Source organism: Scyliorhinus canicula, chromosome 9 (genome assembly GCF_902713615.1).
Source record: "Scyliorhinus canicula chromosome 9, sScyCan1.1, whole genome shotgun sequence".
Classification (NCBI taxonomy): domain Eukaryota; kingdom Metazoa; phylum Chordata; class Chondrichthyes; order Carcharhiniformes; family Scyliorhinidae; genus Scyliorhinus; species Scyliorhinus canicula.
Genome location: NC_052154.1, coordinates 100314442 through 100385283, shown reverse-complemented (window position 1 = coordinate 100385283; position 70842 = coordinate 100314442). Strand labels below are relative to the sequence as shown.

At 47.5% G+C, this 70842-nt stretch overlaps 1 protein-coding gene across 1 annotated transcript; it reads left to right on the top strand.

The window, feature by feature from the left end:
- The first annotated feature begins 25053 nt into the window (after positions 1–25053).
- On the top strand, positions 25054–66380 carry LOC119970997 (integumentary mucin B.1-like). The gene is made up of 6 exons (XM_038806121.1): positions 25054–25080; positions 37505–37542; positions 37630–37770; positions 42447–42507; positions 63873–63975; positions 66195–66380. Exons 1-6 carry the CDS (start codon positions 25062–25064, stop codon positions 66376–66378), a joined length of 546 nt encoding a protein of 181 aa, XP_038662049.1. The 5' UTR covers positions 25054–25061; the 3' UTR covers positions 66379–66380.
- Positions 66381–70842: the final 4462 nt, after the last annotated feature.

Sequence of the window (70842 nt, the reverse complement as noted above, 5' to 3'; positions counted from 1 at the left end):
AACGATGCCGGTTAAAGTTACTGGGAGAATTCAGAATGTCCTAATTACTTCACAACAAGTCATTCGGGACGTGTTGGAGGAAACTGGAGCACCTGGAGGAAACCCACGCAGACATAGGGAGAACGTGCAAATTCCGCACAGACAGTGACCCAAGCCGGGAATCAAACCTGGGTCCCTGGCACTGTGAAGCAACAGGACTAGTCACTGTGCTACCGTGCTGCTTATATTCTCCAGCTTTAATATCTTTATACACATATAGATGCTTTGTTTGCAACATTAACTAAAAATTCAATAACTTCTGAAATTATTACGAATTGAGGTAAAATTGGAAGTTAATCAAAAACAAAATTAATTCAGTTGAAATGAAAATATTGATTTTCAACAAATTGTTCATTGATATTTTCCATTGATATAAATGGATCATTTTGATGCTTCGCACTCTGACATCATCAACTGTATCCCTTTCAGCATTGGGAACAACTGCAGCTTCAACAACAGATATGGAATTTTTTAAAACATGGAACAATGGTGTTTATCAGTCATAAAAATTGCATAAATTAAGATTGATCATCATCATTAAAATATTACTTTGCATCCTAAGCAATATTTCTAAACCACAAAAGTCAACCTTTACCTATCCAACTCAGGTAAATTAGAAGATTAGTCATTTAATATCCAGGTAATTACTGATTCGGAACTCGACTTCTTCCTCCATCGCTGATTTAAAACCTGCAGCCTCTCTGAAAGTAAATGCGACACCCACCTGAGGTAGATGATCCATTTCCAAACTTCTGGGTGGAGACACAGTGCAGGACTCTCCATTTGCGAGACAAAGTGTTGCCCCCTGCACCGAATTGCATGGGTGGAATAACCTGCATGAGACGCATCCAGTTGCAGATGATTGTTTCCCCCTGATCTTTGGAATTTGGTCTCCCCTGCTGAGGGCAGGTAAAGTTACCCAGCATGAGGATAAACGTTTGGCCACTGCAGAGCAAATTACAATGGAAACATGACCTGGTGAGACGTTCCGTGTCTCGCGCAGATACTGTTGTTTTACTGAAGGAAAATACTTTTATGAAACTCGTCGCACTACCTTTGCATTATGATAGCTGGCTCGCATTTCCTTTGGGGCTTTATGCGAGAGCGAGTCAGGAGATCCAACAAGTCCAGCACTCTGCCCATTATAATTTGGAGAAAATCCCATTCCCTTGGCATCTGATTCGCTGGGTCTGAAATTGCGCTGGATATTCAGACTAGCTGGAACTGCTTATAAGCTCTCCACTCCCCAAACATTTTGATTTCAGCCAAGGACATAGGTTCACGGAGACCTGCCCCATGATTTTATAATCAGAGCTCGATTGCATGCTGGACGAGGTGGAAGAGAGGAGGGAGATCCTCTTCGCCAGGGTGGACCGGAGACTGAATCCCCCCAAAGTTAATAAAGTTGGGGAAGTGGTTGAAGAGGTAGTGCGTGTTGCCTGCCTCACCATCATTGCACTCCGTCATTGTACTCTTTGGACAGGTGCCTTGCTCCACTGCTGTCAACGTGGCTTTCTTCCTGGTGCCCCGGTTTCCTCCCACAGACCAAAGATATGTGGGGCGGGTGAATTGGCCCTGCTAAATTACCTCGTAGTAGCCAGGAATGTGCAGGTTAGTCTTCGCGGATCGGGTGGTATTGACCATGAGGTGGACATGAATCGAGTGTTCATTCAGAGGGTTGGTGCAGATTTGATGGGTCAAATGGCCTCATTCTGCACTGTATGATTCTGATTCAGGGTAGAGTCTCGGTGAGCAGGTTCCTTGGTTTACCTCATATCAGCATTTCCTAATGAAAGATGATGTAATTGCGCAATATTCCCCTCACTTATACTTCAAAATGTTTACTTTCCAGCAACAACAACAATGGCGCCAACAACAACAGGTATCAAATTATTAATATAAATTGAATGATTTCCCATTCACCACACAACAAATTCATTGTAATGAGAATGACAGTGGATTTCAGAACTCGATATTTGGCATTCACTATTCAGGAGCTCAGGATTATTTAATATTTCTAATAGGGTATATCTTCACCAGTTAGTAAAATAATAACTTTATGAATCAAAAGAACGTGCATTATTTATTCAAAGGACTTTATTGTCGGTGATGTGAGTGTTGGTCATCGGCTTCATCTCTGTTTCAGAAGACCGTCCTCATTAACTGCCAACGTCTGCAGTGATGGTTGATCCCTGGGATCAAGGACATCGTGGGTCCAAATTCCGTCCATGACAAGCAGTCAGCCAATATTAGGCCAGCAAGGCCAGGGGCGTGTCTCTCAGAGGGAACTTTCCTTCCCAATCTTGTGTCCAGTGATCAGACACTGTATGACTTTCAATAGGAGCACCCCCACAAATCCAAAGTGGAATTGCCCACTTAAGTGCCTCAGTTGCTGCTGGGCTGCGGAGGCCATTCAGGAGCCGACACACCATGGACTTCATTGGGCAGAGGCAGGAAGGCAGTGAGCTCACAACTCACCTCTGTCCTGATGATGAAATGCCACACTGCCACCAAATTCAGCACGGAGGAGGGCATGAAATTCCACCCAATGTCTACAAAGTTGCAATTTTCAACAGCAGCATTTCATGAACTGCAAATATTTGAACCAATTTTTCTGAATTAACCTTTGATTTTGTCCAGCAAATTTCCCATTGAGTCAGTGTGAAATTGTACGAAAGTCATAAATTAATAGCACAAGTTGTCCCATTGGATTCTGTGCTCCATTTTCCGACAGCTGTCTCAATCCATCTTCATTATTCTGATATTAATACAGGTTCCAGTACCTGCCACTGTTTCAAATGTTTATTCACTTTGCTGTGTAAAGATACAATGGTTCCTCTCTCAACCATTCCCTGGAACATGCTATCACGTTTCAGCACTGGCAAGTCAGTCATCTTTTTCCAAATTTAATCAGCACCCCCTCATTAACACAATGGTCCCCACTCACTTGACAACTGGGATTCTGAATTGAGAGGTGATGGAATGATTTGCCATTCTGTATATTCACATCATTAACTGTGTTCTTTACAGCATCAACATCAACGTCAACTTCAACAACCGGTATGTAATAAAAACTCTGTCGACATATGTTTTCCATTATCTCTGGTTCAAATTTCTTCCTGTGAACAAGAAAGTGTCCCATTTCTAAACCACAGCGGTCAACCTTTACCTATCCAACAAGAGTAAATTAGAAGATTAGTCAGATTATATCCAGGTAATTACTCATTCAGAACTCGACTACTTCTTTCATCACTGATTTAAAACCAGCAGCTTCTCTGAAAGTTGTAGTGAGCTGCCCATCTGTATGTATATAAAGGGTTAATATACAGAAGTAACAGCTAGATAACCACTAGATGGTAGCACGAGATGGGAAGAAACACCAGCTCAAGCCGAGTTTCCGCGTCTTTGTGTTGGGTGCGACTAGTAGACAGAGGTAGGGAGAGATAGCTCAGAGTACAGATGTAGTTACTCATAGTTGACTTATATCTAATATTGTTAATTTAATCTCTAGTTCAGAGAGTGAAGTGAGAACAAACTCACAGTTCTTTTGCTAACTTTACTCAATAAACAATTTGCTTTCATTGGAGACTTTGAGTGTTAATGAACATCGAGTCGAGGATCAGGTTGGAAAGAAGAAATGAGTAATGTATATTACACAAGGTAATATAACAGAAGTAAATGGAACACCCGACTGAAGTAGGCGTCAGTCTCTCAAATTTCTTCAGTGAGACACCAATGGCATTTTTACTGGGATCAGAGTGGAGTAACTGGTGCAACGTTCCTGCAGCGAGAATCGGGGTAGCAGCAGGTGGCAAGAATCAAGGACAATGTTTACTCTGTAAGTTTTTGTGCATTGTGCATGTAATTCATATAAGTGTGCGGTGTACCGCATATCTGTTTTGTGATTCATCATATGAATCCAAACGTTGGTTTTGGGAATTAAAGTTTAAACCGGAAAATAGGGGATTCTGATTGAGAAACGGACAAGCACACTGAAGTAAATGCAATTTAAACAGGCTTGGAGTGAATTACAATCAAATTCTCACCGAGATTCAAGGTCAAATTTCCCAGTCTAAACGCTGAACTATAGATGATCCGTTTATAGACTTCTGAGTGGAGACAAAGTGCCAGATTCTCCGTTGAAGAGACTAAGTGTTTCCCCCTGGACCGATTTGCATGGGTGCAAGAGACTGCATGGGACTCATCCAGCTGGGGATGATGGTTTCCCCATGATCATTGTAACTTGTGCTCCCCTGCTGTGGGCTAGGTTAACTTACCCAGCATGATTTTAAAAGTTTGGCCACTGTGGAGCCAATTAGAATGTAAACATAACCCAGTGAAGTGTTCCGTGCCTCGCGGAGGTACTGTTGTTTTACAGAAGAAAAATACTTTTATGAAACTCGTCAGACTACCTTTGCATTATGATAGATTGGCTCGCATTCCATTTGGGGCTTTATTCAGGAAGTGAGTCAGGACATACAGCTAGGCCAGCACTCACTCCATGATAGTTTAGAGAAAATCCCATTCCCTTGGCATCCAATTCGTTTGGATTGAAATTGGTGCTGGAGAGTCTGGCCAGTTGGAGCTGCTTATATGCTCTCCACTCCCCAAACATCCTGATTTCAGCCAAGGAGATGGCTTCACGGAGACCTGCACCCTGCTTTTCTAGTCCGGGCTCGATGCAGTGGTGAGTGTTACCTGCCTCACCAGCAGTACTGGGACCGAGGCAGGAGAAAGATGAATGACCTCCTTAGGCCAGCTTGAGTGAGTCACACCATCTGTGCCACTGGCATCACTCCTGTCCCTCACACGTCACATCACCCCCATTCCTCTGGAGGCTAACCAAAGCCCACCTCCCTGCATCTCACTTACAGCTCACCTTCCATCAAAATCTAACACCTTCATTGTATTCTTTGGCCAGGTGCCTTTCTCCATTGCTGTCCACGTAACTTTCCTCCTGGTGCTCCGGTTTCCTACCACAGCCAAAAATATGTGGAGTGTGTGAATTGGCCCTGCTAAATTGGTCCTTAGTGTCCAAGAATGTGCAGGTTAAGTTTCGGGGATTGGAGATGTTGATAGAGGGTTGGTGCAGACTTGATGGGTCAAATGGCCTCATTCTGCACGATATGATTCTGATTCAGGGTAGAGTCTTGGTGAACAGGTTCCTTAGTTTACCTCATCAGCATTTCCTACTGAAAGATGATGTAATTGCTCAATGTTCCCCTCACTTAAACTTCCAAATCTTTACATTCCAGCAACAACAACAATGACATCAACAACAACAGGTATCAAATTGCTAATATAAATTGAATGATTTCCAATTCACCTCACAACAAATTCATTGTAATGAGAATGTCAGTGGATTTCAGAACTCGAAAATTGTCATTCACTATTCAAGAAGTCAGCGTTATGTTGTATTGCCGAACGTATATCTTCACCAGTTAGTGAAATAATAACTTTATTTTTGTGAGGACCACGAAAAATCCAGCACGCGTTTTCAGGATACAAAGAAATAACATTTATTTACAATAACATAGGTACACAACAGCAGCAACTTCCCTTGCTGCTCACTCCTCTCTCTCTGCCGATTCCAAACTATTTATGCAGGGAGTCTGCTAATGATTTCTCCGTCCCCCTCATTGGCGAAGCTCATACTCCCATAGGATTGTGGGGTTGTCATTAGTCCCCAGCCAATGGTAAGCAGGCAGGTTATAACATCCCCCCCCCCCCCCCCCCAAGTCCAAAGAATCCACCGAAGACCCTGGCGAAGGAGGGCGTCGGACTCGTTTTGCCTCAGGCCAGATACCATTTGCACAAAACGCTGGATCGGGCGGTGTGTAACGAGATGGAGAGCGGCGCTTCCGTGATGAACGGCGCAACGGTTGTACATCCACGACCCGTGGGCCTGAGGATTCCCCCTCTGAGGTGTCTTGTGTCGCCATGTCGGAGTCAGAGTCTGCAGCCTCCGTCATCTCGGCGTCTTTATCTCCACGCGGATATGTCACGACCTGCGCAGGCTTTGAGTGAGGCAACAGAGGATGTTGTGAGGAATACTTTGCATTGTGTCTGGTCTCTGCGGCTGTATAAATGAGCTCCTGGGGCGGGGAACCGTTAGAAGGGATAGTCTTCTGGAGCGAACATGGTCTACATGTTTCCGCTGGAGATGACCCTGGGCTTGCATCTGGTAAGAGATAGGGCCCGTTTGGTGAAAGATTACGCCACTGGGCACCACCAGCAAAATTCCGAACAAACACTGGGTCACCGGGCGTAAACTGCAGAATCGGCCAATGCCGAGATAAACCATGTCCCTGCCGTTCTTGGGTGCGGCGTACTTTTTTGCCAATGTCCGGGAAAACCATGCTAAGACGGGTGCAAAGTCTCTGGCCCATTAGGAGTTCTGCGGGAGCTACCCCAGTCACTGCATGGGGGGTGGTCCTATATGAAAACAAAAAATGAGCCAGTCTCGTGTCCATCGACCCGGAAGACTGCTTCTTAAGGCCTCGTTTGAATGTCTGCACTGCGCTCTCCGCCAACCCATTTGAATCCGGATGGTAAGGGGCAGTGCGGATATTGCGTATGCCATTCATCTTCATGAACCTCGCAAACTCCTCACTTGTGAACGGAGTGCCGTTGTCCGCGGCCAACACCTAGGGGAGGCCATGTGTACTGAAAGACAAACGCCTCTTCTTGATTGTTGCACAGGACTTTGTGCCGACCATCTTAGGCACCACTAGCCATTTAGACTGGGCGTTGATTAACAGACGGAACATGGATCCTTGAAAAGGGCCGGCGAAATCCGCATGCAAGCGCGCCCAAGGCCGCCCTGACCATTTCCAATGATGTTGAGGCGCGGCCGGCAGGAGCTTCTGATGCTCCTGGCAAATGGAGCAGTTTTGGGGCACCTTCTCAATGTCGGTGTCGAGGCCTGGCCACCAGACATAACTCCGGGCCAACATTTTCATTTTGGTCACACCCGGATGCCCATTGTGTAAGTCTCTCAGTATCAGCTCCTGTCCTTTTTCTGGGATAATCACACGCGTCCCCCACAAAAGGATGCCGTCTTCCACCCTGAATTCGGACAGCTTGGAGGAAAATGCCCACAACTTGACTGGGAGATGTCTGTGCTGCCCACCATACAGGACTATGTTCCGAACCTTTGACAGGACTGGCTCTGTCTGGGTCCACTCACGGATCTGTGATGCCGTCACAGGCAAGGTGTCCATAAAATTTAAGCTTGCAACCACCTCACCGGTCGTGGGGGTCGACATGGGGCCAATCGATAAAGGCAATCGGCTCAGTGCGTCGGCATTCCCTATCTGGGTTCCTGGTTCGTGCTCCAGAGAATACTCGTATGCAGCGAGCAACAAAGCCCAGCGCTGGATCCGTGCGGAAGCAATGGGCGGTATTGGCTTATCCTCTCTGAAAAGTCCCAGCAGAGGCTTATGATCAGTCACAATAGTGAAGTGGCGGCCATATACGTACTGGTGGAAACGTCTCACCACAAAGACCACTGCCAGGCCCCCCTCCTCGATCTGAGCATATTTTCTTTCCGCTGCAGTCAATGTGCAGGAGGCGAAATCTATTGGCCGCTCGGCCCCGTTCACCATCTTGTGGGACAGGTCGGCCCCAAGACCATACGGGGATGCATCACATGATGAGCAAAGGCTTTCCAGGATCACAGTGGGTTAGTAACCCAGACGACGACAATTGTTGTTTTACCCGCCGGAAAACGGTTTCTTGCGGCTGACCCCAAACCCAGGTGTGATTCTTCTTCAGCAGAAGGTGCAACGGGGCCAGCGTTGTTGCCAGATTGGGGAGGAACTTTCCGTAATAGTTTACGAGGCTGAGAAACAAACAAAGATGCGAAGTGTCAGTCGGGGCGGGGGCCTGTTGAATTGCGTGCACCTTCTCTGCGACGGGGTGCAAACCTTCGCGGTTCACCCAATGACCCAGGTACACTACTTCCTTCACCTGAAAGACGCACTTTGTGCAACGTAAACGGACTCCAGCCTCCGAAAAGCGTCTGAGGACAGCCTCCAAATTTTCCAAATGTTCCTGCTCTGACGACCCTGTGATCAAAACATCATCTAAGTAGACAGCAATGCGTGGTAAACCTCTCAAAATGCCTCCATAACGCGTTGAAACATAGCGCAGGCAGAAGATACTCCAAAGTGCAAATGTGTATGTTCATACAGGCCCCGGTGTGTATTAATTGTTACATATGGCCGGGAGGCAGGGTCCAGCTCCAACTGTAGGTAGGCGTGACTCATATCTAATTTTGTGAACGAGAGTCCGCCTGCAAGCTTCGCGTAGAGATCCTCTAGGCGAGGCATTGGGTATTGGTCGAGTCGGGAAGCTGTATTCACTGTAAGTTTATAGTCTCCCAACAAGCCGCATCTGGCTTCATTACAGGTACAATTGGTGCTGCCCAGTCAGCGAAACGGACGGGCCTGATGATACCCAAAGTCTCCAAACGAGTGAGCTCCCCTTCTACCTTCTCAAGCAAGGCGTAAGGCATGGGCCTGCCCGGAAATAGCGCGGCGTGGCTCCTGGTTCGATTTGGATACGGGCTACAGCCCCTTTTAGTTTCCCCAAACCGGGCTGGAATACAACTGGGTATCGTCCTAGCCCCTCAGCCAACCCTCCAGAAACTGTTTGGAGGATGTGCTGCCACTACAATCGCAAATGGTGCAACCAGTCCCGACCCAACAGGCTGGGCCCATGGCCGCGCACCACGATAAGGGAAACGCCTCTCCTGGCGTCCATAAACAGCAGGAGTCATCGTAGTTCCTGCAATGTCCAATGGTTCCCCCGTGTAGGTGGCCAACCTGACCTGTGTGTTGGTTAATGTAAGGGTCTGTATACCCTGCTTGATGCGGTTGAATGTCCTCTGGGCGATCACGGAGACCGCTGCGCCAGTGTCCAACTCCATCTCAAGCAGGTGACCATTGACCCATACTGTCACTTTAATGGGGGCCACACGGGGAGCTGCCACACAATATAGCTGCAGGCAGTCGTCCTCCATCTCCACGTCCTCGGGAGTAGTCGCCGCACGTTCATCCAAATGAAAGGTACGGCCCCTGGGGCTCCTCATCCATTGGTTCTGGAGAAGGCTCCCTTCGGGGAGGAATGCCCGACTGCCACTGGCATCGATCCGGACGTCGCCTCGCCCATGGTACTGCAGGGGTGCAGGGGGACGCTTTCAGATGGAAGGGAGGGAAGGTGCCTCCATTCCCTGTAGCTCCTGCATTCCCCGTTCTGCGCTCTCTCGGGACAATACAATTTGAATGGTCAATGTTGGTTCGGCTAACAACTTTCTCTGGGTGGCCGCATTGTTAATACCGCAATCCAAATGGTCGCGTAACATTTCTGACAAGGTCTCACCATAGTCACAGTGCTCCGCAATCCTGCGTAGCCTGGATAGATAGTCGGCTAGGGATTCTCCTGGGGTCCTCTCAGCGGTATTAAACCGGTAACGTTGGACTATCGTGGATGGGGTTAGGTTAAAATGTTGCCCCACTAAGTTCACAGTTCATCAAACGTTTTGGTGTCCAGCACAGCTGGGTATGTAAACTTCTAATCACCCCAAACGTATGCGGGTCACAAGCGGTGAGCAATATGACGACCTGGCGCTCGTTTTCAGAGATGTTGTTTACCCGGAAATAGTAACGCATCCGTTGTGCGTACTGGTTCCAGCTTTCCAGCGCAGCATCAAAAACATCCAAACGTCCATACAGAGGCATGGTGTAATAGAAAACAACTTCCAACCTGTATCCAACAAAAATCCAGGAAGGTGGCATCAGCAGTATAGAGAGCTATTCACTTTAACCCTCGTCGCCAGTTTTGTGAAGGCAACGAAAAATCCAGCACATAGAACATAGAACAGTACAGCACAGACCCTTCGGCCCTCGATGTTGTGCCGAGCAATGATCACCCTACTTAAACCCACGTAACCCGTATACCCGTAACCCAACAATCCCCCCATTAACCTTACACTACGGGCAATTTAGCATGGCCAATCCACCTAACCTGCACATCTTTGGACTGTGGGAGGAAACCGGAGCACCCGGAGGAAACCCACGCACACGCGGGGAGGACGTGCAGACTCCACACAGACAGTGACCCAGCCGGGAATCGAACCTGGTACCCTGGAGCTGTGAAGCATTGATGCTAACCACCATGCTACCGTGAGGCCCCATGTTTTCAGGATACAAAGAAATAACATTTATTTATAATAACATATATACACAACAGCAGCAGGAACTTCCCTTGCTGCTCACTCCTCTCTCTCTGCAGGTTCCAAACTGGCCAGCTCTATTTATGCAGGGAGTCTGCTAATGATTTCTCTGCCCCCCTCATTGGGGAAGCTCATACTCCCATAGGATTGTGGGATTGTCATTAGTCATTAGTCCCCAGCCAATGGTGAGCAGGCAGGTTATAACATTTATTAATCTAAAGAACGTGCGTTAATTATTTAAAAGACTTTATTGTCGGTGATGTGAGTTTTGGTCATCGGCTTGAGAAGAGGTGATTGCCCTGCATCGTTTCTGTTTCAGAAGACTGTCCTCATTAAGTGCCAACGTCTGCAGTGATGTTTCATCCCTGAGATCAAGGACATTATTGGTCCAAATTCCGTCCATGACGAGCAGTCAGCCAATATTACCCAGTAAGGCCAGTGGCGTGATTCTAAAAGGGAACTGTCCTTCCCAATCTTGTGTCCAGTGATCAGACACCGCATGGCTTTCAATAGGAGCACCCCCACAAATCCAAAGTGGAATTTCCCACTGAAGTGCTTCAGTTGCTGGTGGGCTGCGGAGGCCATTCAGGAACCGGCATACTATGGACTTGATCGGGCGGAGGCAGGAAGGCAGTGAGCTCACAACTCACCTCTGTCCTGATGATGAAATGCCACACTGCCACCAAATTCTGCACGGAGGAGGGCATTAAATTCCACCCAATGTCTACAAAGTTGCAATTTTCAACAGCAGCATTTCATGAACCGCAAATATTTGAACCAATTTTTCTGAATTAACCTTTGATTTTGTACAGCAAATTTCCCATTGAGTCAGTATGAAATTGTACTAAAGACATAAATTAATAGCACAAGTTGTCCCATTGGATTCTGTGCTCCATTTTCCGACAGCTGTCTCAATCCATCTTCATTATTCTGATATTAATACAGGTTCCAGTACCTGCCACTGTTTCAAATGTTAATTCACTTTGCTGTGTAAAGATACAACGGTTCCTCTCTCAACCATTCCCTGGAACATGCTATCACATTTCTGCACTGGCAGGTCAATCATCTTTTTCCAAATTTAATCAGCACCCCCTCATTAACACAATGGTCCCCACTCACTTGACAACTGGGATTCTGAATTGAGAGGTGATGGAATGATTTGCCATTCTGTATATTCACATCATTAACTGTGTTCTTTTCAGCATCAACATCAACGTCAACTTCAACAACAGGTATGTATTTCTTCCTGTGAACAAGAGAGTGTCCCATTTCTAAACCACAGCGGTCAACCTTTACCTATCCAACTAGAGTAAATTAGAAGATTAGTCAGATTATATCCAGGTAATTACTCATTCAGAACTCGACTACTTCTTTCATCACTGATTTAAAATCTGCAGCTTCTCTGAAAGTTGTAGTGAGCTGCCCATCTGTATGTAAATAAAGGGTTAATATACAGAAGTAACAGCTATATAACCACTAGATGGCAGCACGAGATGGGAAGAAACACCAGCTCAAGCCGAGTTTCCGCGTCTTTGTGTTGGGTGCGACTAGTAGACAGAGGTAGGGAGAGATAGCTCAGAGTACAGATGTAGTTAATCATAGTTGACTTATATCTAATATTGTTAATTTAATCTCTAGTTCAGAGAGTGAAGTGAGAACAAACTCACAGTTCTTTTGCTAACGTTACTCAATAAACAATTTGCTTTCATTGGAGACTTTGAGTGTTAATGAACATCGAGTCGAGGATCAGGTTGGAAAGAAGAAATGAGTAACATATATTACATAAGGTAATATAACAAAAGTAAATGGAACACCCGCCTGAAGTAGGCGTCAGTCTCTCAAATTTCTCCAGTGAGACACCAATGGCATTTTTACTGGGATCAGAGTGGAGTAGCTGGTACAACGTTCCTGCAGGGAGAATCGGGGTAGCAGCAGGTGGCAAGAATCAAGGACAATGTTTACTCTGTATGTTTTTGTGCATTGTGCATGTAATTCATATAAGTGTGCGGTGTACCGCATATCTGTTTTGTGATTCATCATATGAATCCAAACGTTGGTTTTGGGAATTAAAGTTTAAACCGGAAAATAGGGGATTCTGATTGAGAAACGGACAAGCACACTGAAGTAAATGCAATTTAAACAGGCTTGGAGTTAATTACAATCAAATTCTCACCTAGGTTCAAGGTCAAATTTCCCACTTTAAACGCTGAACAATAGATGATCCGTTCATAGACTTCTGAGTGGAAACACAGTGCCAGATTCTCCGTTGAAGAGACTAAGTGTTTCCCCCTGGACCAAATTGCATGGGTGGAATAGCCTGCATGGGACTCATCCAGCTGGGGATGATGGTTTCCCCATGATCATTGAAACTTGTGCTCCCCTGCTGTAGGCTATGTTAACTTACCCAGCATGAGTTTAAAAGTTTGGCCACTGTGGAGCCAATTAGAATGTAAACATAACCCAGTGAAGTGTTCCGTGCCTCGCGGAGGTACTGTTGTTTTACAGAAGAAAAATACTTTTATGAAACTCGTCAGACTACCTTTGCATTATGATAGTTTGGCGCGCATTCCATTTGGGGCTTTATTCAGGAAGTGTGTCAGGACATACAGCTAGGCCAGCACTCAGTCCATGATAGTTTAGAGAAAATCACATTCCCCTGGCATCCAATTCGTTTGGGTTGAAATTGGTCCTGGAGGGTCTGACCAGCTGGAGCTGCTTATATGCTCTCCACTCCCCAAACATCCTCATTTCAGCCAAGGAGATGGCTTCACGGAGACCTGCACCCTGCTTTTCTAGTCCGGGCTCGATGCAGTGGTGAGTGTTACCTGCCTCACCAGCAGTACTGGGACCGAGGCAGGAGAAAGATGAATGACCTCCTTAGGCCAGCTTGGGTGAGTCACCCCATCTGTGCCACTGGCATCACTCCTGTCCCTCACACGTCACATCACCCCCATTCATGTAGAGGCCAACCAAGACCCACCTCCCTGCATCTCACTTACATCTCACCTTCCATCAAAATCTAACACCTTCATTGTATTCGTTGGCCAGGTGCCTTGCTCCACTGCTGTCCACATAACTTTCCTCCTGGTGCTCCGGTTTCCTCCCACAGCCAAAAATATGTGGAGTGGGTGAATTGGCCCTGCTAAATTGCTCTTTAGTGTCCAAGAATGTGCAGGTTAGATTTCGGGGATTGGAGGTGTTAATAGAGTGTTGGTGCTGACTTGATGGGTCAAATGGCCTCATTCTGCACTATATGATTCTGATTCAGGGTAGAGCCTTGGTGAGCAGGTTCCTTGGTTTACCTCATCAGCATTTCCTACTGAAAGATGATGTAATTGCTCAATGTTCCCCTCACTTAAACTTCCAAATCTTTACTTTCCAGCAACAACAACAATGACACCAACAACAACAGGTATCAAATTGCTGATATAAATTGAATGATTTCCAATTCACCTCACAACAAATTCATTGTAATGAAAATGTCAGTGGATTTCAGAACTCGAAAATTGACATTCACTATTAAAGAAGTCAGCGTTATGTTGTATTGCCGAACGTATATCTTCACCAGTTAGTGAAATAATAACTTTATTTTTGTGAGGGTCACGAAAAATCCAGCACGCGTTTTCAGGATACATAGAAATAACATTTATTTATAATAACATAGATACACAACAGCAGTAACTTCCCTTGCTGCTCACTCCTCTCTCTCTGCCGATTCCAAACTATTTATGCAGGGAGTCTGCTAATGATTTCTCCACCCCATCATTGGCGAAGCTCATACTCCCATAGGATTGTGGGGTTGTCATTAGTCCCCAGCCAATGGTAAGCAGGCAGGTTATAACATCCCCCCCCCCCCCCCAAAGTCCAAAGAATCCACCGAAGACCCTGGCGAAGGAGGGCGTCGGACTCATTTTGCCTCAGGCCGGACACCATTTGCACGAGGCGCTGGATCGGGCGGTGTGTAACGAGATGGAGAGCGGCGCTTCCGTGATGAACGGCGCAACGGTTGTACATCCACGACCCGTGGGCCTGAGGATTCCCCTCTGAGGTGTCTTGTGTCTCCATCTCGGAGTCAGAGTCTGCAGCCTCCGTCATCTCGGCGTCTTTATCTCCACGCGGATATGTCACGACCTGCGCAGGCTTTGAGTGAGGCAACAGAGGATGTTGTGAGGAATACTTTGCCATTGTGTCTGGTCTCTGCGGCTGTATAAATGAGCTCCTGGGGCGGGGAACCGTTAGAAGAGATAGTCTTCTGGACCGAACATGGTCTACATGTTTGCGCTGGAGATGACCCTGGGCTTGCATCTGGTAAAAGACAGGGCCCGTTTGGTGAAAGATTACGTCAGGGACCCACTGGGCACCACCAGCAAAATTCCGAACGAACACTGGGTCACCGGGCGTAAACTGCAGAATAGGCCAATGCCGAGAAAAACCATGTCCCTGCCGTTCTTGTGTGCGGCGTACTTTTGGCCAAAGTCCGGGAAAACCATGCTAAGGCAGGTGCGAAGTCTCTGGCCCATTAGGAGTTCTGCGGGAGCTACCCCAGTCACTGCATGGTGGTCCTATACGAAAACAAAAAACGAACCAGTCTTGTGTCCATCGACCCGGAAGACTGCTTCTTAAGGCCTCCTTTGAATGCCTGCACTGCCAACCCATTTGAAGCCGGATGGTTAGGGGCAGTGCGGATATTGCGTATGCCATTCATCTTCATGAACCTCGCAAACCTCGCAGCACGGTAGCATGGTGGTTAGCATAAATGCTTCACAGCTCCAGGGTCCCAGGATCGGTTCCGGGCTGGGTCACTGTCTGTGCGGAGTCTGCACGTCCTCCCCGTGTGTGCGTGGGTTTCCTCCGGATGCTCCGGTTTCCTCCCACAGTCCAAAGATGTGCGGGTTAGGTGGATTGGCCATGCTAAATTGCCCGTAGTGTCCTAAAAAGTAAGGTTGGGGGGGGGGGGGGGGGTTGTTGGGTTACGGGTATAGGGTAGATATGTGGGTTTGAGCAGGGTGATCACTGCTCGGCACAACATCGAGGGCCGAAGGGCCTGTTCTGTGCTGTTCTGTTCTATGTTCTAAACTCCTCACTTGTGAACGGAGTGCTGTTGTCCGCGGCCAACACCTAGGGGAGGCCATGTGTACTGAAAGACAAACGCCTCTTAATTGTTGTACAGGACTTTGTGCCTACCATCTTATGCACCTCTAGCCATTTAGACTGGCCGTTGATTAATAGACGGAACATGGATCCTTGAAAAGGGCCGGCGAAATCCGCTTGCAAGCGCGCCCAAGGCCGCCCTGGACATTCCCAGTGATGTAGGGGCGCGGCCGGCGGAAGCTTCTGATGCTCCTGGCAAATGGAGCAGTTTTGGGCCACCTTCTCAATGTCGGTGTCGAGGCCTGGCCACCAGACATAACTCCGGGCCAACATTTACATTTTGGTCACATCTGATGCCCATTGTGTAAGTCTCTCAGTATCAGCTCCTGTCCTTTTTCCGGGACAATCACACTCGTCCCCCACAAAAGGATGCCGTCTTCCACCCTGAATTCGGACAGCTTGGAGGAAAATGCCCGCAACTTGATTGGGAGATGTCTATGCTGCCCACCATACAGGACTATGTGCTGAAACTTTGATAGGAATGGTTCCGTCTGGGTCCACTCACGGATCTGTGATGCCGTCACAGGCAAGGTGTTCATAACATTTAGGGTTGCAACCACCTCACCGGTCGTGGGGGTCGACATGGGGCCAATCGATAAAGGCAATCGGCTCAATGCGTCAGCATTCCCTATCTGGGTTCCTGGTTTGTGCTACAGCGAATACTCGTATGCAGTGAGCAACAAAGCCCAGCGCTGGATCCGTGCGGAAGCAATGGGCGGTATTGGCTTATCCTCTCTGAAAAGTCCCAGCAGAGGCTTATGATCAGTCACGATAGTGAAGTGGCGGCCATATACGTACTGGTGGAAACTGTATTAATATCAGAGTAATGATCTGCGCATATTTTGTCTCTGCTGCAGTCAATGTGCAGGAGGCGAAAGCTATCGGCCGCTCAGCCCCGTTCTCCATCTTGTGGGACAGGTCGGCCCCAAGACCATACGGGGATGCATCACGTGACGAGCAAAGGCTTTCCAGGATCAGAGTGGGTTAGTAACCCAGACGACGACAATTGTTGTTTTACCCGCCGGAAAACGGTTTCTTGCGGCTGACCCCAAACCCAGGTGTGATTCTTCTTCAGCAGAAGGTGCAACGGGGCCAGCATAGTTGCCAGATTGGGGAGGAAGTTTCCGTAATAGTTTACGAGGCCGAGAAACGATCGAAGATGCGAAGTGTCAGTCGGGGCGGGGGTCTGTTGAATCACGCGCACCTTCTCTGCGATGGGGTGCAAACCTTCGCGGTTCACCCGATAACCCAGGTAGACTACTTTCTTCGCCTGAAAGACGCACTTTGTGCAACGTAAACGGACTCCAGCCTCCGAAAAGCGTCTGAGGACAGCCTCCAAATTTTCCAAATGTTCCTGCTCTGACGACCCTGTGATCAAAAAATCATCTAAGTAGACAGCAATGCGCGGTAAACCTCTCAAAATGCCTCCATAACGCGTTGAAACATAGCGCAGGCAGAAGATACTCCAAAGTGCAAATGTGTATGTTCATACAGGCCCCGGTGTGTATTAATTGTTACATATGGCCGGGAGGCAGGGTCCAGCTCCAACTGTAGGTAGGCGTGACTCATATCTAATTTTGTGAATGAGAGTCCGCCTGCAAGCTTCGCGTAGAGATCCTCTAGGCAAGGCATTGGGTATTGGTCGAGTCGGGAAGCTGTATTCACTGTAAGTTTATAGTCGCCGAACAAGCCGCATCTGGCTTCATTACAGGTACAATTGGTGCTGCCCAGTCAGCGAAACGGACGGGCCTGATGATACCCAAAGTCTCCAAACGAGTGAGCTCCCCTTCTACCTTCTCAAGCAAGGCGTAAGGCACGGGCGCGTCCGGAAATAGCGCGGCGTGGCTCCTGGTTCGATTTGGATACGGGCTACAGCCCCTTTTATTTTCCCCAAACCGGGCTGGAATACAACTGGGTATCGTCCTAGCACCTCAGTCAACCCTCCAGAAACTGTTTGGAGGATGTGCTGCCACTGCAACCGCAAATGGTGAAACCAGTCCCGACCCAACAGGCTGGGCCCATGGCCGCGCATCACGATAAGTGGGAAACGCCTCTCCTGGCGTCCATAAACAGCAGGAGTCATCGTAGTTCCTGCAATGTCCAATGGTTCCCCCGTGTAGGTGGCCAACCTGGCCTGTGTGTCGGTTAATGTAAGGGTCTGTATACCCTGCTTGATGCGATCGAATATCCTCTGGGCGATCACGGAGACCGCTGCGCCAGTGTCCAACTCCATCTCAAGCAGGTGACCATTGACCCGTACTGTCCCTTTAATGGGGGCCACACGGGGAGCTGCCACACAATGCAGCTGCAGGCAGTCATCCTCCGTCTCCACGTCCTCGGGAGTAGTCGCCGCACGTTCATCCAAATGAAAGGTACGGCCCCTGGGCTGGCCACAGTTTTGGTCGGAACGACGGCGCCTCTGGAGCCCCCAGGACCGGTGTCCGCGATGGGGTCGGCGCCTACAACTCTGACACGGACATGGCTCCTCATCCATTGGTTCTGGAGAAGGCTCCCTTCGGGGAGGAATGTCCGACTGCCACTGGCATCGATCCGGACGTCGCCTCGCCCATGGTACTGCAGGGGTGCAGGGGGACGCTTTCGGACGGAAGGGAGGGAAGGTGCCTCCATTCCCTGTAGCTCCTGCATTCCCCGTTCTGCACTCTCTCGGGACAATACAATTTGAATGGTCAATGTTGGCTCGGCTAACAACTTTCTCTGGGTGGCCGCATTGTTAATACCGCAAACCAAACGGTCACGTAACATTTCTGACAAGGTCTCACCATAGTCACAGTACTCCGCAATCCTGCGTAGCCTGGATAGAAAGTCGGCTAGGGATTCTCCTGGGGTCCTCTCAGCGGTATTAAACCGGTAACGTTGGACTATCATGGATGGGTTGGGTTAAAATGTTGCCCCACTAAGTTCACAAGTTCATCAAACGTTTTGGTGTCCAGCACAGCTGGGTATGTAAACTTCTAATCACCCCAAACGTATGCGGGTCACAGGAGGTGAGCAATATGACCACCTGCCTCTCGTTTTCGGTGATATTGTTTGTCCGGAAATAGTAACGCATCCGTTGTGCGTACTGGTTCCAGCTTTCCAGCGCAGCATCAAAAACATCCAAACGTCCATACAGAGGCATGGTGTAATAGAAAACAACTTCCAACCTGTATCCAACAAAAATCCAGGAAGGTGGCATCAGCAGTGTAGACAGCTATTCACTTTAACCCTTGTCTCCAGTTTTGTGAGGGCAACGAAAAATCCAGCACGAGTTTTCAGGATACAAAGAAATAACATTTATTTACAATAACATATATACACAACAGCAGCAGCAGCAGCAACTTCCCTTGCTGCTCACTCCTCTCTCTCTGCTGGTTCCAAACTGGCCAGCTCTATTTATGCAGGGAGTCTGCTAACGATTTCTCCGTCCCCCTCTTTGGGGAAGCTCATACTCCCATAGGATTGTGGGATTGTCATTAGTCATTAGTCCCCAGCCAATGGTAATCATGCAGGTTGTAAGCATTTATTAATCTATAGAACGTGCGTTAATTATTTAAAAGACTTTATTGTCGGTGATGTGAGTTTTGGTCATCGGCTTGAGAAGAGGTGATTGCCCTACATTGTTTCTGTTTCAGAAGACCGTCCTCATTAAGTGCCAACGTCTGCAGTGATGGTTCATCCCTGGGATCAAGGACATTATTGGTCCAAATTCCATCCATGACGATCAGTCAGCCAATATTACCCAGTAAGGCCAGGGGCGTGATTCTAAAAGGGAACTCTCCTTCCCAATCCTGTGTCCAGTGATCAGACACATTACGAGTTGAAATAAAAGCACCCCCACAAATACGAAGTGGAATTGCCCACTGAAGTGCCTCAGTTGCTGGTTGGCTGAGGAGGCCATACAGGAGCCGACACACCATGGACTTCATCGGGCAGAGGCAGGAAGGCAATGAGCTCACAACTCACCTCTGAGCTGCATGATGAAATGCCGCACTGCCACCAGATTCAGCACGGAGGAGGGCATTAAATTCCACCCAATGTCTGCACAGTTGCAATTTTCAACAGCAGTATTTCATGAACCTGAAATTATTGAAACAATATTTCTAACTTAACCTTTGATTTTGTACAGCTAATTTCCCACAGAGTATGTGTGAAATTGTACGAAAGTCAGAAATTATCAGCACAAATTGTGCCATTGGATTCTGTGCTCCTTTTTCCGACAGCTGCCTAAATCCATCCTCATTACTCTGATATTAATACAGGTTCCAGGAACTTCCACTGCTTCAAATGTTAATCATTTTGCTGTGTAAAGATACATAGGTTCCTCTCTCAACCATTCCTTGTAACATGCTATCACCTTTGCTGCACATGAACGGTCAATCTTCCTTTTCCAAATTTATTCAGCACTCCCTCATTAACTCAATGTTCCCCACTCACTTGACAAATGCGATTCTGAATTGAGAGATGTTGGAATGATTTTCCATTCTGTATATTCACATCACTAACTGTGTTCTTTGCAGCATCAACATCAACGTCAAGTTCAACAACAAGTAGGTATCAAACAACATTCTGTCAACATATGTTTTCCATAACCTAGGGTTCAAATTTCTTCCTGTGAATAAGAGAGTTTCCTATTTCTAAACCATAGAGGTCAACTTTTACCTGTCCAACTAGGGAAAATTAACCAGTTAATACCCAGGTAATTACTCACTCAGAACTGCTTCCTGCATCACTGATTTAAAACCTGCAGCTGCTCTAAACCGCATATTTGTTTGTATATAAAGGGTTAATATACAGACGTAACAGATAGATAATCACTGATGGCAGCACTAGAGATGGGTATAAAATACAAGCTCAAGCCGAGTTCCTGCTTTGTCGTGTTATGTGTGATTAGTAGACAGAGATAGAAACAGATAGCTCTGAGCGCAGGTGTCGTTAATCAGAGTTTATATATATTTAGTATTCTTAATTTAATCTCTAGTTGAGCGAGTGAAGTGAGAACAAACTCACAGTTAATTTGCTAACGTTACTCAATACACAATTGGCTTTAATTGGAGCCTTTGTGTATTAATGAACATCGAGTACAGGATCATCTTGGAAAGAAGCAAATGAGTAACCTATATTACACATGTACAACAGTAAGTATGTAAAAGTAAGAGGGACACCCGCTTAAAGTAGGTGTCAGCCCCACAAATTCCTCCAGTGAGACCCAAATGGCATTTTTACTGGGATCAGAGTGGAGTAGCTGGTACAACGTTCCTGCAGCGAGAATCGGGGTACCAGCAGGTAGCAAGAATCAAGGACAATGTTCACTCTGTACGTTTGTGTGGAGTGTGCATGTAATTCATATAAGTGTGCGGTGTACCACATATCTGTTTATGATTCATCATATGAATCCAAACATTGGTTTTGGGAATTACAGTTTAAACCGGAAAATAGGGGATTCTGATTGAGAAACGGACGAGCACACTGAAGTAAATGGAATTTAAACAGGTTTGGAGTTAATTACAATCAAATTCTCACTGAGGTTCATGGTCAAATTTCCCACTCTAAACGCTGAACGCAGAACAAAAAGAAAGAGAAAGGGAGATACCGATCAAGGGCAAAGATGAAGAGAGAGTATGAACTTTAGAAAATGGCCATGAAATGTGACAGTCTGTTAAAATGGGAAGTCATAAAGGGAAACAGCGCGAGAGGAAAGAAAGTCGGGACATTGAAAACAGCGCGAGAGGAGAGACAGCCGGGAGAGTGAAAACAGCGCTAGACGAGAAACAGCCGGGCATTGAAAACCGCGCGAGACAAGAAACAGCCGGGACATTGAAAATAGCACGAGAGGAGAGACAGCCGGGACTTTGTAAAACAGCGCAAGAGGAGAGACAGCCGGGACATTGAAAACAGCGCAAGAGGAGAGACAGCCGGGACTTTGAAAACAGCGCGAGAGGAGAGGCAGCCGGAACTTTGAAAATAGCGCGAGAGGAGAGACAGCCGGGACTTTGAAAATAGCGCGAGAGGAGAGACAGCCGGGACTTTGAAAATAGCGCGAGAGGAGAGACAGACGGGACTTTGAAAATAGCGCGAGAGGAGAGACAGCCGGGACTTTGAAAAAAGCGCGAGAGGAGAGACAGCCGGGACTTTGAAAACAGCGCGAGAGGAGAGACAGCCGGGACTTTGAAAACAACGCGAGAGGAGAGACAGCCGGGACTTTGAAAACAGCGCGAGAGGAGAGGCAGCCGGGACTTTGAAAACAGCGCGAGAGGAGAGGCAGCCGGAACTTTGAAAACAGCGTGAGAGGAGAGGCAGTCGGGACTTTGAAAACAGCGCGAGAGGAGAGACAGCCGGGACTTTGAAAACAACGCGAGAGGAGAGACAGCCGGGACTTTGAAAACAACGCGAGAGGAGAGACAGCCGGGACTTTGAAAACAGCGCGAGAGGAGAGGCAGTCGGGACTTTGAAAACAGCGCGAGAGGAGAGACAGCCGGGACTTTGAAAACAACGCGAGAGGAAAGACAGCCGGGACTTTGAAAACAACGCGAGAGGAGAGACAGCCGGGACTTTGAAAACAACGCGAGAGGAGAGACAGCCGGGACTTTGAAAACAACGCGAGAGAAGAGACAGCCGGGACTTTGAAAACAGCGCGAGAGGAGAGGCAGCCGGAACTTTGAAAATAGCGCGAGAGGAGAGGCAGCCGGGACATTGAAAACAGCGCGAGAGGAGAGACAGCCGGGACTTTGAAAACAGCGCGAGAGGAGAGACAGCCGGGACATTGAAAGCAGCGCGAGAGGAGAGACAGCCGGGACTTTGAAAGCAGCGCGAGAGGAGAGGCAGCCGGGACATTGAAAACAGCGCGAGAGGAGAGACAGCCGGGACATTGAAAACAGCGCGAGAGGAGAGACAGCTGGGACATTGAAAACAGCGCGAGAGGAGAGACAGCCAGGACATTGAAAACAACGCGAGGGGAAGACATTGAAAGGTGAGGTTAGGGCTGGTGAAGGAGAGTAGTGGGAACTTGTGCATGGAGTCAGAAGAGATAGGAGAGGCGTTGAATGAATATTTTTCTTCAGTGTTCAAGGAGAGGGGCTAATTTTTTGAGGATGAGAGTGTGATACAGGCGGGTAGGCTGGAGGAGGTAGATGTTCTCAGGGAAGATGTATTAGCAATTTTGAAAAACCTTAGGGTCGACAAGTCCCTTGGGCCAGATGGGATATATCCTAGGATTCTTTGGGAGGCAAGGGATGAGATTGCAGAACGTTTGGCTTTGATCTTTCAGTCCTCACTGTCCATGGGGATAGTGCCAGAGGACTGGAGAGTGGAGAATGTTGTTCCTCTGTTCAAGAAACGGAATAGGAATGACCCTGGTAATTATAGGCCAGTTAGTCTTACTTCAGTGGTCGCAAAGTTAATGGAAAGGGCCCTGAGGGATAGGATTTATGACCATTTGGGAAGATGCAGCTTAATCCGGGATAGTCAACACGAAATTTGCCTCACAAATTTGATTGAATTCTTTGAGGAGGTAACTAAATGTGTAGATGAAGGTAGAGCAGTTGATGTCGTATACATGGATTTCAGTAAGGTGTTTGATAAGGTTCCCCATGGTCAGCTCATGAAGAAAGTAAGGAGGTGTGGGATAGAGAGAAATTTGGCCAATTGGATAAGTAACTGGCTGTCACAAAGAAGACAGAGGGTGGTGGTAGATGGAAAATTTTCAGACTGGAGATCAGTGACCAGCGGTGTACCACAGGGATCAGTGCTGGGTCCTCTGCTATTTGTGATTTTTCTAAATGACTTGGAGGAGGGGGCTGAAGGGTGGGTCAGTAAATTTGCTGATGACACCAAGATTGGTGGAGTAGTGGAAGAGGTGGAGGGCTGTTGTAAGCTGCAAAGAGTCATTGATAGGATGCATAGCTGGCCGAAAAATGGCAGATGTAGTTTAACCCTGATAAGTGCGAGGTGATTCATTTTGGCAGGACAAATTTGAATGCAGATTACAGGGTCAACGGCAGGGTTCTGATGAATGTGGAGGAACAGAGAGATCTTGGGGTTCGTGTCCACAGATCTTTGAAGGTTGCCACTCAAGTGGATACAGCCCTGAAGAAGGCCTATAGTGTGTTAGCATTTATTAACAGCGTGAGTTTAAGAGCCGTGGGGTTATGCTGCAACTGTACAGGACCCTGGTGAGACCACATTTGGAGTATTGTGTGCAGTTCTGGTCACCTCATTGTAGGAAGGATGTGGAAATATTGGAAAGGGTGCAAACAATGGCACCGACAACAACAGGTATCCAATTGCAAATATAAATTGAATGATTTCCAATTCACCTCACAAAAAATTCTTTGTAATGAAAATTGCAGTTGATTTCAGAACTTGATAATTGCGGTTCACCATTCAAGAAATCTGGACTGTTTAGCATTTCTAATAAGTATATCTTCACCAGGTAGGAAAATAATAACTTAATTAATCAAAAGAACCTGCATAAAAGGGGCTTAGTTAGCACAGGGCTAAATAGCTGGCTTTTAAAGCAGATTGAGGCAGGCCAGCAGCACATTCAATTCCCATACCAGCCTCCCCGAACAGACGCCGGAATGTGGCAGCTCGGGGATTTTCACAGTTACTTCATTTGAAGCCTACTTGTGACAATAAGTTATTTTCATTTAATTTATTATTCAAAGGAATTTATTGTCAGCCATGAGAGTTTTTATTATTGGCTTGAGACGGGGTGAACGCCCTGCATCGTCTCTCTTCCAGAATTCCGTCCTCATTAAGTGGCAACCTTTGCAATGATGGCACATCCCTGGGATCAAGGACATCGTGGGTCCAAATTCCATCTATGATGAGCAGTCAGTCAATATTAAACCAACAAGGCCAGGGGGTCTCTCTCAAAGGGAACCCTCCTTCCCAATCCTGTGTCCAGTGACCAGACACCGTATGACTTTGAATGAAAGCACCCCCACAAATCCAAAGTGGAATTGCCCACTTAAGTGCCTCAGTTGGTGGTGGGCTGAGGAGGCCATTCAGGAGCCGCACACTATGGACTTCATTGGCCAGAGGCAGGAAGGCAGTGAGCTCACAACTCACCTCTGTCCTGATGATGAAATGCCACAGTGCCACCAAATTCAGCACGGAGGAGGGCATTAAATTCCACCCAATGTCTACATAGGTGCAATTTTCAACAGCAGTATTTCATGAACCTGAAATATTTGAACTAATATTCATGAAATAAACTTTGATTTTGTGAAGCAAATTTCCTATTCAGTAAGTGTGAAATTGTATTAAAGTCAGAAATTAACAGCACAAGTTGTCCCATTGGATCTTGTGCTCCTTTTTCCGACAGCTGTCTAAATCCATCCTCATTACTCTGATATTAATACAGGTTCCAGTACCTTCGGCTGCTTCAAATATTTATTCACTGTGCTGTGTAAAGATACTATGGTTCCTCCCTCAACCATTCCCTGTAACATGCTATCACCTTTGCTGCACAGGCACGGTCAATCTTCCTTTTCCAAATTTATTCAGCACTCCCTCTTTAACTCACTGTTCACCACTCACTTGACAACTGGGATTCTGAATTGAGAGATGATGGGATGATTTTCCATTCTTTATATTCACATCACTAACTGTGTTCTTTGCAGCATCAACATCAATGTCAACTTCAACAACAGGTATTTAAAAAACAACATTCTGTCAACATAGTTTTCCATAACCTAGGATTCAAATTTCTTCCTGTGAACAAGAGAGTTTCCCATTTCTGAGCCACAGAGGTCAACTTCTACCTATCAACTAAGGTAAATTAGAAGATTAGTCAGTTAGTATCCAGGTAATTACTCATTCAGAACTCGACTACTTGCTGCATCACTGATTTAAAACCTGCAGCTTTTCTGAATGTTGCAGTAATCTGCACATCTGCATATATACAGACGTAACAGATAGATAACCACTTGGGGTAGCATGGTGGTTAGCATAAATGCTTCACAGCTCCAGGGTCCCAGGTTCAATTCCCGGCTGGGTCACTGTCTGTGTGGAGTCTGCACGTCCTCCCCGTGTGTGCGTGGGTTTCCTCCGGGTGCTCCGGTTTCCTCCCACAGTCCAAAGATGTGCAGGTTAGGTGGATTGGCCAGGCTAAATTGCCCTTAGTGTCCTAAAAAAAAAATAAGGTTAATGGGGGTTGTTGGGTTACTGGTATAGGGTGGATACGTGGGCTTGAGTAGGGTGATCATTGCTCGGCACAACATCGAGGGCCGAAGGGCCTGTTCTGTGCTGTACTGTTCTAATAAAAAAGATGGCAGCATTAGAGACAGCAATAAAAGAAAAGCTCAAGCCGAGTTCCCGCCTCTTTGTGTTGGGTGTGACTAGTCGACAGAGGCAGAGAGAGATAGCTCAGAGTGCAGGTGTAGTTAATCAGAGTTTATGTATATTTAATATTGCTAATTTAATCTCTAACTTAGTTAGTGAAGAGAGAACAAACTCAGTTTATTTGCTTACGTTACTCAATTAACAGTTTGCTTTTATTGGAGACTTTGATGGTTAATGAACATCGAGTACAGGATCATCTTGGAAAGAAGCAAATGATTATCTTATATTACACAAGGTAATATAGCAAAAGTAAATTTGGGGCCTCACGGTAGCATGGTGGTTAGCATCAATACTTCACAGCTCCAGGGTCCCAGGTTCGATTCCCGGCTGGGTCACTGTCTGTGTGGAGTCTGCACGTCCTCCCCGTGTGTGCGTGGGTTTCCTCCGGGTGCTCCGGTTTCCTCCCACAGTCCAAAGATGTGCAGGTTAGGTGGATTGGCCATGCTAAATTGCCCGTAGTGTAAGGTTAATGGGGGGATTGTTGGGTTACGGATATACGGGTTACGTGGGTTTAAGTAGGGTGATCATTGCTCGGCACAACATCGAGGGCCGAAGGGCCTGTTCTGTGCTGTACTGTTCTATGTTCTATGTTCTAAATGGAACACCCGCCTAAAGTAGGCGTTAGCCCCACAAATTGCTCCAGTGAGACTCCAATGGCATTTTTACTGGGAGCAGAGTGGAGTAGCTGGTACAATGTTCCTGCAGGGAGAATCGGGGTAGCAGCAGATGGCAGGTGTAATAAGTCCATGATGGTAAAAGTCCCATCACCAGAATTCCTTTTATTTATAAACCCAACAGCTGAAGAACCATGACCATTCAGTCTGCTGTCTACACTAGGAGTGCAGAGGATCTGACACTGCCTGTTATATACACAGAAAGGGGTTCCCTGATTGGGCCACTGATCAGGGAACTCTTATTCTAATTGGCTAATCTCAAAGGCCTGGCCTAAGTCATTACATCCCTCCCTCCAAAGTCCGATGAGCCCCCGTGGTCCTTGTGACTCATGGGTCTCCTGTTTCGTTTTTGCGCTGGGTGCGGCTCCTCCACTTTGGCCTCCGACGTGGGGTGGGGGGGGGGGGGGGGGGGGATAGAACGGCTAGGCACCCATCTTTTCTGATGTCAGCGCCCGAGGGGCAGTTTGCCCCATTCCTCCGCATAATTTCTGACCCATCCATTTTCACCCGTGTTGAACTGCCTTTCTCGGCGAGTGTTCTCGTGGCCCCTGCATTGGGCCTCTTGGTGTCGCTTTATTCTGCAACCTAAATTCGGGAATAGTAGACTCAGCCAGGTGCGGAGTCGTCTGCCCATGAGTAGTTCCGCCGGTGCTATTCCCGTTGTGGCATGTGGGGTTGTTCTGTAGTCAAATAGCCAGCGCGACAGTTTGGCGTTTTGTGCGGCCACGGGAAGGATGTCCAGGAAATTTACCGTCATTACAGTTTCCTCTATTTTGGGTACTAATGGCGGGACGTCCGGTAATGGCGGCCTGCTTAGTGCATCGGAAGTTGCCACCCGGGTCCCTTGTCGATTCTCCAGTTGATACTGGTATGCCGCTAGTAGCAGGGCCCAGCGTTGGATCCAGGCTAAAGTTATTAGTGGTATTGCTTTGGCTTCTTTCAACAAACCCAGCAATGGCTTGTGGTCTGTAATTATAGTGAATTTCCGCCCGTACAAGTACTGGTGAAATTCCTTCACCGTAAAGATCACAGCCATTCCTTCCTTTTCGATTTGGGAGTGCTTTCGTTCTGCTGCTGCCAGCGTCCTGGAAGCAAACACTATAGGTCGTTCCTGTCCGTTTTGCACTCAGTGTGCCAGAACTGCACCAACGCTATTTGGAGACGCGTCACACGAGAGCACCAACTCTTTCCTGGAGTTGTAGTGTGCCAAGACGTTCTGAGGAAAGCTGTTCTTTTATCCCGCGGATGGAGGTGGCTAGCACGAGGGGACATAGCCTTAAATTGAGGGGTAATAGATATAGGACAGAGGTCAGAGGTGGGTTTTTTACGCAAAGAGTGGTGAGGCCGTGGAATGCCCTACCTGCAACAGTAGTGAACTCGCCAACATTGAGGGCATTTAAAAATTTATTGGATAAGCATATGGATGATAAGGGCATAGTATAGGTTAGATGGCCTTTAGTTTTTTTTCCATGTCGGTGCAACATCGAGGGCCGAAGGGCCTGTACTGCGCTGTATCGTTCTATGTTCTATCTTCTTGAAAGCCCTGTCTTGGCGGGCGGACCACTCCCAGGCTTGCTCCTTTTTTAGTAATTGGTGTAGGGGGTCCAAGATGGAAGCTCTGTTCTGTATGAACTTTCCATAGTATGTCACCAGTCCGAAAAACAACCTTAACTCCTGGATTGTGGTGGGGGCCGTGGCATCTTTAATCGACCTCACCCGATCCTCCAAAGGGTGTAGCCCTGATTTGTCAACCTTGTATCCCAGATAGGTTAGTTGAGGTGCTAGGAAAACACGTTTCTCCCTCTTTAGGCATAAGCCTGCTGCTGAAAACCTCCAAAGGACTTCCTCCTGGTTTTGCAGGTGTTCTGCTTTTGTTTTTCCGGTAATGAGGACATCATTCAGGTAAATGGCGACTAGTGGTAGCCCTTACAATATATTCTCCATTGCCCTCTGGAATATCGCACAAGCTAACGATACCCTGAAGGGTAATCTTGTATACTGAAAAAGGCCTTTCAGGGTGTTTATCGTTGAGAATTTCTGGGCCATTCGTCCAGCTTCAGCTGTAGATATGCGTGGCTCATATCCAGTTTTGAGAATAGGAGTCCTCCAGCCAGCTTTGCATACAAATCCTCAATCCGGGGAATTGGGTATTTGTCCAGTTGTGAGAAGCGATTAATTGATTGTTTGAAATCTCCACAAAGGTGGACTAAGCCACCTGGCTTAAGGATAGACACCAAGAGTGCCGCCCACTCTGCAAACTGGACTCACGCTCGGATCGTTTTATTTCCATATCGACATTCTGCCTTAATGCGAAGGGTACTGGTCGGGCCTTGTAGAATTTTGGGACTACCTCTGGATCTACATGAAATGTCGACTTTGCTCCCTTTATTGTTCCGAGCCCTTCTTGGAAAACCTCTGGGTATTTGCACAGGAGTTCGCTCAGGTGGCCATTTTCTAACTGGAAAATGTTTACCCAATCCAGCTGGATCTCTTTTCGGCAGTTTCGTCCCAATAAGCTTGGCCCCACACCTTTCACTACCATTAAAGGCAGCCTAACCAGTTGCTCTCTATAAGCCACAGTTACATCCAGGTTAGGTGGATTGGCCATGATAAATTGCCCTTTGTGACCAAAAAGGTTAGGAGGGGTTATTGGGTTACGGGGATATGGTGGAAGTGAATGCTTAAGTGGGTCGGTGCAGACTCGATGGGCCAAATGGCTTCCTTCTGCACTGTATGGTCTATGTTCTGCATGCGTTGTGCCCAACACTCTCAGTGGTTCCGCTGTGTATGTCCTCAGTTTTCCCGATGACATGGTTAGGAATAAGGGTTGGAGTTCAGTGCGAATTTTATTGAATATTGTTTCCCTATCACGGAAACGCCTGCTCCAGTGTCGACTTCCATCAGTGTGGGATGTCCATTCAACCTTATGGATAATTCAATGGGTTTTGATTTCACCATCGTTACAGAATTTAGTTGTTCCTCGTCGGAGGTTGGTGGGGCTTCTAGGGTATGCATTCTCCTGTCCCCCAGCCCATGTGGCCTTCTCCAAGGTGATGGTTTTGGGCTTCTATTTCTCCTTTCTGGCTCCAATCTCTGGCAACAACTACAATATTTTGCCGGACAAAAAGCTGCAGGGGCTGCCGTCTGTCTGGGCCTGATTTTCCCTTGCTTGGGAGGGCTTCTGTGAGTGGGTCTGGTTAACTTAGTATCCACGTCATTCCTGAGGGTGGCTATGCAGTTGCCTATCCTCCAGCAATAGTCCCGTAACTAAGTTTCACTTGTATGGGCGTCTACCTCCATCGGAGTACCCTGTAACTCGTGTGCTCTGCTTGCTGCTTTTTCTAAAGACAAAGCCAGCTGCAATGCTTGTTTACAATCCAGCTCGGCCTCTGCTAACAGATGTTTCTGTATTGCTAAATTATTTATTCCACATACCAAACGGTCTCATTTCGCGTCAGGCCAAATTTGCAAGCCTCGGCTAATCGCCTTAATCTTGTTAAAAAGTTTGTAATTGACTCCCCAGTGTCTCAGAATGCTGAGTAAAACCGGTACCTTCGCAGGATCAGAGTCATTCACATGGAGTGAGGCTCTGTGCTCTCTGCCTCCTCTTCACAATCCCTTCCAGCCTCTCGCGTCTAGTAGGATGATTGCCAGTGGCTCAATTGCCGGGGCGAACAGAAGTGGGGACAGTGGGCAACCTGCCTGATGCCTCTGTGCAACTGGAAGTATTCAGAGCTGGTGGTGTTGGTCTGAAAGTCTTGGGGACATTGTACAGGAGTTTCACCCATGAGGAGAACCCTGTCCCTAGCCCAAACAACTCCAGTACATCAATGAGGTATTTCCACTCAACTCTGTCGAAAACCTTTTCTGCATCCAGGGAGACGATCATCTCTAGTGTTCTCTCCCCAGATGGGGTCAGTATCACATTCAGCAGCCGTCTGATGTTCGCAGTTAGCTGTCTACCCTTAACAAAGCCTGTCTGGTCCTCTGTGACCACCTTTGATATGCAGTTCTCCACTCTCTTGGCCAGGATTTTGCAAGTATTTTCATGGACAAATTGAGCAGCAAAATAGGTCTCCATGATTCACATTCCGTTGGGTCTTGGTCTTTTTTGAGTATCAGCGATATGGTAGCTTGTGTTAGTGTTGGAGGCAGAGTGCCCATCGCCCGCGAATCTGCGAACATCTCCCTCAGGTGCAGGGCGAGAGCCGGACTACATTCCCTTTAAGACCAAGCTGTGATGCAACCGGATAAGATGCTCTCTATAGCACATCTGTAGAAGTATGTGAGAGTCGATGCAGACATGCCGAATTTCTTTAGCTTCAGTTGGAAGTAGAGAAGTTATTGGACTTTCTTGACTGTTCCTTCCACATGAATGGATCAGGACAGACTTTTGGACATGGTTAACCCTGTCAGGATATGCAGACATGCACATAATGAGATACAGACAGGCAGCGAATGAACACAAAGAACAGTACATAACCAATCAGCAGGCAGAACACTTGAGGGTGGTTTCCCACTATAAAAGGCACGAGGCACGAGGCACTCACACTCCGCCTCTTTCCACTGGGGACATCTACAGAGTGAGTCAGGGTGTATATATCACATAATACCTCCAGCACGTGGCTAAGAGCTAGTTTTTTTTACACACAGGGTAATGGGTGCCTGGAACTCGCTGCCAGTGGAGGTAATAGGAGCAGATACATAGAATTCCTACAGTGCAGAAGGGAGGCCATTCAGCCCATTGAGTTTGCACCGGCTCTTAGAAAGAGCACCCTCATTAAGTCTACGCCTCCACCCTATCCCCATAGCCCAGTAACCCCACCTAACCTTTTTGGACACTAAGGGGCAATTTAGCACAGCAAATCCACCTAACCTGCACATCGTTTGGACTGAGGGACGAAACCAAAGCACCTGGAGGGAACCCACGCAGACACGGGGAGAAAGTGCAAACTCCACACAGTCACCCGAGGCAGGTATTGAACCTGGGTCCTTGGAGCTGTGAGGCAGCAGTGCTAACCACTGTGCCACCATGCTGTCCATAGGATGATAGTGACGTTTAAGGGGCATCTTGACAAATACATAAATAGGATGAGAAATCCTGCCACTGCCTTGAAATATTCAATGATCCACTTCCACCAACTTCTGAGGCAGAGTTCCAGAGTCGCACAACCCTCAGAGAAAATAAATCTCATCTCTATCCTAAAATTAGGGAAACCCCTAATTTTAAAATAGTGCTCCCTAGTTCTGGACTCACCGACAAGAGGAAACATCCACTTCCACCTTGTCAAGACCATTCAGGATTTTATATACTCCCATCAACTCATCCCTCACTCTTACAAAACCCCAGTGAAAACAAGCCCGGTCTGCCCAAACTTTTCCTCAAGACAACACGTTCATTCCAGGTATCAATCTAGTAAACCTCCTCTAAAGGGGCAGCATGGTAGCATTGTGGATAGCACAATCGCCTCACAGCTCCAAGGTCCCAGGTTCGATTCCGGCTTGGGTCACTGTCTGTGCGGAGTCTGCACATCCTCCCCGTGTGTGCGTGGGTTTCCTCCGGGTGCTCCGGTTTCCTCCCACAGTCCAAAGATGTGCAGGTTAGATGGATTGGCCGTGATAAATTGCCCTTAGTGTCCAAAATTGCCCTTAGTGTTGGGTGGGGTTATGGGGCTAGGGTGGAGGTGTTAACCTTGGGTAGGGTGCTCTTTCCAGGAGCCGGTGCAGACTCGATGGGCCGAATGGCCTCCTTCTGCACTGTAAATTCTATGTAAAATTCTATGTAAACCGTCTCCAATACATCTACATTCCTCCTTACCAGGATACCAAAACTGCACACAGCATTTCAGATGTGGTCTCACAAATGCCCTGCATAACTGAAGCATAGCATTCTTACTTTATGTTCAATTCCTCTCGTAATAAAGGAAAACATTCCATTCGCCTTCTTAACGACATACTGTACACTTTTTGTGACTCAGGCACTGGAATTTTGATCACCTAATCGATTCTGGCCAATTAGGGATGAGTACCTTGATAGCTGGGCGGGTCCTAGTTGTTGTCCAGGCACGTAGGCACTCCCAAATAAGGTAAATGTGATGAATGTTATCAGTAGCTGCTATAACGGTACCTTACCTTTAATGCATTGGCCTTTTAAGACCGGGCTTAGAACCCTGGGGACTCCGCCTCTGGCTCCGCCCCCAGGAAACGGTACATAAGATAAGGCTCACTTGGCAGCATGTGATGAGCACACTTCTCGGCTGCTGCACAGTTCTCAGATGATTAAAGCCTTTAAGTCATCTATCTTCTCTCCTGTGTCATGATTGAGGGTATCTCAGTAAATATGCGCCCCCGAGGCAGTTACTGCTGCTATGTTTCAATCTGTGTCCCATTGTCCTGGGGAAATCAGTGATTGACCGGTGCAAGTATCTACGTAGGTCTGGTTTCCTCTGCACAATGCACAGCCTGACCTGACCACAACTCCCATTGTCCTTTATGGGCGGCCATTTTAGATGTCCACAATAGGGTGCTCCTAGTCGGCCCGGAGAGCACAGGGCAACATGCATGGCATATATTACCCCCTGGACCTGGGGCATCTTGCAGGGCTTGGTCCAGGTCAAAGATGATGTAGTTTTCTGTTTGGGCAAACAGGGCATCTGTAACCTGTCAGGTGCACCTGTGGGCTGTAGGCTGTGAGATACCAAACAGGTCCCCACTTGAGCCCTGCAAAGATCCTGAGGTGTAAAAGTTCAGAGCTGCAGTGACCTTGACGGCCACTGGGAGCGGGAGGCCTTCTCCTCCACGAGGTGCAAAGTCTGCGAGGATATGACACAGGTGCTGCACCACCTCCTTCTTGAGTCAGAGACTCCTGTAGAATGCGCTGTTCAAATGACCAGCGACACCTTTACACCCCCGGCTGTCGCGGGACTCCTTCCCTAGCCTGATGGGCGGCTGGGTCCTCAGGGTGTGCAGCGGGATCCAGCACATTGTCTGCCGCCTCAAGCATCTGCAGATGTTGCTGCCTCTCCAGCGTCTGGCCACCTGGCCTAGCAGTAGTACCACTCGGGCAAACTAGGGAAAGCTCTGGGTCCAAAATACCTGCTCTCACGTTCAATGTCTGTAAAGCATTGGGAGAGGGTGGTAGACTGGCGGACAGCAGTGACTCTACTGTGGGACCCTCCATTACCCCATTGATCCCCCCTCCCCACCCGGAACGCCCTGCCAACGTACACCCGGCTGCAGCGGGCTCCCCTCACCGGACCCCAGACCCTGTACCCTGGACACCCACTCATGATGTCACCTGGACCGGACGCTGGTCCCCTCCCTGTGGCTCACCACCCTCCGGCCGTGGACATGTCTCCAGAGCTGTCTCCCATCACCTGGGTGTTCTGATGTTGGCTGTTGCCTGTGTGGTGTTGCCTCCTGCAGCGTCCAGGCAGTGTCCAGGCATCACGGTTTGATTGTGATTCTGGACAATGACTCCTGCATGCCAACGGAAATCCACTTGGGTTGTGTGAAGTGCTCACTTAACCACAGCAATAGCCTCAGGCGCACAACCAGAGGCAAAGGCAATCGGTGGGGTTATGGGTGGTCATTGGGGCAGACGGACAGGGACAAGGTTTGCCCCCAGAACAGGTACACACAATCCAGGGGTGGACATGGTGATGCCACGAGGGGCTGCCCCCTGCTTTCTCCCCACCCTCCCATGGAAATGCACCCCTGCGGAGGATGCCCCCAGCCGAGGGTCCCCCACCTCCCATCGAGCACTGGGGGCCCAGTGCCCCCGGGCTCTTTGACAGTGAGCAAAGATGACTACTCACCTGCTCAGCTCCCCTTAAAATCCCTTCCGCCAGTTCACATTTTTCAAAAGGAGTACTGATTGGCACCAGCGTGAGCACTTGCCGGGGAGGCCAATGAATGGTGGGAGGCCATTGGATAAGGGCTGACTCCTATTAATTTTATGAAAATAGGGCTTAAATGGTGATAATTGGTTTCTCGCCACACTACGGCGAGATCCCAATTTCACCGATGGGAGCGGGCCTGATTGCACCGTGAACTGTTTGGCGCCTGGCACGGTTCTCGTTTTCGGTCTCTCCCGCTATTCACCGGCCTTGTTTCGCTCGTGCCCCTAGACAGCAGACTGTTTAAGAGATCTCTGTAATGAGAAAGTGCAAGACATTTTTCCACAGGTCTGTAACATTCTAACTCTGTGTCTCAGGGGCTAGGAAGAGCTCAAATTGAAGCTTAAATTGAGAGCATTCTTTATAATACAGCTGGAGTCTGTACAGAAATCAGGCAAACCGAAGGTCTGCAAACTTTCTGATTTGAAGCCCAGTAATATCTCAGGGTGATAGGAGCTCCATCTGATGGCCAAAAGCCAGAATTGCATCGACCTGAATCATGTGTAAGGCTCCACCTGGTGGTGGATGGGCATAGTTGCACCGACCTGGAACTCTTGTGTAAAACTCCATCCAGTGGTCGAAGGACATCCAGTGGTCGAAGGACAGAAGAAGTGCACCGATCTACAACTTTCTTGAAATAATTTATTCCCCAGAGGCTGCAACCGCAACAGTGACGCGTCATTTCAAACTTTTCTTTCAATCACCATTTTTAAAAATCCTCTCCAACCCTTAATGTGTCTGTCTTGTGTGTGTCTGAGTGGAGTGTGGGACGGGGTTTTGGGATTAGGTAGACTGGTAGACCATTGTCATGTTATTTCTTTACATATTTATCTTTTCCTCTTATTAATTAATAAAAGGTTTGTTAATATTTTACTTATAAATTTGGTGTCTGTAACTCATTGGAGCAGTCAGGGGTTAAAGATGTCAGGAAAACACAAATTATTGGTTAATTCTGTTATGTTGGTACTCCAGGGTCTACGAGGCTGGGACTGGCCATGCACTCACCCAGGATGTTGTAACATACCCAACTTGCTTGGCCGGGTTATCAAAACACCTTCCTTGCCCATCAAATCTTGGTGATGGATTTGAACCTGGAGTTTCTGGCTCAAGGGCGGGAACATTTATCCACTGTCACAATACCTCCTCTCCCTTGGATTTGTCAAGGTGCAAAATATTGTTGAGCTGAGTGAACAAACTTAAAATTTTGCATAGTTGTTCATTTCATTCTTTACCGAAGAAGAAAGCAAAATTATCACGAGAAGAACCTTTCCCTCCCTCTTTCAAGAGTTCCACAGGAACTCACTTTACACTATATCCTTTACAGCTTGGAGTTGTCACAACATATGTAGAGGTGGCCATAACTTTTTTTCTTCCATACAGTTTCATCCAGCCCAGTACAGAAGCAGGTACTGGCCAGTCATGGGATGTGTATTTCAGTGTCCAAGAAGTGGGACAATGGGTGGGATTCTGCGCAAATCGTTGGGGTGGGAAAAAAGCAGCTCAAACCCTGGCGGGAACCACTCCGGCGTCGTGCCGCCCCAAAGGTGCGGAATCCTCCGCACCTCCGTGAGTTGGCACATGCGCGGGAGCACCAGCATCTGCTGGCGTCATCCGCGCACATGCACGGGGGGGGGTCATCTCTGCGTCGGCCATCACGGATCGGTACAAGGCTGATGCGGAGGAATAGAGTGCCCCCACAGCGCAAGCCTGCCTACGGATCGGTGGGCCCCGATTGCGGGCCAGTCCACCGTGGGGGCACCCCCGGGGGCCAGATCGCCCCGCGCCCACCCGAGGACCCCGAAGGCCGCCCAAAGAGCTGGGTCCTGCTGCTAGGTACCAACCTTGATTTACACCGGCGGGACCCTCGTTAAACGGGCAGGACTTCGGCCCATCATAGCCCAGAGAGTTTGGGCGGCCCTGGGGCCCATTGCGTCGCGCCGGACCCCGCCATTCTTCGAGGCGGGCGGCGCGATTCATGGCGGGGCAATTTTTTGGGGGGGCCGGAGAATTCGGAGGACGGCGGGTGCGGGATTCACACCGACACCCGGCAATTCTCCGACCCGGTGGGGGGATTGGAGAATCCCGCCTAATATTTGTACTGACTTCATAAAGGGCAATCTATTTATTACCTCCCTCCTCAAAAGAAATGGAGGATGAGGGTAGGAGAAGCATAGAGAGGAGTGTCCTCTGTCAAAAGGTGATGGTGATCAGAAATATGCAGAAGGCAGTCAGTCAATTCCTTTTGAATGTTACCTAACGAATACAAACATACACATGTCCAACAGCTGGAAATTTAATCCACTAAATTCAATTGGGAACCACTAAAGTTGTCAACTTCAAATTGGCCAACATGCCCACAAACGTTCCGTAGAATTTAAATTTTTTACCCATGCTGCATTTAACATCATAGTAGAACTTTTCAGATAGCTGGTGAGCTATAAATAATTTCCAGGGTGTTGAAGGTTGCTGATGGAACCATCAATTCAGCGAACACGTGTAGTTGGATCTGAACAGAGGCTTTAATACACTTACAATACAGCCAGCCTATTCATCATTGAACTTCAGGTGAAATGGCAGGCTGGCTCTAAGGCACTGATCTTTATACATCGGTCCCAGGGGGAGGAGTCCTGGGCGGAGCCAAGGGAGGAGCCCAGTACAAACTCTCGCGTACTCCCAGAGCGACTCCCCCTGGTGGTCGGATAGTGCAACTGCACTTACAATGGGTAGATAACGAACATGTATACATGGAGTGATATTGGCAACTATATAGAGTGTGAATCACATTCACCACAGTTGTCATTCATTTTGTCCCGACAGATTCATCAGGGGCATTCAGATACAAAATAACCAGAAAATTGGTTACATGGAAAAAATAGCTTTACACCCAAGGTATCGATTTGCAGGTTGACTTATATTATGCACATTGAGTGAAGTTCTTCCAGAGGTAGACTGCAAATACAGTACTTATATTCAACATGCAACTTATGTAATTAAGTAATCAATGTAAGCCAAGCATCAGAACAAAACATGCCTGTGGTATTTTCCATGTTTCTGTGCTCTCCCTTGATCTCCACAGACTTTAATAACTTAACCAACTGACATCTTCAGCAAAATACTTTGTATTGTAAATTTTCAAACCTTGACAGTGTTTGTTATTACAGGATTGCATTGCACAGTGAATGGTGTTATAATTCTTCAGGTAAATACAATTTAATGTAGATAATATTAATTTAACTGAATATCCTATACAGATCATAAAAAATGTAATCTTTCCTTATTTCTGCAGATTGGAGAAAGTCTTGAACTGAAGGAAGGCAACTGTGTGAGAGCAGTAATAACTTGTCTTTATCAAAACAATCAGTTAATTCTCTTGAACCAAAGTATTGTACACACATGTCCTAATGAGCCCCCACCAGGCCACAATTGTGTGAGTATTTTACATGAATGTTCTCATTTTAATAGTTCTTCAGTGGGATTCTCCGTTGGCGAGATCCTCCGCTTCGCTGGCAGCGCACCCACGCCCTCTGGTTTCCCGATGGCATGGGGTAGCCACTATGGGAATCCCCATTGGCCGGCTGTGGGAACGGTGGATCCTGCTGCCAGCGGGGGCGCGCCTCGCCAGAAAATGGGGCTGGCAGGATGGAGAATCCCGTCCCTTTTTTGAAAAAAAACATTGGTAACACAATGTTTAATTCCCTCACAAAAGCTTATAACATATCGAGTTTCATTTGATACATTGTATTTTGATGTTGTTATAAGATCTTTTAAACATATTATGAAAAAGTAAATAATACTTCTATTGATTGAAGTCAGACTGATTGCTAAAATGAAAAAGAAAGCTGCTCTCCTGACAGAATATCTCCTTCATAAAGCTTCAACTCTGGTTATTCGTCTCTGTATAGTACAGTCAATTCATGCTTTCTAGATGTTAAGCCCCATCGCCTCTGTACCATGTGCAGAAAACTTCCGAAGAATCTTTCCAGACAAATTTGGGTTCTAAGCCAAGTATTAGATGGGCCTATTATAGGTTAGAAAAAGAGATGGGTTTTAAGGACTGTCTTAACAAAGGAGAATGGATGAAGAGGAAGAAAGGTATGGAGGGAATTCTCGAGTATTCCGGAGAATTCCAGAGAGCTAAAAATACAAACACCAATGGGAGTGAGGCAAATAAAGTTGGGAATGCAATTTTAGACTCTTCCATGTTCTTATTAAACAGCAGGGGCTGGTTTAGTTCACTGGGCTAAATAGCTGGCTTTTAAAGCAGACCGAGGCAGGCCAGCAGCACGGTTCGATTCCCATACCAGCCTCCCCGGACAGGCGCCGGAATGTGGCAACTAGGGGCTTTTCACAGTAACTTCATTGAAGCCTACTCGTGACAATAAGCGATTTTCATTTTCCATTTCATTTCACTTTTCATCTTCCTTTGCCTTTCTTAGAAGCTTTTCCCTTTAACTCACTTACTAGGACTCTTGATACCATGGACAATTGAATACTGTCTTGATGTTTGAGCATAGCTACCCTTGACCTGTCCTATGGTGTTCAACTGTTGTATCCATATCTGGATCAAGTTTCTGATGCAGTCTATTATTAAGCAATTCTGGTAAATCACAAACTGAGATTTGATAAGAACGTTATTTGTTGTGGGCGGGGGGGGGGGGGGGGGGGCGCTGTTGTGAAGGGGGTATGGAATGGACTGAAAAGCAGGGGGGGTTCAACAACTCAATTATGGGATATTCTCACTGGGGGGGGGAGAAAAGAGGGTAGTACTGCCCATGTGTGTGTGTGTGGGGGGTAACATTGCCCGTGGGTGGGGGCCCTCAAGCTCACTTATTATAGATAGGGACACCCTTCCGAAATGGTGGCCCGATCTCTGACGAGCCAGTCTGGCCAGCATGTTCAGCTCCCCAGTGATGAGAATAATTCTAAAAAGTGGGGGCTACCCTGGAGAGTAACTCACAAGGGCCCCAAAATTGACTTAAGTGCCATTAGATAATAGTCAGGAGCTTGCCAAGTGGCAGTCAAGGAGCTTCCAGGGATCCTCTTTCGCTACGGCAATTATAACTTGTCCCTTTAAATCGAGCCAATTATTTCTGCCTCAAATCTGAATTTAATCCCCATGTAAATTCATTGAAGTTCATAATCGTGTTTCTAGTACAAAATAACATGGTGTTCTCCCAAGATCTGCTAGCTATGCGAAGTTTCACAACTATTGCCTTTGGCTCTCGCCCGTCTGGGCAGCTGAGGTAATGATAGCTCACCTTTCCAATGGTTCAATTTACATCTTATTATTATTTCATGCAAAAAACTATTAAAAGTACTGTATAAAACTACCTCAGGCTATATGTATCAAAGCTGTAAATAAATATAAATGAATTTTGTGCTTAAACTTGGGTCCCATCCTGACTGGATGAGCTACTGCATTATATAATTTTACAGGTATTCCAAAATTTGAAAAATTCCAGGGGCGGGATTCTCCAACTCCCCGCCGGGTCGGAGAATTGCCGGGGGCCGGCGTGAATCCGATCCCCGCCGTCTCCCGAAGTCTCCGGCACCAGAGATTCGGTGGGAACGGGAATCGCGCTGCGCCTGTCGGCGCCCCCCCCCCCCCCCCCCGGTGATTCTCCGGCCCGCGATGGTCCGAAGTCCAGCTGCTGTCATGCCGGTCCCGCCGGCGGGAATCAAACCACCTACCTTACTGGTGGGACCAGGCGGCGCGGGCGGGCTCCGGGGTCCTGGGGGGGCGCGGGGCGATCTGGCCCCAGGGGGGTGCACCCAAAGTGGACTGGCCCACCATCGGGGCCCAACGATCGGCGGGCGGGCCTGTGCCGTGGGGGCACTCTTTTCCTTCCGCGTTCGCCATAGTCTTTATGATGGTGGACACGGAAGTGATCCCCACCACTGCGCATATGCGGGGATGACGTCAGCAACCGCTGACGCTCCGGCGCATGCGCAGACTTCAGTCGGCCGGCGAAGTCCCTTCGGCCCCGGCTGGCGTGGCGCCAAAGGCCTTTCCCGCCGGCCGGCAGGGCGCCAACCACTCCGGCGCGTGCCTAGCCCCTCAATGTTAGGGCTTGGCCCCTAAAGATGCGGAGAAATCTGCACCTTTGGGGCGACCCGACCCCGCAGTGGTTCACGCCACTCCATCCCACCGGGACCCCCGCCCTGCCGGGTAGGGGAGAATCCCGCCCCAGAATCCGAGATACTTTCAAGCCCCAAACATTTCAAATAAGGGATGCTCAACCAGCATAACATTTTCAAATTTATCTGTTTAGCTTTAGAGGTAACATTTGCTGTAGGATGATCAAGGTGTATACAAATCTATATTTTACAACCTGAATTCAGGTTACTTCTTACACATAATCCTGTACAGCAGTAAAAACATGGGCCGGGATTCTCACCTACCCTGCAGGGCGGGGGGTCCCGGCGGGATTGAGAGGCGTGAACCACTCCGGCATCGGGCCACCCCAAAGGTGCAGATTTCTCCGCACCTTTAGGGGCCAAGCCTTAACCTTGAGGGGCTAGGTTGGTGTGGTTGGCACCCTGCCGGCCGGTGGGAAAGGCCTTTGGCGCCACGCCAGCCAGGGCCAAAGGGACTTCGCCGGCCGGCGGACGTCTGCGCATGCGCCGGAGCTGACGACATCCCCGCGCATGCGCAGTGGAGGGGGTCACTTCCGCGTCCGCCATTGTGAAGACTATGGAGAACGTGGAAGGAAAAGAGTGCCTCCATGGCACAGGTCCGCCCACCGATCGGTGGGTCCCGATCGCGGGCCAGGCCACCATGGGGGCACTACCCGGGGCCAGATCCCCCCCCCCCCCCCCCCCAGGACCCCGGAGCCCGCCTACGCACCTGGTCCCGCCGGTAAGGTAGGTGGTTTGATTCCCGCCGGCGGGACCGGCATTACAGCAGCGGGACTTCGGCCCATTGCGGGCCGGAGAATCGCCGTGGGGGCCCGCCGACAGGCGCGGCACGATTCCCGGCGAGGGGTCGGAGAATCCCGCCCATGTTTTTAGAAGGATAAATTCTCTAATTTGAACAATTCATACTTCAAGAAGAACAGATCTACTGCCTCATTCCAATGATCAGACCACAAGGTCTGGTAGTAAAACTAGCTATTTTCTTTTGTGCATCTATCTGATGCACCTACTTTGGCAGAGGCGCTAACTAATTTAAAATATTAACAAAAATGGATAAAGCCACCTAGCTTTAAACATTTGACCACTATAGCATTAATAATAATTTCTAGGTTTAATGTCCTGGAGTTATTCCGTCAAATAAGCGATATGTTGGTCAGTAACGGCTGGCATGGTAGCATAGTGGTTAGTGTAATGATATATATAGTGCCAGTGCAGCAAAGGGTTAAAATCCGAAACTATGTGTAAATCAAACACCAGATGACGTTATTAATTCATTGTATTTGGGACTGCATCTCCAGGAATTCCGGGAGAAGCTGAAGAGAATTGATTGTAGAGATATAGCACGAGTTCAAGTCATAGTGTAGTTTGCACAAGGTCAAGTCAGTGTAGTTTATTAGTTGGATGGAATATCGATTACTGTACTACAGATTCAGTATTATTAGTTTAGTATCTGTTACTCAGTAAAGTGTGCAACCCTAATCAAAGTTAGTAATGTAAAATAAATTTGTTTTGATTCAAACTTATTTTTATATTCTTTGTCAACACTACACATATGAATAACAGTCAGCACTGTTGCTTCACAGTTCCAGGGTCCCAGGTTCGATTCACGGCTTAGGTCACTGTCTGTGTGGAGTCTGCACGTTCTCCCTGTGTCTGCGTGGGTTTCCTCTGGGTGCTCTGGTTTCCTCCCACAAGTCACGAAAGACGTCCTGTTAGGTAATTTGGACATTCTGAATTCTCCCTCTGTGTACCCAAACAGGCGCTGGAATGTGGAGACTAGGGGCTTTTCACAGTAACTTCATTGCAGTGTTAATGTGAGCCTACTTGTGACAATAAAGATAATAAGTTCTGGATTATGTCTGGTAAGGCACAACTTCATTGTATATTTAAATAAGGTCATGAAAAGCAAAGTATTATCTCGGACAATATGTTGATTATACTGGAACTGAAATATGTTTTTATTTTTAGAGATTTGTAGGTTTCGACTCGACTGGTTGCTGCAAGCTATACAATTGTGAACAAGGAAAATGTAGGTACTCTCTCCATTGCTTTCAAAAACTTGTTCCAAAAAATCTCATTTTGTAAAAATGAAATTAATTTGATAAAGTGTTTTCATAATATGGATTACATAAGGAATAATGATTCCACCGTGCTAATATTGACTGTGCTACAAATAACCATGGCCTGCTTGAAAGAGCAATCCCAATCACGATGATGTGAGGTGTAATTTTAATTGTTCAGTAAAGTAGGTTTGGGTTTATTAAACATTAGGTTTGGGTTTATTATACATTAAAACTCCTGGATAAATGCAGATTGCTGTTGAAGGAATAGACAGATTGTTGAATAATATTTCAGGAGAGAATACTGAAAAGATGTATTGGTTTTTTAAAAAGTTATTTTTAAAATTTTATTTACGGGATGTGGGCATCGCTGACTGGGCCAGCATTTGTTGCCGATCCCTAACTGCCGTCCATTTCAAGAGGGCATTTGAACGTCAACCACATTGCTGTGGATCTGGAATCACATGGAGGCCAGTCCAGGTATGAATGACAAACCTCCTTCCCTAAAGGACATGAGTGAACCAAATGGATTGGATTTGTTTATGGTCACGTGTACCAAGGTACAGTGAAATGTATTCTTCTTCGTGCAGCTCGAACAGATCATTTAGTACATGAAAAGAAATACATGATAGGGCAACACAAGGTACACAATGTAAATACCTAGACATTGGCATTCGGTGAAGCATACAGGAGTGGAGTACTAATCAGGTTAGTCCATAAGAGGGTCGTTTAGGAGTCTGGTAACAGCGAGAAGGAGTTGTTTTTGAAACTGTTCGTGCATGCTCTCAGACTTTTGTATCTCTTGCCCGATGGAAGAAGTTGGAAGAGTGAGTAAGCTGGGTGGGAGGGATCTTTGATTATGCTGCCCGCTTTCCCAAGGCAGCAGGAGGTGTAGAAAGAGTCAGTAGATGGGAGGCAGGTTTGTGTGATGGAATGGGCTGTGATCACTACTCTGATGTTTTTTGCGGTCTTGGGCCGAGCAGTTGCCATACCAGGCTGTGATGCAGCCAGATAGGATGCTTTCTGTGTTGCATCTGTAAAAGTCGGTAAGAGTTAGTGTGGACATGCCAAATTTCCTTAGTTTCCCGAGGAAGTATAGGCGCTGTTGTGGTTTCCCAAGGAAGTATAGGCGCTGTTGTGCTTTCTTGGTGCAAACTCCACATGGACAGTGGCCCAGGGCTGGGATTCAAACCCGGGTCCTCAGCGCCGTAAGCTGTGCTAACCACTGTGCCACCCTTGCAAACTTGCAGATGGACTTGGAACCAAACTTTGCATGCAGTCGTGAGCGTTCAGGGAGTATAGTAGGGGGCTACATATGTAGACTTGCGGGTCCTCGTATTGAGGATTATCATGGAGGTGGTGTTGTTGTTAATTGTGGAGAGCGGGCACCCTATCCCGTCACCCGATGTAACCCAAAGTACCTTGAACTCATCAAGTTCATCTGCACGCTTACTACCGGTGCCCTGTACTACAGCCGAACCAAATCGACAAACCCCTATCCAAACCTGAACCACCCCATCACCTCCAACCCACTCCACCCAATCAAAGGCCTTTTCCGCATCAATTGCTGCCATTATTTCTACCTTACACCCTTCCAAGGGCATCATAATTACATTAGCAGCCTGCACACAACATCAACAACTGCCTTCCCTTCACAAATCCAGTCTGGACCTGCCTCAATCACACCCAGCACACAGTCCTCTCTTTGCAATGCCAGCACCTTCGCATCAATGTTCAGCAACGATATCGGGCTGTACGACACACACTGCCCCGGGTCCTTATCTGCCACAAGTTCTTTTCTTATCTTTAAAAATCAGGGAGATGGACACCTCTGACATTGTGAGCCTCATTGTACATCCTCACCATATATGGCCCCAGCTCTGCACCAAACCCTTTATGAAAAAATGAAAATCGCTTATTGTCACGAGTAGGCTTCATTCACGGCCCCTGTCCGGGGAGGCTGGTACGGGGTTATAAAACTATAGTAGGAATCCGTCCGGCCCCAGACCTCCATGGGTCCCAAACATCCATGCGCTCCATGAACCTCCCCAACTCTCTCGCCACCACCGACACCCTCAGCAACTTCGGACTCGACCGGTTCAAACTCGGATCAAGCACCATATTGAAATTGTCCGCCATAATCAGCCAATGAGTGTCCAGGTCCTGAATCCTCCCCAGCACCCGCTTCAAAGTCCATGTCGTCCTAATTCAGGGCATAAGCGGTCACCAGGACCACCGGCATCCCCTTCAGCTTCCCACTGACCATCATAAATCTACCCGCCACCGTAGGTTGGTGAACCGCCATGGGTCCACTGCGCGTATCTGCTCCATGAATATGCAGAGTTCTTTTGCCACGTTGGAAATCTTCCCCGGTTTGGGGTTTGGCCTGTCAACCCATGGGCCCTGTACACAGTTGAAGCTTCCCATGATAAGTCGATACATGTCTATGTCTGGGATTTCTGCCAAAATTCCACCAACACATCTCCTGTCCCATCCCACCAAGGGTGCCAATACTTTCGACCACTGCTACACAAAAATCAAGGGGCCAATCGATCCATCCCCCGACAGCACTTTGAAAAATCGGACAATAAGATGGTGCTCCTTCTCCCAGCGTACAAGCAGAAAGAATCCAGTTAAGAAGGTAGTGCAGTTTTGGTCTGAGGCAACAGAAGAGCTCCTACATGACTGCTTGGAGTCAGTGGACCGGTCCATATTTAGGAACTCAGTGACCAACCTAAATGAATATGCCACCACCATCACAGACTTCATCAGCAAGTGTTTAGAAGACTGCATGCCAAAGAAGATAGGACGTACGTTCCCCAATCGGAAACCATGGCTTATTCGGGAGATTGACTCCCTACTGGAGGCCAGGTCTGAGGCGATCAAGACAGTCGACCCTGACCTATACAGGAAGTCCAGGTATGGCCGCAAAGTCATAAGGGATGCCAAGAGACAATATCAGATTAAGCTAGAGTCACAGACTAACATCACAGACTAACATCTCGTCAGTTGTGGCAAGGCTTAAACAACATAACGGACTACAAAGCGAAGCACAGTAGAATCACAGGCAGCAGCGCATACCTCCCCGATGAACTCAATGCATTCTATGCACGGTTCGAACAGGAAACCATCAAACCATTATCAACTGACCCAACAGCCTCGGACACACCCAAATCTATCCAAAGTCAGATCGGCCATCTTGAAAATGAACCCCTCGAAAGCGACGGGTCCTGATGGGGTCCCTGGTCGTGCACTCAGATCCTGCGTGGACCAGCTGGCAGATATCTTCAACCTCTTCCTACTCCATTCAGAGGTTCCCACCTGCTTCAGGAAGGCCACCACCATACCATTAAAGAACCAGGCAACATGCGTCAACGACTACTGTCCGGTGGCCTTGACATCGATCATTATGAAGTGCTTCGAGGTTGACGCTACCGCCACAAAAGCACAACAGAGTGTCTACTTTCTCAGGAAACTAAGGAAATCCGAAATGTCCACATTGACTCTTAGCAATTTTTACAGATGCACCATAGGAAGCATCCTATCTAGCTGCATCACAGCCTGGTATGGCAACTGCTCGGTCCAAGACCGTAAGAAACTAGAGTTGTGAACACGGCCCAGTCTATCACTCGAACCTGCCTCCCATCCACTGACTCTATCTGGCTTGTTATACTCTAGGTGTACGGCACGGTAGCATTGTGGATAGCACAATCGCTTCACAACTCCAGGGTCCCAGGTTCGATTCCGGCTTGGGTCACTGTCTGTGCGGAGTCTGCACATCCTCCCCGTGTGTGCGTGGGTTTCCTCCGGGTGCTCCGGTTTCCTCTCACATTCCAAAGATGTGGTTAGGTGGATTGGCCATGATAAATTGCCCTTAGTGTCCAAAATTGCCCTTAGTGTTGGGTGGGGTTACTGGGTTATGGGGATAGGGTGGAGGTGTTAACCTTGGGTAGGGTGCTCTTTCCAGGAGCCGGTGCAGACTCGATGGGCCGAATGGCCTCCTTCTGCACTGTAAATTCTATGTAAAAAAATTTTTTTTTAAATAAGCGGCTTCCTTGTGGTGCACTTGACAAAGGAAGGATCAGACGTGGAGATGACTTCAACACGTTTATTAAACTATATACACTTCTGTAACTTGGGTTCGACACGACTGTTAATCCTACTATAGCTACTCAGACTGACTAACCAGACTGCTACAATCCACGTGGTGGGAGTGATATCAAATCAACCCTGTGTCTGTACTCACTGACTGTCTCCACTGGAAAGAGGCAGATCATTTGTGTGGTGTCCTTTATATATGGGTTGGTGTAATGCCCTCCTGTGGTCGTGTCACCTCTGTGTGTATCGTGAATGCCCATTGGTTGTGTCCTATCTAACTGATCTATTGGTTGAGTGTGTGTCTGTGATGTCTCTGGTGCTCCCTCTAGTGTCTAGCTAGTCTACATGTACTTACATTAACCCCTTGTGTATTTACAGTGATGCACATCACCACATCCCCCCTTTTTTATGTGTTACATATTTTCTGTACACTTTAAGAAAATTGAACACAAAACAGGTAGATAAGTTAAGGTATATACAAGTCATGGGAACAGTGATGAAACAATAAGTCCAAATCATTCGTGTGAGTCCAAAAACCATCAAACATCATGGTCAAATGTCTCTCTTGGTGGGGTGGTGAATTTGATGTTGGCAGGTCCTTATGAACGCCATCAACGTCCCTGTGCCACAGGAACCAAGAAGTGGTCAAATCACTTCGCTGACTGTTTTGAAGTCCCTTGTTTTTGCGATGTTTGTGATGGTGATGTCGGATGGCATCTTGTAGCCGATAAGGTGTTGGCATTGAAGAAGTACCATCAACAGTATCATTTGATGTCATGTATGTGCCATACGGTGAAGTTGGAAAATACTGTACAAACTGGTTTTGGCCAAATGGTGTGCAGGAAGGGTGATCCTGATGAGAACTGTTGAAGCTCGTCGACTTGGAAATAGAATCGCTGCTCGCATAAATACCTGGTGATGGCGCGAAGCTAGAACCTTGCATCTGATAGGAATCTGCCGTTTGGCCAAGCTGGGGTGCAGCAAATCCTGCGCTGTAACTAAGGCATCCAGTCTGTCGTGCAGATTGCGCTTGCGGTAGTCCTCCTTTCGATCTCGATTCCATTAGCGGGCAATCTGTAGTGCTGGCCTGGTTGAGAAGATGCTGCATAGACTGCTGGCTGCTGCATGCCGGAATACTGGGTTTGTCCAGCATAAGCTGTCATTGGCTGCACTGCTGGTATGGAAAGAATGTGTGGATATAGCTGCGGTGAATATTGGTGTATTCCTCTTGGACTGTAGCCACTGCTTGTTATTACTGACCCAGTGTAATTGTCAAGTGAGCCATCCCCTGTCATTGTGGCATCTGCTGTGAGCCTGAGCATGCCGTCACTGAGGTTGCGGCACTCCCTGTCTGGAGTAAAGTCCGGCTTACGTGAATCAGAGTCGGCGTTTGGTCGCTCCCCACCTGGAGTCTGGTCCATATTAACTGTTGATGCTTCCCGTGTGGAGTCTGGTTTGTGTCACCTGAGTCAGTTGTGGTTTGTCGGTGCTCCACATCCAGAGTCTTAGCAGATTCACTGGAGTCAGGTGAGATTTCTTGAAGCTGCACGTCTGGAGTCGGAACATGCAGGAATGCATTGACTTGTGGAGAGGTTCGGGCGAGTGAGGTTGGAGGTAACGTGGTGTCACCGGAGTCACCAGTGGTCTCACAGTGATCGTCGAGTGCCTCTGTGCACACTGGCCGAGGTCTGTCACTTTGCACATCTTGCATGGGAAGTGGGATGCTGTCGTTACTCATCTCACATATCGTGGGTAGAGCCTCAGTAGCTGCTTGCTGTTCACTTGGGTTGGGTAAATTGTCAGAGTCTTCATCTGGTGGCGCAAACAATGTGGGTGGACCGTCATTGTCTTGCTGTTGTTCTTCACTTGAGCTTGGACTGTCACCGTCGCTTTGTTCTGCACTGGAGCATGATGAACCGTCATGGTTGTCCTGCTGTGCGTTAGAGCGTGGTGGACTGTCATTATCTTCTTGCTGTTTGCTTGAGCATGGAAGACTTGCATCGTCTGCTGCTAGTTGGTCAGGGGAGGTTGCTAGACCCTCATGGTCTTGTTCCTGCAAGGACTGCGCATTGGAGTCTTGCGTTGCTTCTATCGTGGAGGCTGTCCACCAGCTCGCCGCGGAGACTCGTGACACTGGAGTTACGTCTTGTGTGTGCAAGGACTGCTCTCTGGAGTCTTGCGTTTCTTCTATCGTGGAATCTGTCCACGAGCTCGCTGTGGAGGCTTGTGACACTGGAGTCACTTCTCGTTCAGGTTAGGACTGCGGTGTGGAGTCTTGTGTGTCTTCTTTCATAGAGTCAGGAACCCTTAGCGGTGCGTGGACCATGCGCAGTGCGGCAGCAGGCTGCTCTCTGTGAGCTTGTACCGCTGTCTGTCTCTTGGTTTCAGGCCGCAGCATAATCCTGCACTCACGAGTCGGGATATCGCAGATGCTGGGCTGAAGATCCTCAAATGCGAAGAATGAATCCGCGTCTGCGTCGGATTTAGTACGGGGGTAGCCTCCCAAGGTGAGAGGTTCGTCATAGTCTTCTAGGACTATATCATCACTGTCTGCATCGGAGCTGGCATTGGGCTCACGAGGTCCAGAGAAAATATAAAGGTCGGTATCGAAGTATTCCAGTTCGGAATCATCGGTTTGGGCGTGGGTAACTGCTTGTTGCAGAGTTCTTTGGAGATAAATTTCATGTTCTCGTTCAATTTGAGGCATTGTGCAGTCTTTCCAGGTGAAAGAGGATTGTTTTACGGCTTTAAGAGATTTGATTTGGGATGTTTCCCCTTTAAATGGGTGTGGTCCGGGGCCTTAGACGTCATGACACATGTGACATCAGACGTAGGAAGCGCATGCGCAAATCGCTGTTCCTGGACTGTGGCCCGTTTTTGCCACCGCGCATGCGCAAACGGACCTTCTCGTTCAGCGTGCTTACATGCAACTATGCATGTGCAGTTCCTTCACAAAGATGGCCGCCGATCAAAATTGTTCTCAGCTCCGGGATCACAGCCTCGTGGTAAGTAATAACGCTTTTCTTACCTTTTCTTGCTGGTTGGAGTGTGTTTTCTTCACAGTATTTACCAAATTTGTCCTGGACTGCCTGGAAGTTGTTCCCTTTGAGCCTTTTGGAGAAGTTAAATTTTTGAAGATTTCTTCTGCTCTGGCACCGGCGATGGTGAGCAGAAGCTCTGTCTTTGCAGCATCGGCCACGTCTTGTAGGTCGGATGCTACCAGGAAAAGTTCAAACCTTTGCCGGAATGCTTGCCAGTTTTCGCGGAGATCGCCGTGGCACTGGAGCCGCTGCGGAACCGGGATCTTGAACATCTTGCCTGGGTATTGTTGCTGGTTGTCACTCTACGCTGAGATACGGCTATACGGATTGAAACAGTTCACTCCTGGTATCATGTCTTGTTATGCTCTAGGTGTAGCATAAACGGCTTCCTTGTGGTGCACTTGACAAAGGAAGGATCAGACATGGAGATAACTTCAACATGTTTCTTAAACTATATACACTTCTCTAACTTGGGTTCGACACTACTGTTAATCCTACTGTAGCTCCTCAGACTGACTAACCAGACTGCTACAATCCACATAGTGGGAGTGATATCAAATCAACCCTTGTGTCTGTACTCACTGACTGTCTCCACTGGAAAGAGGCAGATCATGTGTGTGGTGTCCTTTATATATAGGTTGGTGTAATGCCCTCCTGTGGTCGTGTCACCTCTGTGTGTATCGTGAATGCCCATTGGTTGTGTCCTATCTAACTGATCTATTGGTTGAGTGTGTGTCTGTGATGTCTCTGGTGCTCCCTCTAGTGTCTAGCTAGTCTACATGTATTTACATTAACCCCTTGTGTATTTACAGTGATGCACATCACCACACTATCGACACCTGCTGCCTTGGGAAAGTGGGCAACATAATCAAAGATTCCTCCCACCCAGGTTATTCACTCTTCCAACTTCTTCCATCGGGCAAGAGATACGAAAGTCTGAGAACATACAAATCTGAGAACACACACTAACAGTTTCAAAAACAGCTTCTTCCCCACTATTACCAGATCCTAAATGACCCTCTTATAAACTGATCTGATCTCTTCACACATCTTCTCTACTGAGTAGTACTGCACTCTTGCATTCTTCACCCAATGCCTGTGTCTATGTGCTTACATTATGTATTGATGTATACCCTAAGTTGTTTTTCATGTATGAAATGATGTGACTGGACTGTCTGCAGAATCTTTCACTGTACCTCGGTACACGTGACATAAAACAAATCCAAATTTAAATCCAAGGTATTCTTTATAAATTCCATGTTGGCCCAGTTTGGAGCGTTCACATTCACCAGGACTACCAGTGCCCCATCCAGTACAACGCTGACCATGACGTACCGTCCCCCTGGGTCCTTAACAGGCGTCATCACGGTAAACACCATCCTCTTATTTAGCAATATGGCTGCCCCACTGGCTCTCGTCCTGCAGCTGGAATGGACCTGCAGTCAGTCCATTTCCCTCTGGTGCATCTCTTGGAGGAAGACTGTCGGCTATCATACTTTTCAGGTGAGCAATGACTCGGGATTTTTTTCCCTCCTGCAGGATCAACCATACTTACCCGGTGGATGCGCCCTGCACTCCGGGGTTTCCCTTTGTTAGAGGGCCGTCCAAAATGGCCATGGACACCATTCTCCCCAGGAGGCTGGGCCCCTGCGCTCTAAGGTTTCCCTTTGTCCGGGGGGCATCCAACATGTCCACCGACTGTGTGTGGGTGAGCCTCTGTACTCCAGGGATTCCCTTTGTTCAGGGACCCTCCAAAGTGTTTGCTTGCGATGTCTTTGTGTTCAAAGTCGCCACATGTGTCCTGTTGTAGCCAGCCTAAGGCCCTTACTATCCTTGTCCCTATGTTTCCCCTATGGTACTTTCTCCCCCACACCACCCCCCCACTCCCCCTTTCATGTTGCTGTACCCCCTCCATGTTCCCTTCCCTACTGTTTCTTTCCCTATGGTACTTTCTCTGCCCCCCCCCCCCCTTCATGTTGCTGTCCCCCCTCGATGTTCCCTTCCCCAGTGTATCTTCCCCCGGTTGTCCCCGTTACCGATGCATACCACCCTCTTTACCAGGTGCTCTCGCCCTTGCGGGAGACGAGGCGTGGCGCCTCTCACTCATGCTTCGTAGTGCTAGCTTCCCTGCTAGTGTGGTGCCCCCCCCCCCTCCTGATGTTGGATATGTATCCACCCGTCGCCTGCAATCTGTACTCCCCATCTTCCATTCTAGTCACCCTTTGCTGCGCTCTGCTGCCTTTGCTCTTTCCTTCCTCTGCTGCAACTCTGCCCTCAAAATGTGGCAATGCAGTCCCGCTCAAAGCGTCCTTCAAGTTGGTTAAATAAATTAATCTCTTTGGGTGCCCTTTTCTCCGCTGTCCCTGCTGCTGTTTCTCCAGGACAAATTTGTCCGCATTCGCAGGGGTCGTGAAGAAGTGCTCTTTGCCCTGGGATGTGACACAGAGTTTGGCCGGGTACAGAATCCCAATTTTACGCCATTTTTGTCCAGGGCTGCTTTCGTCCTGTGGAACTCTGCCCGCCGCTTGGCCACGTCAGCCCGAAATTTCCTGGTAGTTCCTGATCCAGTGACCTTCCCAGTTACAGTTTTGCATATGTCTTGCCCAACGCAGGATTCTTTCCCGGTCCTGATGCTGTGCATTTTGGCGAGATCGCCCTCGGCTGCTCTCCAGTCTTGGGCAGAGTGACCGGTGTGCTCTGCCTATTTCTGGCAGGTTGGGGAACGTATCCCTTCCTGTCAGATTTCCCAGCATTTGGGCCACATAGTCCATGGAGTCCCTGCCTTCAATCCCTTTCAGCAGTCCCACTATACTCAGGTTTTGGCATCTTGACCGGTTCTCCTGATCTTCTATCTTTCCCCCTGCGTTGCGACAAAACTTGTTATTTCAATTTCCAGGGTAACAATCTGGTCACTCTACTCTGTTGAGGTCTTTTCTAATTCTTTTATGGTGCTCTTCTGAGCCTCCAAACGCCTCTCCGCCTCATCCAGGGCCACCTGCATGTGCGCCAGAGCCTCCATGTCCACCACACTAACCACAGTCTGGGTATTGGTGTTCGTCTCCTCGCTATGTTCTCTCAGTTTCCTGGAGAGGAACATCCTCCAACCGGACAGAGGGGGAGCAATTTTTGGAGGGGAGATCTGGAAGGTAAGCTGAGTTTCTGAGTTTTTGATTTTTAACTTACTTTTTCAGAGCAGGAAACTGGAAATCGGTCGTGGGAGAGCTGGGAAGGTTTGTATTTTCCTTAAAAAGGCACTAACCTCCGAGGTTTCGGCCTCTTTCTTCCAGCGGAACGGGCAGAGAGGGGAGCGATTTTTGGAGGGGAGAGCTGTAAGGTAAGCTGAGTTTTTGATTTTTAACTTACTTTTTCGGAGCAGGAAACCGGAAGTCGGCCATGGGGAGACCTGGGAAGGTTGTATTACCCAATAAATTTGAACGGTGAGGAGACCCGAGACACTACGCGTGTAGTGTCTCCCACCTTCCTTCATCCTCTAACCTAAAAAAAAGACTCAGTGCTGTGAGAAGGTAAGCTATTTACTTTTCTTTTTCTTTTTTACGGGGAGACTAAGTAGAGGTGATGGCAGCTAGGACAGCGGAATGTTCCTCCTGCAGAATGTTCGAGGTAAGGGAGACCACCGGTGTCCTTGCTGACTTCACCTGCGGGAAGTGCAGCCATCTCCAGCTCCTCACAGACCGTGTTAGAGAACTGGAGCTGGATGAACTGAGGATCATTCAGGAAGCTGAGGGGGTGACAGATAGAAGCTACAGGGACATAGTTACACCTGAGAACAAAGGTAGCTGGGTAACAGTTAGAGGTTGGAAGAGGAGGAAGCAGTCAGTGCAGGGATCCCCTGTGGTTGTTCCTCTCAACAATAAGTATACTGCTTTGGATACTGTTGGGGGGGATTACCTAGCAGGGGTAGGCTGCAGTGATCGGGTCTCTGGCACGAGGTCCGGTTCTGGGGCTCAGAAGAGAAGGGGGGAGATTAGGAGAGCACTAGTTATGGGGACTCAATAGTTAGGGGTACAGACAGGCAGTTCTGTGGCCATGGGTGAGACTCGGATGGGAAGCAAGAGATGAAATTGCAGAGCCGTTGGCAATAATCTTTTCGTCCTCACTGTCAACAGGGGTGGTACCAGGGGATTGGAGAGTGGCAAATGTCGTGTCCCTGTTCAATAAAGGGAATAGGGATAACCCTGGGAATTACAGGCCAGTTAGTCTTACTTCGGTGGTCGGCAAAGTAATGGAAAGGGTACTGAGGAATAGGATTTCTGAGCATCTGGAAATACACTGCTTGATTAGGGATAGTCAGCACGGATTTGTGAGGGGTAGGTCTTGCCTCAAGTCTTATTGAATTCTTTGAGGAGGTGACCAAGCACGTGGATGAAGGTAAAGCAGCGGATGTAGTGTACATGGATTTTAGTAAGGCATTTGATAAGGTTCCCCATGGTAGGCTTATACATAAAGTAAGGAGGCATGGGATAGTGGGGAATTTGGCCAGTTCGATAACGAACTGGCTAACTGGCAAATCGATAGAAGTCAGAAAGTGGTGGTGGATGGCAAATATTCAGCCTGGAGCCCAGTTATCAGTGGCGCACCGCAGGGATCAGTTCTGGGTCCCCTGCTGTTTGTGATTTTCATTAATGATTTGGATGAGGGAGTTGAAGTGTTGGTCAGTAAATTTGCAGACAATACGAAGATTGGTGGAGTTGTGGATAGTGCGGAGGGCTATTGTCGGCTGCAGAGAGACATAGGTAGGATGCAGAGCTGGGCTGAGAAGTGAAGTGGCAGATGGAGTTTAAACCTGAAAAGTGAGAGGTTGTCCATTTTGGAAGGACAAATATGAATGCGGAATACAGGGTTAATGGTAGGGTTCTTGGCAATGTGGAGGAGCAGAGAGATCTTGGGGTCTATGTTCATAGATCTTTGAAAGTTGCCACTCAAGTGGATAGATCTGTGCAGAAGGCCTAGAGCAGGGGTGGGCAAACTTTTCTGTGCAAGGGCCACATTCAGAAATTCACAATTTTAAAGGGCCGCATAGTATTAATAGTCCCGGTTGTAACCAATTAGCGTGCGGCATATACCTCAGCGCTTCCCCCGGCGGCATCCTGCCTTTAGCCCTCTTTATCTCTACTTTTCAAAAATGGCGCTTCACCCGGTTATGATTCTGGGCGCCTCATATAGAACATAGAACAGTACAGCACAGAACAGGCCCTTCGGCCCTCGATGTTGTGCCGAGCAATGATCACCCTACTCAAGTCAACGTATCCACCCTATACCAGTAACCCAAAGCCCCCCACATTAACCTTATAAAAAAAAAATAACATACTTGATCTTGGTGGGCCGCATAAAGACCTTTGGCGGGCCGCATGCGGCCCGCGGGCCGTAGTTTTCCCACCCCTGGCCTAGAGTGTGCTAGCGTTCATTAGCAGAGGGATTGAATTTAAAAGCCGTGAGGTGATGATGCAGCTGTAAAAACCTTAGTAAGGCCACATTTGGAGTACTGTGTGCAGTTCTGGTCGCCTCATTTTAGGAAGGATGTGGAAGCTTTGGAAAAGGTGCAAAGGAGATTTACCAGGATGTTGCCTGGAATGGAGAGTAGGTTTTACGAGGAAAGGTTGAGGGTGCTAGGCCTTTTCTCATTAGAACGGAGAAGGATGAGGGGCGATTTGATAGAGGTTTATAAGATGATCAGAGGAATAGATAGAGTAGACAGTCGGAGACTTTTTCCTCGGGTGGAACAAACCATTACAAGGGGACATAAATTTAAGGTGAATGGTGGAAGATATAGGGGAGGATGTCAGAGGTAGGTTCTTTACCCAGAGTAGTGGGGGCATGGAATGCACTGCCTGTGGAATTAATTGAGTCAGAAACTTTGGGGACCTTCAAGCAGCTATTGGATAGGTACATGGATCACGGTAGAATGTTGGTGTGTGAATTGATTTGTTCTTAATGCAGGACAAAAGTTCGGCACAGCATTGTGGGTCGAAGGGTCTGTTCTGTGCTGTCTTTTCTATGTTCTATAGTGGCACACTCCCCCTTCACCACTTATTCCACATATTACCACATTTTCTAGCAGTATTCCTTCCTAACTATATATCTCCTTATCTCTCACCATGAAAGACTTATTTACTCCTGTTTCAATCAAGATCTTAATCTCCTTATCTATGCCACCTTGTGTACACGAGTAAACCTTACCCTCGCAAAGAAAATCCTTAAAACGTTCTGGCACATGCTTATCCAATCTTGGAATAGGCTGTGCATTCTGTTGCACTTCATCCACTGAAACATGTTTTTTCCCCACTTTCATAAACCCTACTCACTGGCTTACGTTTAAGGAGTTGGTCTTTCCACTACTTTTCTGGAGCCACCAACATTACGGCTTCATGTGTCCAACTTTATTTCAATTCATCTAAGTTTTCTCATCTCTCGTGCACTATCATAGGTTTCCTTTTTAACCTGACTCTCCTTAATTTCATCAACTAGATCTCCGTTTCCTTGACCACCTGTGAATTTCTCATTTCCCCAGTTTCTATCTTCCACAGATTGAAATTGATGTTGAAAACCAGACTTTGCTTTGTGAACTAATTCAAAATCATCTATCATCTCTGCTGCCAGTCCAGCAGTTTTAACTTTTCGCTCTTCCACATGAATTCTCACGACTGTGGGAAGTGAATCTAACAGTATTACAATATCTAACATCACACAAGTAAAATAGCTAACAATTACCACTTAAACAATGCTAATCAATACAGTGGCACAATGCCCCTTAACTGCTATCTTTAGTCCCACTCAAATAACAAAACCATCTCAGCTCTCAATCCACTTTCGAATACAGTTAGCATTCAGAAATACCCATTATACAGAGATTTTTTTTAAAATTTAAAGTACCCAATTATTTTTTCCAATTAACGGGCAATTTAGCATGGCCAATCCGCCTACCCTGCACATCTTTGGGTTGTGGGAGTGAAACCCACGCAAACACGGGGAGCATGTGCAAACTCCACACGGACAGTGACCCAGGGACGGGATTCGAACCCAGGTCCTCAGCGCCGTAGACAGCGATGCTAACCACTGTGCCACGGTGCTGCCCCCCATTATACAGAGATGTCTAGATACTCTGCTTTGAGGAAGAAATATCTTTTGACACTGCTTTAAAGAAAATACCTGAATCCTGTCAGACCCATGCAGAAACCCTGGCTGTATTTCTGCAGAAGCTACTTCTCAGCTTATTTCAGCTCACCTTCCAATTACACAATTCTGAACTGCTTGGAAATAAACTGCTAATCTGTCTATGTGGCAGCAGGGTGGCACAGTGGTTAGCACTGCTGCCTCACAGTGCCAAGGACCCGGGTTCAATTTCGGCCTCGGGTCACTGGCTGTGTGGAATTTGCACTTTCTCCCCATGTCAGCATGAGTTTCCTCCGGATGCTCCAGTTTCCTCCCACAGTCCAAAGATGTGCAGGTTCAGTGCTCTGGCCATCTTAAATTGCCTCTTGGTGCCCAAAAGGTTACATGGGGTTACTGGGTTATGGATAGGGTTGAGGCATGGGCCTAGGTAGGGCACTCTTTCCAAGGGACAGCGAAGACTCAATGGGCTGAATGGCCTCCTTCTGCACTGTAGAGATTCTATACAGCCATATCTTTAACTGAACTGCAGTGAGATTAGATGTTTGTCTTCTGCTCACATGCTAACCCAAAACTCAACTAAACTGCTGTTCTACAAAAACAGGAGGTGGTGGCGTAGTGGTATTGTTACTGGACTAGTAAACCAGAAACCCATGGTAATGCTCTGGGGATCCAGATTCGAATCCCACCGCAGAAGGTGGTGAAATTTCATTTCAATAAAAATCTTGAATTAAAAGTCTAATAATGACCATGAAACTATTGCCAATGTTCGTAAAACCCGTCTGGTTCACTAATGTCCTTTCGGGAAGGAAATCTGCCGTCCTTACCTGGTCTGTCCTATATGTGATTCCAGACCCACAGCAATGTGGTTGACTCTTAACTGCCTCCTCGAGGGTAATTAGGGTGGGCAATAAATGCTGGCCCAGCCAGCGATCCCCACGTCCAATGAACAAATAAAAACAAATGCCTGGTGCTAGGATTCCCTAAAAACACTACTGCAGCAGTCATACCTCAACATCACCACTAGTTTGGGGTCTATATAGAACCCCACTATTGTTTCTTGCACCTTGGTGTTTCTCAGTTCTACCCACACAGATTCCACATCGTTGGAGCTCATATCCTTCCTCACTATTGCGCTAATTTTCTCTTTAACCAGCAAGGCAACTCCACCACCTTTTCCTTTTTGTCTGTCCTTCCTAAATACTGAATACCCTGGATGATCAGTTTCCATCTCTGGTCTCCCTGCAGCCATGTATCCATAATCCTGACTCTATTATACCCATTTACATCTATTTCATCTGCTTTATTTGTGAATGCTCTGTGCATTAATGCCCAAAGCCTTAGGGCTTGTCTTTTCAACATTCTTTGTCTCACTCCTATTTTTTTTTACTGTGGCCCGATTTGATTCTGGCATTTGGTTTCTCTGCTCATCACCTTTCTTATTCCCCTTTGTCTTTTTTTTTGTCTGTGTTTCCCCTCCTCTGCCTCCTTACATAGGTTCCCATCCCCTTGCCATTTTAGTTTCCATCCCCCTGCCATTTTAGTTTAAACCCTCCCCAACCATTCTAGCAAATACTCCCCCGTGGACATCTGTCTCGGTCCTGCCCAGGTGCAGTTTGTACTGGTTTAGCTTATACAGGTCCCACCTCCCCCAGGATTGGCCCCAATGCTCCAGGAATCTGAAACTCTTCCCCTCGCACCATCTCATATTCATCTGATATATCCTGCTTTTTCACTACCTTAGAGGTACTTTTCAACTTACTACCTACCTCCCTATATTCTGCTTTTAGGACCTCATCCCGTTTTTTACCTATGTCAGTTTTACCAATGTGTACCATGACTACTGTCCATTCACCCTCTTATTCCAGAATGTCCTGTAGCCACTCGGACATCCTTGACTCTAGCACCAGCAAAGCAACATATCATTCTGGTGTCTCGTTTGCGGCCACTTTAACATCTATATATTCCCCTTAAAATCACTTTTGAGTCCTGACGTCAACTCAGGAGTACAAAACTCCAAGCTGGCCCTCTGACTGCACTCTCATGCTGTTTTCAATCTCCTTTTGCACTCTCCTCGAGGTGCTGCTGCCTGTCCCAGTGTCCTCCTCTCACACTCTCCTCTAGGTGCTTCTCGCATGTACTGTAAAGGTATACACTATATAATAGTTATTTGAAGACTATCCATTGCCTATGCACAGCCATACCTTTTAATGCATTTTCCCAATCCACCTCAGCCAATTTGTCCCTCATGCTGTCATAATCCTTCATTTAACTTCAACACCTTGGTTTCAGATTGAACTTCCACACATTCAAACATAATATACAATTTTATCATATTGTGGTCGTTCATCCCAAAAGGTTCTTTTGCAACTAGATTATTAATGAGCCCTTTTTTCATGACATAGTACGAGATCTAGAAAAGCCTTTCCTCTCGTTGGCTCCTCAACATCCTGCTCTAGAAACCCATCTCTAACACACTCGTCTTCATCAGCATTAAAGCTCACTTGGTTTAACCAGCCTATGTGCAGATTGAAGTCATAATCATGATGTGGAGATGCCGGCATTGGACTGGGGTGAGCACAGTAAGAAGTCTTACAACACCAGGTTAAAGTCCAACAGGTTTGTTTCAAATCACTAGCTTTCGGAGCGCTGCTCCTTCCTCAGGTGAAAGAAAAGATATGTTCCAGAAACATATATATCGACAATGTCAAAGATGCAAGACGATATAGGACAGATGTCAGAGGCAGTTTCTTTACTCAGAGTAGTAGGGGTGTGGAACGCCCTGCCTGCAACAGTAGTAGACTCGCCAAATTTAAGGGCATTTAAGTGGTCACTGGATAGACATGTGGATGAAAATGGAATAGTGTAGGTCAGATAGGCTTCAGATGGTTTTACGGGTCGGCGCAACATCGAGGGCCGAAGGGCCCGTACTGCACTGCGCTGTAATGTTCTATGTTCTAAAGAGGTGTGAATTGTCTCAAGCCAGGACAGTTGGGAGGATTTTGCAAGCCCAGGCCAGATGGTGGGGGGTGAATGTAATGCAAAATGAATCCAAGGTCCCGGTTGAGGCCGTACTCATGTGTGTGGAACTTGGCTATAAGTTTCTGCTCGGAGATTCTGCGTTTTCGTGCATTCTGAAGGCTGCCTTGGAGAACGCTTGCTCAAAGATCAGAGACTGAATGCCCTTGACTGCTGGAGTGTTCCCCGCCTGGAAGGGAACATTCCTGCCGACAATTGTCGCGTGATGTCCGTTCATCCGTTGTCGCAGCGACTTCATGGTCTCGCCAATGTACCACGCTTCGGGACAGCCTTTCCTGCAGTGTATGAGGTATACAACGTTGGCCGAGTCGCACGAATATGTACCGCGTACGTGGTGGGTGGTGTTTTAGCATGTAATAGTGGTACCCATGTCGATGATCTGGCATGTCTTGCAGAGATTGCCATGGCAGGGTTGTGTGGTGTCGTTGTTCTGAAGGCTGGGAAGTTTGCTCATGATCATGGCACTGCCCATGCTACATGCTTCTCTCATCTCCTGATTAATACTATGTCCCATATTACCATTACTATTTAATGGCCTATAAGCAACTCCAAAAATGCCTGCTGATCTTTGCTGTTTATCTGCATCCAAACAGATTCCACACATTATTCTTCCAATCAGAGATCCTCCCTGACTTCCACACTAATCTTCCTTTCCACCTCCTTTCGTTCTTTGTCTCTCATTCCAAAAACATCGATCAACATGAAGCCATGCCTCCATAATGCCAATTATATCATACTCACTTACCTCCACTTGTGCCTTTATATAATTTACCTTGTAACAAATGCTGCGCCCATTCAAAGAGCGCTGTTAACTTTGTCTTTTTAATATCCGCATTCAACACATAAGCTTTACTTTGTTTCTCTTGCCTTCTAGTCCCATTACTACTTCTTGTTACCAACATCACTTCCTTCCAATTTGGGCCACCCTTCAGGTTCCCACCCCCGACAAGCCATTTTGTTCCCACCCCCAACAAGCCAATTTGAACCCACCGCAACAGTACTCAAATCTCCCTGTGAGTATATCAGTGTCAGTCCTGTTAAGATGTAACTCATCAATCTTGCACAGGTCCCACGTGCCCCAGAACCAGTCCCAATGATTCAGAAATCTGATGCCCTCCCTCCGACACCATTTCTACAATCTCATTTTTAATTGGCCGACCTGAATATTCTTATGCTCACTAGCACGTGGAACTGGGAATAATCTTGAGATTACTGCTCTTGATCCTGCTTTTTAATTTCCTTCCAAACTCCCTGAAATCTATTTTCAGGACCTAATGCCTCTTCCTATGTCCTATGTTGTTGATACCAATGTGGACCACGACTTGTGGATGATGCCTTTCCTCTAAAGGATGTACTGCAGCCACTCCATGATATCATTGAGCCTGGCACAAGGGAGGCAACACCATCCCAGAGTCACGTTACTGCCATAGAAACATCCGTCTGATCTCCCGATTATAAAATTCCCTATCACTATTGTTCTTCCATTCTTCTTCCTCCCCTGGACAGCAGAGCCGCCATCACTCTCATCAGCTCCCAAAAGGAAAAACTGATCAGCAAGTGTGATAGACTCAGGCGCCTCCTGCATTACCTGACTGGTTGTCTTAGATTGCCTGGCGCTTACACATTCCCTCTCTGGCTGCACACTTCTAACCTGCGGTGTGACAACTTCCACTTGGTCTTCCATCTGCAGATGCACAACAGTGACTCCAACTATCGTTCAAGTTCCGAAACCCGGAGCTCAAACTTGTGCAGTTGGTGACATTTCCTACAGATGTGTTTGTCTGGGACATATGCTTCATCCACAACTTCACACACATCACAGGATGTACACTTCATGTGGTCGAGCTGACCTGCCATTCTGCAACCTAAAACCTATTTATTACACTTAGCACAAGTAGAAGGAGTAGAATAAATTTCTCCTAATGTAGCTTACTGCTCTTAGGCTAACGTTATATTTCACTAGCTTATTTCACTTTGACTTGATTTAACTTTACTTCCCTATTGCTAATGTTCCTTATCAAAATCCAATAAGTTAATTCTCTATAAATGATACATTTTCATAGTTTAAGCTATTTAAACACTATTCTAATAGCAGCTTCTGATCAACAATGAACTTAATATTTCACTGTGATGTCATTCCAGAATTCTTATTCCAAATTCAGCCCACTGCCCCAGTACAGATATCCCTCACAGGTCTGGTGTCGCTACTCCCGGCAGTGAGTGAAGGTCCCATGCCTCGCTCTATTTATCCACTGCCCCATTACGGGTATCCCTCACAGGTCTGTCTGCCGTTCCCCTAGTAGTGAGTGAAGGCCCTGTGCCTCGCTCTCTACTTATCCACTGCCCAGTCGAGGTGTCCATCACAATCCGGCTGTTGCCCTCCCGGATGTGAGTGAAGGCCCCGAGCCTCACTCTCTATTTGTCCTCTACCCAGTAGAGATGTCCCTTACAGGTCCGGCTGTCGCTGCTCCCAAATTGAGTGAAGGTCCCGAGCCTTGCGCTCTATTTTTCCACTGCCCAGTAGAGGTGACCTTCACAGGTCCAATTGTCTCTGCTCCCAGGAAGGTGAGGGGCAGAACCACTTAGCTTAACCAATGAACAGATGCTTCTCCTGTGTTGTTAAGTACTAGGTGCTGCTGACTATCCCAGTGTCCACCTCTCAAAGTCTCCACCAGCTGCTGCTGACTGGGAATCCCGATGTGCTCTCATACTTTCCTTTAGGTGCTACTGACTGCCTGTCCCAGTATTTTCCTCTTGGTGCTGTCAACTGCCTGTCATGGTGTCCATTTCTCACATCCGCTGAATGCCTGTCCCAGTGTTCTCCTCTTGCACTCTACTCTAGGTGCTGCTGAAAGCCTGACCCGATGCCCTCCTCTCCTATTTTCCTCTCGGTCCTGCTGAATGCCTGTCCCAGCGACCTCCTCTCATACTTTCCTCGAGGTGCCCCGGTGTCCTCATACTCTCCTTCAAGTGAGTTCTACATACAAACCACTCTTTCGGGGAAAGATGTGTCTTCTGATTTCCCTATTGGATTGAGCAATGGTTCTTAGATTGATGACCACTGGTTTAGAGTGGAACATCTTCTTTACATCTATCCTATCATAATCTCCAAGAATTCTATCATGCCATCCCTCTGCCTTTTTTAAAAGAGAAAAGAACTCAACTTTCAGGACTCGACAAGCATTCAAAGAGTCATTAACATTTGTTTGTTAAAGTTAAGTAAACTTTTTCTTTTAACTTCAGGTATGTGCAACTTAAAAGGTTTTCCTTGTTAGTTGGGCACACTCGTATCAACTTCAGACAGGAATAACCAGAAATTACTCATTGCAATGTTCGCAGGACACATTACTTAACATCTTTGTACAATATGACCACTAGTTTCACAGAAACATTCATCCATTTATTTATGGGGTCACATCGCCACTATTATAGTATTAGACGATAACATTTCCAGATTTTGTCAGACAAGGGTGTTTTAACTTATGTTGCTATGAAGTTAAATTTGGCCACAATAGGATTTAATGTCTAAATATCTGGAGTGTTGATGAGGTCCTGTAGTTCCATACTGGGCAAGGTAGTGAACAAATTAATGTATGCTTACAATACCATGTCAGTTTGAAACCGTGGGAGGGGGAATTTGCATATATTCTGTTGGAATAAAACATTTTTTAAAAACTGATTAACAATTGGCTTCATTACACTGGTGTCTGTCTTCCGGGAGATGAGAAATATGCATGGATAAGATGTGTAAGATCACAGAAGCCGGGACAGAACATGGAGCAGTCGCCAGGTGATGCAACCATGTAACTAGCTATTGGGCAGTAAATGCAAGAGGATATGAGGTCCACTTATAGAAATGACTGTTGATCCTTTGCCTGAGAGAAGTCAAGAGCGGACATTTACTAGCAGTAATTTCTATGGTCTTGTTTTAAATCCTCAAATGTTTGATTACTGAAATGATTGGAGAATATTTCACTGTTCGCATCAACTCCTCCTAAATGTTGGATCATTTCTATTTCTCTTCACAGCACAGTGTTTACCTGCCAACTACACAGAGACACTAAGGCTTGAGGGATGTGAACTGAACGTTACAATGACCCGCTGTGAAGGACAATGTGAATCATCAGCTGAGTAAGAAATCACAGTGATATTACAGTCCCAAAGCCTAACTTTAAGAAATACAAATGTACATAGACAGCCAAGCTCAATTCCTGGACATAAAGCTGCAAAATAGCAAGGGGCCAAAATTCAAAACACAAAGCAAATAGAGAGCTAAACATGAACAGAGAGTAGTTAACATGCCAAATGATTAAAATTGTGGGCAGCATGGTGGCACAGTGGTTAGCACGGCAGCCTCACGGCACCGAGGTCCCAGATTCGATTCCGGTTCTGGGTCACTGTCCGTGTGGAGTTTGCACATTCTCCCTGTGTTTACGTGGGTTTCGCCCAAGATGTGCAGGCTAGGTGGATTGGCCACGCTAAATTGCCCCTTAATTGGAAAAAATAAATTGGGTACTCTAAATTTATTTTAGAAAAGAAAGAAATTATTAAAATTGTTACTAGAGAAGTCAGCATGAATTTAGTTTTGAATTGAGTGAAGTTGAAACTCTAGATACACTTATGGAATTAAATTATGGAATTATGGAATTAAAAATGGAATTAAAAAGCAATACATTTTCAGTGAAGGATGTAGTTAAAGTGGCAAATAAGGAGGTCTGTGATGCTGGTGATCATTAGGTGATATCCCAGTAGATTGGAATCAGGTACACAACACAACATACACAACAGATCAAAAAACAATGCAAGAGGTTTAAATACAAAAGATAATCCAGCTCCGTAATTGATCAGGAATATTCTGAATATAAAATTGCAATTGATGTGATTGTTAATCCTTGATATCAAAAGAAATAACTTGATAGAAAGTACAGCACAAAAGTAGACTATATTGTCTTCTTCTGTACTGTAACAATGCTGCGATTCTGTGATATACCATCATATCTCTGCTGGTGAGCAATAGAGTATTACATTCTCAAAGAGGAATGTCTCAGATATCCTGAAAGAATGCTTTGAATTTATGAAAATTCAACAAATTTGTGGCAGATGTGAGGAAGCATTTCTTCATGCAATGGGCAGAATGAATAGTTGATTTCAGGATCTTGAGAACAATATATATTTAGAGAGAACACATTTCCTCAGGTGATTTATAAATATTATGAAACAAAATTTGAGCCATGGCAGTAGATATAAATCCAGACGACTAACAGCTTGCTCAAAGTGATTAGTTTTGAGGAGTGTCATAAAGGAGGAAAGCGAGGTGGACAGGCAAGAGATTTAGTAATGAAATTCCAGAACTTGAAGGCCCAGGTACTTGAAGGCATGGCTACCCATGGTGAAATGATTAAGATCAAGAGTCAGCATTGGCAAAGTGGAAGACAGAGATATAGGAAGGGGGCGAGGACATGGAGGGATTTGGGTCTACAGAGTAAGAGGTGGGTTTCAATGATGAGCTGAGCTCAGGAATGGTATGAAGAGTGATGGAAGAGAAACTTGAGAAGTTGGAATTCAGAGTTGGGGGAGCTTCAGAGGGAGCGGTGGGATAGGGAAAGGTGCTATCTTTCTCTGATCAGAAGCATTTTCTAGCATGGAGGCAGATAGGAAAACTTCAAACTGCTGTTTAAAGAATGTCCAGTTTTGACATAGTTTATCATTATTCCGGAAGTAATCAGGCTTCTTGAAACTCTCCATCTTAAGATTAGTGTTCTGTGTAGGCTTTCTGATCCATGTAGCGTCTGGATTGCTTTCTTCAATCTTCTTATGCTAACTTATCTAATCTAACTGCTTCTTACTTGTAAACATAAACTCCAACTCCTGGTACCATGTGGTATTCTTTGTGTTGCTAAATTCAGGATGGTTGGCGCAGTGTTCACAAAGACCACAAAATTGCTTAAACGTGAATAAATTTATTAACACCACTAATTTGGATTCGACATGTACTCCTACACTCATCTACAACTAATCTCTCTACTATTATAAACTATGATCTGCTCTTACTTCTCTCCCCCGCAAGGCTCAGCATCAATGTCTTATGTACTTGTAACTCTAGCTCCCTCTGGTGGCTATTCTAGACATTTCATTAAGCCTTGCAGTTCTTACATTCATAATACCACACATTGTTCTTTGTGAATGTTTCCAAAATTGAAATGGTTTGGGAGACGAGGAAGTTTTGAACTTTTGCATGACTCCAGTGAACAATAACACGCGAGTTATAAAACAGCAGCAGCTATGATATTCCCATGAGACCTAAGACTTCTTCCTTTTGCAATGACTAATCCAGCTTTTTAAATTGACAGATACAATGCAATGACTGGTCGCATCATGCACAAATGTGGTTGCTGTGTGCAAAAGACTTATGAGAAAAAGACTGCACTTCTGCAATGTGAAACAGGACTCCCAAAACCCCAGGAATATATGGTGCTGAAAAAGTGTGAATGTAATTATGAGTACTGTAGGGATACATCCAAATATATTATCTAAAACTACCTATTTAAATAGAATTATCAAATGCAAATTATATGTTCTGATTATTTTAGCTCCTTTGATTTAAACTTTGTTCCTTTAAACAATCCTTTAATAAACATTTTCTAACAGACAATGTAAGGAAATAGGAACGATTCATTTAAATTAAAAATTATTCAAGGATTTTCATGCCTTCATTGTTTATTTCTTGGTGTATTGTGAAATGAAAATTGATGACTTCAAATGCAAGGATGTCAATATTGGAGAATAAGACCTAGGCCTGGATTTTCATGCAACCGTCCATGTCGGCATGGAGGTGGGCTGAATAACATAGAACAGTACAGCACAGAACAGGCCCTTCGGCCCTCGATGTTGTGCCGAGCAATGATCACCCTAGTTAAACCCACGTAACCCGTATACCCGTAACCCAACAATCCCCCCATTAACCTTACACTACGGGCAATTTAGCATGGCCAATCCACCTAACCCGCACATCTTTGGACTGTGGGAGGAAACCGGAGCACCCGGAGGAAACCCACGCACACACGGGGAGGACGTGCAGACTCCACACAGACAGTGACCCAGCCGGGAATCGAACCTGGGACCCTGGAGCTGTGAAGCATTGATGCTAACCACCATGCTACCGTGAGGCCCCTGAAGAAAAATAAAATCGGCAGAAGGAACATAGAGGTTTCACACTCTTTTCCAGCTCTGTGTCTTGTCATTGGCATGGGATAAGTGTGCAGATAGCAAGCCTGGCAAACTCCACCACAGGGACAGACATTTCATATTTCACCTGTACGACGTTTGTGGAGTCGGGCCAGCTTCTGGATGAATCGCACTTCAAGTCTCCGCAGAGGAATCATGAACCATATTCTGGATAGGGAAACCTTCTGAAAAGGTCTTATCGATCGATTCCCCTCCATGGTCCTTTCATGACCCCCATGCCAATTCACCTAGTATGCACTGTGTACAGAATCAATAGAATAACAATATCAAGTGCTGAATTGCTGAGAGAAAGCAACGCCCATTCAAAAATTCACTTCAAAATCAGAAGATTTTCCTCACTTCACACCTCTTAATCTTGTCCAATAGACAGATCGACATTGACAAAACAGATCAAAGAAAGGGAAAATTTACAATAACTTCAAGGATGTCAGCAAACTCTCCACTTTCAGTTGTCAAAACAGACCCCTTGCTGAGCTATCCATTTGAAAGTCTTGGAGCCAAGCCAAGATTCCATAATGTGGATTCGGCTTCCAGTGGGGGAAGAGAGCGGTCACGGGTGGAGGACTTCCTGGAGGGGAACTAAGTTGCGTCCCGACGCTCCTCGCCGAGAACTTGCAGCCAAGCGCGCAAATTCACCCGTTTGCCCCCTCCCCCCCCCAACGCAACAAGAGAGTGGGGACGAAGAAACACCTGAACTCCAAAGCTCATTAGAGCGGGAGAACTGGGCGCTCGGGAGTGGAGAGATCCCACGGCGCACCCACCCCCCCCCCCCCCCCAACGCACGGCAGCAGAGCAGGATGAGTGGCGGCCCGGACCAAAGCGGGGACCGAGCCAGCAGGAACTACCGATGCCCCCCCCCCCCCCCCCCGCAGGAGAGCGCAGGGTAAGACAAGCGGCAGCCCGGACCAAGGCAGGGACCAAAGTGGGGACCAAGCCAGCAGCAAGAACCCACCACCCCACGCCGGCGACCACCACGAGGCAGGAACAAAGAGGGACTCCCGGCCAGAAGCCTCGCTCTCTCTCTTGACCCTGGGTGAGTGGGGGAAAAGAAAAAAGAACTTCCCCTTTTGCAAAAACAAAACTTTGAAAAGAAAACTTTTAAAGAGAAAGACATTTTTTCACTTTTAAAAAAAAAATTCTTTTGAAAATAATTTTATTTTAAAAAAGTGGTAAAGGAGAGAAGGTAGGGTAAAAGAAAAAGGGGGAAAAGAAAGGGAGGGAGAAAAATGCCAGAGGGAGCCAAAGGAGAGGGACAAGGGGCACCAAAAGCAGACGGGGCAATGTGCGAGTGCATTTAGACGAGCTAATCAGCGCACGAAGCGGCGGAATGGAAGGTTCACCGCAACAAAAAAGAACTGGGCAGACAGGAGCATTTTTCCCCTGGGCCGGGGGGGGGGGGGGGGGGGGGACTGGAAGGCAGCCTTTGCCGAGGGAACATCAGCAGGAAAACAAGGCAGAGGCTAGGGTAGACATAGAGGCAGCAGTGCAGGCAGCAATGGCCAAGGCCCTGGCGGAGTTGCAGCATGCCCTGAGCAGAGTAGAGGAGAAACTGGAAGCCCAAGAGGTGACCATTAAGGAGCTGGAGAAAGCCGCGACTGACAGAGCGACCGGATCACAGCCCTGGAGAAGGAGGTGGCGAGACTGGGCACAACACCTGAAGCCTGAAGGGCAGAGTGGACGATCAGGAAAACAGCTCAAGAAAGCAAAATGTCAGGATAGTGGGCCGACCAGAGGGGATCGAGGGTAGAAACCCCATGACATACGTGGCCGAGATGCTGGGCAACTTACTGGGGAGGAAAACATTCCCCAACCCACCAGAAATGGACAAGAGCACACCGGTCGCTGCGCCCGAAGCTGCTGGACCAACCGAGAGCAGTTATAGCTAAACTGCACCGGTACCAAGACAGGAAAACAATCCTGAGCTGGCCCAAGAAAAACTGAACCTGCAAATGGGAAGGACACTTCATTAGAATTTATGAGGACATTGGGGCAGACCTAGCCAGGAGACGGGCCGAATTCAGGAGAGCGAAAGCAGCACTTTACAAGAACAAAGTGCGTTTTGGTGTGCTGTACCCAGCGAAACTCTGGGTCACACACCAAGAAAGATAATACTTCTTCACAGCCCCCGCCGAAGCAAACAAATTAGTCGAGGAACACGGGTTGGAAAACCAGCAGCTAGGGTAGAAATAAGGGGCATTTGGCAAGGGGCAACAACATGGCGATGGTGGGGTGGTTGGGGAGGGGTGAGGCAACGCCAGGCGCCCCCACCCCTGCCACGGCGATCACACCCTGAACAAAAAGCAAACCACTGCCCGAGGGACCGCTTCAGGTGCGAGACCAGGGCCCAGCACGAGGGAACGAGAGTAGCGGAGAAGGGAGAGCAAGCAAGAGGAGTGCAGGGTAGGATGGGGGATGAGCGGGCAGAAAACTGCAGAAGCCGGGCAAGGGAGGAGCGAGACAGTAACTCCCGAGAGGGGGGCCACCGCACTAGCAGTAAAGCTAGCGCCGGGGGCATGTAACAAAGCAGGGCCGCAGAGCGTCCCCAACAGGGGGGAAGGTGCCAGGCAGGGGGTGGGGGGAACCACTTAACAGAGGCGGAAGAGCAAACGGGGTTAGGAACAGGGGAAAGAGGGACAAAGGAGGGGTATGCGGGAAAGGTGGAAAAAGGGGGGGGAAGGGAGAGAGGGGGGAGACACAGGGAGGGAAAGACGGCGGGGGGGACGACAGAGAAGGAGAGACAAACAAGGCTAGAAAAGGAATAGCAATAGGGCTACAAAGTGCCACAACCAAGGGCTCGAAACAAGAAATCACTGCAAGCACCCACCCAGTACGGACCCACAAAGCAGCATGGATGGAATCATCACGCTCCTGAAAAAGTTTGGCATCTTTTCGGGCTTTAAACTCAACATGAGCAAAAGCGAGATCTTCCCGGTACACCCACAAGAGGGAGGGGGAGGGCAGCTAAAATTGGTACATAGAGCCCACTTAACAAGAACAAGAACCCGTATGAGTATGTTCTTCCCAGAGGTTGAGGATAGATGTGAACGGTGCCAAGGAGGCCCGGCCAAACACACCCTCATGTTCTGGTCTTGCCCCAGACTTATGGGGTACTCGACAGCCTTCTTCGAGGCAATGTCCAAAGTGGTGGGGATGAGGGTGGAACCATGCCCGAGTTCGGCGTTTCAGACCAGCCAGATCTATTCATGGGGAGGAGGGCGTATGCCCTTGCCTTTGCCTCCCTGATCGCCCGCCGTAGAATCATGTTCGGCTGGCGGTCAGCAGCACACCCAAAGCTGCAGACTGGCTGTCCAACCTCTCTGAATCTCTGCAAATGGAGAAAATCAAATTCGCCATCCGAGGGTCAGACAACGGCTTCCACAGAACGTGGGAGCCATTCACCCAATTTTTCCGGGATCTGTTTGTGGCCAACGAACAAGCAGAATAGCCAGGTAGCCAAGAATCAGGGGAAAGTAGCCAAAGCATGAGAGGGAGTGATAGACCGGGGGGGGGGGGGGGGGGGGGGGGGGGGGGGGGGGTATAGCTTAACCTCCGATGAAAGAAAGGTGAACCACAGGATGGGGGGGGGGGGGAAGAGGGGAAGGGACAGGGAACAAGAGAGGAGAACCAGGGAGGTGGGGGGGGGGGGGGCAGGGAAATGACAGCCAGAAGGAGGGCACGGGATACGATAACAAACTTGGCATCTCCAGGAACAGAGAACAAGGAGAATACAGGCCAAAGACGGGAGGAACAGCT

What these genes read in the sequence shown, in the direction of transcription:
- LOC119970997 (XM_038806121.1), top strand. An exon ending in ATGGTGTTATAATTCTTCAG is followed by an intron (nt 37,543 to 37,629) that starts GTAAATACAATT and finishes TTATTTCTGCAG; the next exon opens with ATTGGAGAAAGTCTTGAACT. An exon ending in CCCCACCAGGCCACAATTGT is followed by an intron (nt 37,771 to 42,446) that starts GTGAGTATTTTA and finishes TTTTATTTTTAG; the next exon opens with AGATTTGTAGGTTTCGACTC.